At 41.5% G+C, this 72089-nt stretch overlaps 1 protein-coding gene across 2 annotated transcripts; it reads right to left on the bottom strand.

Moving 5' to 3' along the window:
- Positions 1–10706: 10706 nt before the first annotated feature.
- AMZ1 (archaelysin family metallopeptidase 1) lies at positions 10707–51378 on the bottom strand. 2 transcript variants are annotated; one of them, XM_027874904.1, is made up of 9 exons: positions 51336–51378; positions 43459–43538; positions 39183–39606; positions 37962–38129; positions 31070–31198; positions 29016–29176; positions 27356–27532; positions 22814–22888; positions 10707–12541 (listed from the first exon to the last, which is right to left on the bottom strand). In XM_027874904.1, the coding sequence occupies exons 3-9, from the start codon at positions 39484–39486 to the stop codon at positions 11972–11974; spliced, it is 1584 nt and encodes a 527-aa protein (XP_027730705.1). In that variant the 5' UTR covers positions 39487–39606; positions 43459–43538; positions 51336–51378; the 3' UTR covers positions 10707–11971. The 2 variants fall into 2 exon arrangements, with proteins under 2 accessions (XP_027730705.1, XP_027730706.1); XM_027874905.1 differs by lacking the exon at positions 51336–51378 and adding an exon at positions 50042–50289 and having other exon boundaries at positions 39183–39889.
- Positions 51379–72089: the final 20711 nt, after the last annotated feature.

Genomic DNA, 72089 nt, shown 5'->3' on the forward strand with positions numbered 1-72089 from the left:
TCCTTAAATGACAAATTGTTAGTCTTTCCGTGTGCCTAGTAAAACCTTAGAGCCACAGCCTTGGGAAATGCAAAAGCATCTTGTATTCATAGCAAATGGGATTTTGAGGAATGCTACCACATTCCAAAACTTATCCCCAAGGATAAATACCTAGTGATCACAACTTGGTTAATAAATCCCAGAAAATATCAGCAAGAAGCAATGGGGAATCTTTCTGTGCAAAACCTGTTGCACCCCCCTGGGGTTGTCACAGCCCAAAAAAATCAGTAAGCCAGCCACAGGAAGGTGACTATAATCAGAACTTTTAGCATCATTTGTTTTCCATGAATTTTCCTGGCAAAACTACAAAACAGTTTACTATGGAAAATATTTCAATGCTCATCCTTTTGAATAATTGGAAACAAAGTTATATAGTGCATTTTAGACAAGAGTATATAATACTCTTTAGCTTTTATCCATAGCAATAGGCAAGGTGACAGTATATATTTACATGTACCGACAACATATTGGATATGGAAACCACCCCAGCAAAAGACCAAAGAGATTCTTAACATGGTCAGAATAGCAGTTTCATTGGACAGGGTAATAATCATCAATCTATCTTATTCCATAATGACTCTTGACCAGTAGCTTGCCTCAAGCAGGTTTCCAATGGCATAGGAAAGGGTAGTTATTAATTCCAAGTTTTGTTGGTCATTTGAGTAGGTGAATAGAGTGATCATAAGCACAATTTTCTTCCAGATGTTGGAGAAATCTTTTAGCTCCTTTAGTGTGAAGTCAATAAATTACACAGGATATGCTTAGCCACCCCATTCTAAATGATGCTTTGGAATCTAAAAGGTTTGCTTCTAATGGAGATATATAAGATAGAGGTGGACATAGTTTGACCTGTTTTCATTAGCATTAAATATGTGGTTCTCATGTTTGCCATGAGAGTGAGAAGTACTTGTCAACTTTAAAATAAAATCATTAAACCCTTATTTAAAGGGATACACTGAGGTCCAAAGCTTGGAGGGCTGAATACCTGTATAAAGGTAGCTTTGAAGAGGATAATTTGTACAAAATGAATTGAAGACTAGTTTTTAAAAAATAGTGTCTCAGACTGCATGTATGTAATGGTGTGTTATGGGCCTTGAAGATAAAACTGCCAGTTGAAAAGAAACTTGGAAAGCTGATGATGCTAGAGATTCATTGTATTGTTAATGTTTTATATGACCGAGTTTGAAGAAGGTTGAAACTTAAATGTATGTTGTGGGTCAAAAGAAGAATTTCGATTTGAATTTTAAGTGTCACAGCATCTACAGTGGCACCAGCCAGACATGAAAATAACAATAACAGCCTCAACATCTGAAAACAGGGTTTAAGGTAGTGAGGGACCAACTGCTAATATTTATCATTATTTTACTAATTAATCTTCCCCTAGCTAGCGTCTTAGAAATTGAATTACTACTTTGTTTTGTACATTCTTTTAAAATACCTAATTCAATTTATAAAATACAATACATGCCTGCAGGTAGAAATGTTCTGTACCTTAAGGCATAATTGAGAGCATCAATATAGATCTAGCCTTGGAGTCAAGAAGGCTCAAGCCCTGCTTCTGCCACATCCCAGCTGTGTAACCCTGGGCGAGTCACTTAACCTCTTACTGCCCTGGGCAACTCAGACCGTAAATTGCAGAGCAGTTGCCAATCTATGTTGGTAGAGGGAATTTTCTTACCTGGAATTCCCTCCACCAATGAAATCATAGCTCCAATCCCCACCCCACTTCACCTTCCAAAAAAAGCATAATTACTCTTTAAATCTACAGTATTCTCCAGTCCCCTTTCTTTTGATTGAATGTTATAGGATACCTCAAATTCAGAGTGGTTCTCTAGAATAAATAGCATGTATAGACTAGCACTGTTTATTAACACTTGAAACCTGCCGGAGGAAAGAGAAACGTGGTCCAGAATACTTGTTGGTTATGAAATGCCCAGTGTATGAAAAATAACCTCTGTTTTTATATTGCTTCTGAACCAGGCACTTAGAGGAATTGATGTAGCTTCCCTTTTCTAAACATTTAGATATGAAGTTTCCTGGACAAATAACATAACTCCACCAAGCAATAGGGGGAAGAAAAAGCCAAGAAATAGCATGTAGCAAACTCATAGTCTCCAGAACTATTCCTGGTATACCAGAACCTCACTTGGTTTGGTGGTTCAGAGGGCTTCCTTAAATGAATAAGAACAGGACACAGGTCCTCATAGGCCAGACAAATTTCTCTTGCCTTGGCAGGGCTTCTTGTTTCATTTTATTATCACTAAGGATTTTAGAGGGCATGGGGTCAGTAGTAGGCCACACTGTTCCTGGAAAAATACAGAACGTACAGTAGGGCCCCAGACTTTGGAAAGATGAGTGAAAGTTTGACAGTGACCCTAAGATTTTATCTTAACTATTTAAACTATGTTACTTCTCAGAAAGATTCCATAGGTGTTGAACAAAGCTACCTTGAAATGTCTGAGATTTTCATTTTAAAAGAAACCCTGTAGTCCTCATTCATAATGAAATCTGTAGGGATGTAGTATGGAAATTTAACCTTGATTACTCAAATTTAGTCAAATTCCAGGCCTTGTCAAACCAGAAAATCCAGTTACATCCCCTGAGCTAGTTGGAAAGGGTGTTTGGTTCTTTGAAAGATAGTTGCTGTTTTTCTCCCCGATTCATTGCACTTTTTTGGTTAACCCAAGTGAGCTGCCCTAAGTTTTCACTTTGGTCTATCATTTAATTAGGATTTCTAAATGAAATCAAAGCAACTCAGTACTTTGGCAGTCAATTGCTTTAAAAAATAATCCTGAGCCTCATTTGTTAATATTGTCAGCAAAGAGACCAGTGGACCAAAGAACCAAACCAATCCCTGCAGAAAAGAAGTTGTTGAGTTGGTGATTTGAGGGGAGGCTTTCCTTTTTCCTGGCCTGGTCCTGTTCTCTGAAAATAAAGGGCTGCTGTTCCCAATGCTGTTACTGTGGCGCCTTTTTATTAGCACTGAATTCACTTTATTTTAATAATTAAAAAGCTGACGTTTTTTACCCAAGTGGACAGAGTCCCAGCAGTTCAGAGTCAAGGTAGATGTTTTCCTGTGGAAACTCCCAGAGCTGTATTTTCTTGAGGATTCTCAGAAGTCCTGTCTGCTCCAAATGGCCCCAGCTTTTGTCTGCTTGAGTCATTTTGGACAGTGTTTCTCAAGGTAGGTGAGAGAGAGAGAGAAAGTTTTCACTGGGTAATATTGACTGACTTGGAAGTCACAAGAAAAGTTTATATCTGAATATACAAGATGTTCAGTGTGTATTTGATGCCAAGTAGTTAAGAGGTATGGAGCTTTTTGAGTAGAACTGTATAAATAATTACTACAATCTCAGTCTTGGCGGGAGTCCAGGGTTTACTTCTAGTTGACTTTAGAATAACCCCAGTCAGAAAGGAAGAGGCACATATACCTCTGAGAATAGGCTTGCTGGGGAAAGGCCAAAGAATCCAACAGGGAGGATCCATTTTTTGACCTCTCCTAAAGGCTGCTCCCTAAAATTTCAGCAGAATTTTGTCTCAGATTTAGTCTGTACCTTTCACTGAAACAGCCTAGAAGAGTTCAGCAGCTGGATAGTTGCTATGTATCAGAATTGCTGGAAATGTTCCTTTGAACATTTTTGTCATAAAACATCCCCTAATAAACTGGGCTGTTTAAAATTCTCTTACATGGCTTTGTGATGACATACAAGATCTTTGCCACAAAGCAATTTTTATACTTTTTTTAAAAAAGGGAATAATGAGCAAAGAAAACTTGATCATACTAGAGACTGTGAAATTCATTTTTCAAGGTGAACCAGACTTACAAGTCTGAAAATCAAACCATAATTAAAATTTAGCCCCGGTTTTATATGAGTTTGGCTGCACATTTGCCAAACTACCTTGCAAATGGATTGACAGAAGCATGCATCTATTATTTCAGTACATGTTTGATAGATCATCACAGGTTCCATCATACATCATGACTGCAGTGTTCACACCCAGCCTGGAGAATCCTTGAACTTACCAAGATAAATATGCATTGCCCCAGTGTATATGCCCAGTTTTCGTTTTGCCTGGTAGATTGCAATGGTTACTAACAAGTCTTCGTGGGTAAATAAAAACTCTTAACTTGCTCTCTGTCGGATCTGTTGAACATTGGAATTGTTAATAATGACACTTTGAACTATTATGTGAATTCTTTACACACTTGCATAATGTGCTTTTTCTCTTAACACCATTCAAACCAAATAAAATTGACTGGCATGCTTGTTCAGTGTTGACACACAACTCTCGCCAGGAAATTCAGTGTTAATATGCTCCATCTTCTATTCATTGCCACTCTGTCCTTAACTCACCCTATCAATCAGTGCTTTGGTTTTGTAGCATTTCCTATGCAACTGCGCACACTGCTCTGAGCACTGCACAATATTCTTGCAAAAGGGGTGAGTTAAAAGATGACAGTTTAGCCTTAACACTTAAGTATTCACAAGGGGAAAACATTTTTTTTAAATAAGGGTTTTACATACTAAACAAGAATACCAAGAGATGCGTAACGTGAATGCACCATAGCTGACTTCTTATTTTTGAAGTGTCTACGTAGCACCAAAACAGCATCCACAATAGGTGGCCAACTTTGCTGTGATAAAGTCTCAATTTATGAATAAATACTGTGTACTAGATTAAAATATATATTGTGAAGTGTAAAAAGTGTATTTTATAGCTATGGTGGATTAGTTAATGTGTTTTGTATATATGATTTTTATAAATCTATTAAAACTTGCCTTACATTACTTCTGTGTCTGCAGTCTGCCTTTTTTTTTTTAAATACATGACTCTTTTCTCTGTCACAATGAAAAGTTCACTGAGCAGGGAGTAAGGAGGAGGAAGGTTGTATTTAGAAATGACTTATGTGAAACAAAGCCATAAATGCATAAATAAAACTATAAAATGTAAGACACTAGTGACTGCCCTGAGCTGCACTCGGATAGGAAAACCTACTCGGTAACCACCTGCTTTTGTGCTAAAAAGTCAACTTTTTGACAGGTGGCCTTGAATTGTGACTCCTTATCTAAAATCCTCTCTAGGAATAGGTTTTAACTGAGTGCCTTTCCACAAACGACTGTCTTCTAGGCCTTGGGGTATATGTATACTTTCTCTCTTTTAAAGTACTACCTACCATGAATTTATAGGTTAGGTATAATCATATTCAGTGACAGTCTTCAAATAAAGTAACAAGATGGGACTACTAGGAACTGGACATGAGTAACTTTGACTTGGATCTCAATTCTTTTCCATTTGTCTACACTATATTTGTTTTCTTCTTTCATTCTACTCTGGCCTCAGATCTCTTGACCTTCCTTGCCATTTCTGCTGAGCAGAAATATCCTGCTGCTGCTGTTTACAAAGTCCTGTTGTCAGGCATAGAACCTAGGCAACATGGCCATTTTTCCGCTTTTAGTATTGTCTATTATGCCCATAGACACAGATGAGATCACATATGTAAGGAACTTAACAAATTTCAAAGTGTTTCATAAATTTCACTTATACATGGGCTTAGATAAAGTATGAACAAGCATCTAAGACACATACATTACACTCATCCATTGATGTAAGATAATTTATTAAAAACCCAAGACTCAATAGACAGCAATTGTTATGTTAAAGAAATGCAACCCATAGCTAAATCTTCAAGGATAGGCAGGATTTCAGCTGGGAGGGTGATAGGATGTTAAGCAAAAAGATTCTCCTTCCTATCTCCTTTCCTTCCCTACATTTTCCTTTCAACTAGACCCTATCAGGTTAGGCAAATGGGATCTATTTTTCCTCTTGCCTTTCTCAGCTGCTATATGAAATGACACATAAATCAGGTTTTTGTTATGCATCTTGGGTCTTATCTTGCAGTTGGACATATATCATCCCTACACTTCAGTCTCTTATTGTCCATTTGCCTCCAAATTCTCGTCCCTTTCCAGTTCCCGTAGCTTCTTTTCTGGGTTCCTTTCTCTTAACCAGGGGAAGATACTCTGTCATCCTGCCACTCTCCATTCAACAAGAGGACGGACAGAATATGGAGCATGAAAATACCACGTATTTGGCACTAAAACTTGAAATGCTACCTTGGAACTCAGACCTGTGATCTTGATGAAGGTACTCCCTCCAGTAGCATAGGTCACGACCTCATCCCTGCCTTTTCTTTCTGTGTGACTCTTGTCTGTGATTTCCCTTAAGTCCTCCACCTTTCAACACTCGCGAGGGTTTCCTCCAGACCTCTACAGGTTAGATTGGACATCAGAGCCATCCCTCAATTGGCCCCTCTCTTTAGGACCTGCCAAACTCCTTTTCTAGTCATACTTCAATATCATACTTACCTAAAATGCTACAATGTGATGAAAATAAACTGAACTAGACTCGTGTGATACTGTGCTTGAAATTAAACTCTCACTTAAGTCTTAGTTTTTCTCACTATGCTTTTTCTATCTGTTAAGCTAGACTTATAAGCAAGTACAGAGGGAGCTTCCAAACAGGGACAGGGATAGGAGTTAACTCTGGAATACTTCTTTTAGGTCTGACCTCCCTTGCAAATGTCACAAGCATTGTCTCAATACAGAGAGATTGCTGCTGCTTATTAGAATTTAGTTATTGAACTGCCTGTTGCATGCAACTCTAGTGCAGTAAGACCTTATATAACTGAAGTAATTAAGAAATGGCTTGGAGAAGAGTTCTGATTAATCTTCTGGTTAGCTGAGGGTAAAAGCAGAACATCCTTTTTATTTCAACCCTTGTTATTACAGATTCTCCTTGAATAATCTGGTTCCAGCTCTTTAATGGAATCAAGGGAATATAATTTAATCTCTGGTGCTTGAGGATTTTGCCTTGCCTTATGATCATTCTGAACATCAGTTCTAACTGTACTATATATTGTAGCTGTGGAGGGACTGACCTTAGGACATATCCTACAGGTTCCCTTTTTAACAGAAATCCCTGGCATAAGCTTGTTTGCTTTTCATTTGTCTTATTCTCCTAAAACTTGAATGTAAAGATGAATCGGTGATAAAGAAATCCTGTTTAGTCAAGGTTAATACTATATAACACACACCAATACTATTACTACTAGGCCTCCACCCCAAAGGAATCAAAGGATAAGGGAAAGGACCTACGTGAACCAAAGTGTAGCAGCTCTTTTTGTAATGATAGCTAGAAACTAAGGGAGTAACTTTAGGGGAATAGCTGAATAAATTATGGTTTATGAAAGTAATGAAATGATGAGAAGACCATTTCAGAGAAACCTGGGAAGACTTGTATGGACTGATGCAATGTGAAGTGAGGAGAACTAGGAGAACGATTTATATGTTGAAACACTGTAAAGACAAGTTTGAAAGATTTGTGTGCTCAGGTCCACACAATGACCAACTATGAATCCAGAGAACCACTGAAACATGCTACTCTACCTGCCTGCCTGACAGAGGTGATCTCCTCAGCATGCAGATTGAGACAAATTTTTTGGACATGCCCAACGCAAGAATTAGTTTTGTTTGACTATATGTATTTCTTAGAAGGGTTTTCTTCCCCGGGGTGGGGAGGCAAAGAGGAGAGATGAGTGGGGGTGGTGGTGTGCAGGTGGAAGGAGAGGAAAGAAAATTTTAATTAAAAAAATATTTTAGCTGTGCAACATTATAAAAAGAAAGGTGGTCTTGACTAGTTATATCAAGTTCCTAATTTTAATAGTTCTTATCTAAATTACTTTGCATTTGCTTACTTATAAATAACAAATTTATGTTGTTTATAAATTTATGAATTCATGTATTTGTAAATGTATAAGCATTTATAAATAATATTTCATATTATCTTCATTTATATTTGACTGCCCTGTTTTTATAGGTATCATAAATTTGCTGTTTCATTGATTTTTTTTTGAAGCGATAGAAGCTTCCATCTATGTAGGTGCCCCCATTTAGAATGAGACCGTGGTTGAATCTAATCCCATTCTGACTAACTGGTCTTTTTAGCTGTCAGTTTCTGGAGTAGCCAAAGTGATTGAAAGCCATTTTTGGAAAATGGAGTGTGAAGTACATGAGTCTTTGCTGTCCCTTTTTAGTCCTGAAACCAGGCAGCAAAATCCACTTCTTCCCCTCTTGCTGTAGTTTTAACACAGCAAGCTTATAAGGAGGGCTTTTGTTTCATCACAGCCACGTGTAAGCCTTCTCAAGAACAAGTTTGTGAGACAGCCACACTAAGTCCTCGTTCTCTGGCCTTCATGAGGATATAAATATTCTTTTGGGGGGGACCTCTCCCTCTTTAAATAAACAAACCAAATAAGCCTGAGCTCCTCAGGGTTTTATTTTTGTTGGCATCTTTGTCCCCAACCCCTGGCCACCCACCCAGTCTGCTCATTTCTGCCAAAAGGCCTTCTGAGTAATCTCATAAACTAAGTACTACAGGGCTGAGAGAGAGGTATTGCTTTAAAACCAGGTGGCTACAGGTTTCCTTACTGCTTTTGGACTTTTTTATTCATTCAACGGCTTCTTTGCTGTCCTGTTTCCTCTCCTGTCAGGGCTAGACCAATTTAGTCAAAAACTACAGTGTGTCTTTCATAGGACCATAGACTCAGAATTGGAAGAGAAGGGCCTTTAAAGGTAACCTAGTCCAGATGCTTCGTTTTATCGGTGAAGAATGGAGGGTCCAGAGAGCTGAAGGGAATTGTCTAAGGTGAGAAAGTGACAGCTGGGAAGCGGAGGCCAGTTTCTCTGATGCCAAATCTTGAGCTCTTCACGTTGTGTTCCACTGCCGTCCAGTGTTAGTGAAGATTGTCACTTACAAGCATATTTAAATGCTGAAGGCTACCTTCCCCTTCCAATATCATCTTTTTTTTTCTATCTTCCCAACCTGGAAGATACCTCTTCCTTCTCAGTAGCAAATAAGAAGTGCCCCTCTGTACAGAATATATAGACTTGGCATATGATAACATCCTCTCGAGCCTATGTTCTCTCCTTTGTGCCATGTTGCCTGTCCTATACCTACCCTGATGAAGGTACCAATTAGGCAATCGCCAGTCCAACTAAAATTTTGTGTATATGCCTGCCGAAGGTAAGGAAATGCCTATACTTTGAAAGTCTTAAGGGCTTTTGCTAGCCAATAACGTGAGAAAATTAGGTAGAGTGGTCTTCTTTAGTACAGAAATGAAAACAAGCTGCTAAATGATTCAATTTCATGCAGTCCCTCTAGCTTCTTGGAAACCAATGTCTGCAACCAATAACGAGTTTAGCTCCATTTTACGGGCATGAATTGTGGATTTAGAGTTGGAAGGGACCTCAGACGTCACCAAAATTCAAATCCCTCATTTGCTGATGAGGAGACAGGTCCAAAGAGGTTAAGGGTCAAGGCCACAAGGTAATAAGGTCTAGTTTGTGTTCCATCATAGGCCTAAAAAACTTGGGAGAGATTTGTACAGGGTGAATTTAATAGCAAATCCACTGTGATGTTAACTGTTTTTATCTTGGTATTTCAAGATCTTAACTGTCAGCATGAGCAAAAGCAGGAATTGAGGCTTAGGAGGTTAGTGGGGATTGATCTTGAGTCTTTACTCTCAGAATGTTTCGTTTTAAAAGCTCTACTCCCTAAGGGTTTCCACCATCTTTTCTTAGTAAGCAACAAAGACTGCTGCAAAGTGATCTCTTTTAAAATGGATATTGATTATTGCTTCTTACCATCTTCCACATGCTCTTCATTTGTTCTCAAAACCACTGGGGATGAGAGGGTGTGGGCAAAGGTACCTAATTAGATACCAGTTGACTGAGTCAATTGTTTACCATCTGGAAGTCATCCATTTCACTGACAAGGTAAAATAACTAGTAATGATCATACATGACATTTTGCCCTCAGCCCCTAGAGGGCTGTACCATGCCTTTTATTATTGGGATCTCTATTTAATCTAAGTACAGCCATTATAGAAGAGATCAGGAGGAAATCAGAAAATAGGTAAGATTATGGAACATCAGTAGGCTACCCAGGCAGGAAACTGTGTTCTTGGATTCCTCTGTTCCAGCAACACTATTATATATGATATTTCCTTCTTTGCACAATATTGCTCCTTGGTTCACATGTTCTTTATCTTCTCTTAATTCTTATTTAAAGAGCCCTCATTGTAAGACCTCTCAAGATTATAAAGGGGAAGTGTGAATTTGAACATGTTAATGCTATTTTTGAGTTACAACATCACTTCTCTGAATTTACTCAGCATTCATGTCCTGGCATTTTACTGGAGCAGGACTCACCTGCAAGAACAACTTTGTTTTATCCTCTCTGGTCTTTCTGTGAGCTCTTGCCTCTCTGCATTGAGATTTCTCGTCCGCATTCTGATTCTTCCGCATTGAGAGGCTTCAGATCAGAAGACTTAGTCCTTACCCTTTTAGGCTACCCAGACCTTACCGTGGTCTGCAAGTTACTACAGGCATCTGTAGTAGAATAGGAGGGAAAGGGTCAAAGTCTTGCGGCACTTTTCAAATCTTTACGCTTGACATCCCCCACCTCCCCCACCCCCACCCCCACACAAAGTCTGTGGAAGAAAGAGACAGAAAGAGCAAGGTTTACATTGGACAGATTCTTACAAGATCACTAATTTTTTTTTTTTTACAGAAATGATTATTTTTAGTGAAAGTTGGTTACCCTGCGTAAGACCACATGGATTTATGTGGGGTGAACATTATTACATACTTTTATTGATGTAATTGCCATTGAAGTCTTGATCATTAAGACTGGCTTTGCTTTACAGAGGGAGGCAGCATAGATAAGGAAAAAATCTGAAGTTTCCCCTTTCGTGGGAGTGGAGATGTCTATTATCAGCCTTGGAATGCCAAATCAGTTTGCTACTGGAGGGAGCCAGTGTATTCCCTCTGTTACTCCCTTGCCTGAAATTCTATCAGCCTCTTGAGCTGCTAGATATAAATAACTAAAGAGACCAGTGGGCACTAAAATCTCAGCCTGGAATGAGAGATTGACTGAACCACTTCCTTCCTTCAATTGCTGCAGGCGCAGGTCCCTCTGCTGGCAATAGGGGAGAGGGACCCATGTCCCACCCCTCAAAGAGATTCCAGATTCCCAGAAGAAGGAGCCCCAGATATGGAGAGCAGATATGGTTTCTCCTCGAAGTTAATGTGAACGTTGACCCATTGTAGGTCAGCACCTTAGGCGCAGAAAGATAGACGATAAGATTTGTCATCCCTGCTCCTTGCTCAGACACGTTTGTTTAGGAAGCCACAAACATTTCAAGAAGCTTGGAACACAAGAACTCTCTTCATCCCCTATGGCATCCAGTTACAATTACAACAACAACAATAATAACAAAAATAATGGCATTTATATAGCACTTTAAGGTCTACAAGGCGCTTTACATGTTACCTCACTGGACCTCAGCTCAGTATCTGGAGCTCTCAGGATATCTGAGGTCTAGGGTTGGGATTTTGGGAAGTAGGGAGGAAAGGTGGACAGAAATAAATCAGGGAGATTAAAACTTCCTTACTATTAGAACCATCCCAAAGTGATTCCACCACCTTGGAATGGCTGCCATGGGAGGTAATGGGTTTCCCCTCACTTGGAGTTTTTTAAGCAAAGGCTAATCGGGGATGGATGAAGGATTCTTAATATGAGTAGAAGTTGGATTAGATGGTCTCTGAGTTCCTTCTAATATTGATCTGTGATTCTGTAAAGGAAATGGTAGAAACTAAATCCTATTCAGTAATCTAATAAAAATAGGCATTTGTGGGGCGGGAAGGCCTCCCACTGATACATCCATACGGTCCTTGGTTACTTTTCAACTCAATTTTGCTTATAAATATAATGGAGCTGAAGAGGGAAAAGGGAAAGACGAATGGAAAAGACAATTTTTTTCTACCCTGAACAAAAAGGAGTCAAGAAAGGTAGGCTTGGTATTGCTATACTAATTGTCTTCCCAGTTCCATCGACAAGGGGAGGTTTCAGCTTTAGACAGTTTTCTTGTGCTCAGCTTCCGCCTTAAGGAGGAGAATTTGTCCCCCAGGACTTTTCGTAGCCCTGCAGTGTCTCTGCTGAGAGGCAAGTCCTTTCTGGGGGTTGGGAGTTGCCCTGTGAACATCTCCCACCTTGCGAGGGCGTCCACAGCCCCATCTATTTCAGCCAGCTCTTCTTCTGAGACATCCCTCTCCAGGGCAGAGATGCAAGTTGCCAGCCAGAGTTCATGCTCTTTGATGATATCTGAGGAGCCAGAAAGGTCTCCTAGCTGTTGCTGGCTGTCCAGGTCTGCCAGGGAGCACATTCCCTCCTCAGGCTCCAGCTCCTGCCCAATGGAGAAAGCATGACTGCATGTGTCTGGGGTGAGGGGCTCTGACAGGCTCGTGACTGCCTCAGAGTCATTCTCACAGCCCATTCCTGAGTCTGAGCTGAAGGGGAGGACATCCTCAGACATAGACAAGTCTCCTGCCTCCCGACTGGGCCTCGTCACAGCCACAGTTTGAATCCAAGCATAGAGTTGCTGTGAGGAGAGAAACCAAGACTTAATTCTCCGTATTAATTCATTTAGACTTAGGAACTCTGATCAGTGCAACAACCAGTCACCCTACCAGAGGACTGATAACAAAGCAGCCTGCCTACATCCTGACAGAGGAGTGATGGGCTCAGGGTGTGGCATGCAACCTATGTTTTTGGACAGTTATTTTGGGAATTTGTTTTGCTTTATTATACATATTTGTTACCAGAGCTTTGTTTTTCTTTCTTTTTTTTTTAAATAGGAAGAGGGAGAGAAATAGATTTTTATTCATTGAAAAAAATAAATTTTAATTTTAAAAAATTCCCATAGATCTGGACAAAGAACTAAGAAGACTGTTCCCTTCTGTGTATGTCTCCATTATGACTGCAACCTTCTGTTTGGGCTCCCATGAACATCAGAGGGCAGTAAGCCAAGCCCCAGATGGTGTCCATGGTAACTGCCAGAATGCCCAGGAGTAACCCTGATGACAAAGGACAGACTTGATGGAGCAAAGGTGGCTATAGAATACAGAGGAGGGTTGTGAATTTCCCAGACCACTTAGGACAAACACAAATGGGCAGCAAGCCTTGTATATACCTACATCATTTCCTTTCCTGCATGACTCTCTCAGCCACTGTGAACGCCAAGAGCTCTTCCATTGTACTTCCCAAAAGTGGGCTGAGGCTGGAACAGTTGCAACTCTCCTTCTCCCCACTGTTTCCCTCCCACCCACGCAAACACAGTCCCCTGAGGCTAGAGAAGTCATACTTTCCCCCCTCCTCGGAGAATCCCTTTTGCTATTCCTCTGCAGTGATTTATGCATACTGAGAGGAAAGGAAGCGACTGGAATACCTTGAGCTGTCTGGACAGAAAAGAGAAACAATATCTCTCTAGCTTATGGCTTGGGAGCTTTGGTCAACCACATTACAAATGTAGAGCCCAGGAAAACACATCGTCCACCCCCCTCCCCCCTACACACACACACACACACACACACACACACAGGCTAAATCAAGTTATTTAGTTTACAGTTTGTAGATTTGAATATACACTATTTGAAGGCAGGAACTGTTTAGTTTTTTAAAAAATTAAAATTGTATTGATATATTTGATTTTCACATCATTTATATTTTCTGAAGTATTTTATACCCCCCCTCCACAAACTAATAACAAAGAGAAAAAATAAGGGGTTGGGAGGCAGGGAGAAGGGAAAAACACTCAGCAAAAACCAACCAACACATCAAAAAACACCTGATATTAAGTGCAATAAGACTATTTCATATTTCGTATCCCCAGACCCAGCACAGAGCCTTGCATATAATAGATGCTTAATAAATGATTATGGAATTAAATTAAATGGAATTTGTACAATGAAACTCTTAATATTCTGAAGCATGGCGCTATGTATGATACCTGCCTCAACCGGGAGAGTCTCTATCAATCACAGGCCCCTCTTCCTCTTTAAAGCAGGGGCTTCCATTCCATCTGAAGTTGTGGCTTTGGGGTGTGGAGTATCTCTTAGCACCCTTTGATGGCAGCTCTCCTAATCCTAGCCTTGTCGCTCCACACCAGGTCATTATGTGGTCATCCACAGTTATACTTTAAATGGAGTGACTCTTGATTGGTTTTCCCCAAGTCCCTCTGTACGCACTCTTGTTTAAGCGAGAAGTAGTTCATTTTAGCATGCACATCTGTGTATTTACACAGAAAGATGTCCTTCTCTCAAGCTAGTCTCTCAACTATCCTGCCTCCATATATGTGGACATAATAGTGTCTGCATGTTCTTAGCAGTGCATATAGGCCTATGTTTGGGAACCACATGTGGTTTATTTGTAAATGGACCCACAGAGCTTCAGCTTAATAGATGGATGGGTATGATATGGGACTTTTTTAAATATTGAAATTCATTTAAAAAATACTTTGAATTGAAAATAATTTAAACACCAATAAATAAAAGTCTCATTTTTAAAAACTGAATGACATTTTAATTTCTTTTTAAACTGTTTTTGTACTTTAAGCTTTAAATTTTTTTACATATATTTTAAATTCTTAATCAAGTTTTTCTTTATACTTGGGCAAGTCCTCAGTGCCAGTTTGCAGATAGCCAATAACCTCATTTTTTGTATTTAAAATTTTTAAACTTGCACAAATAGCTTACGTGTAGCTAGTGTGATAGTTTTCAGTGTTGTTATTCAGTCATTTCAGTCACATCTGACCCTTTGTGACCCCATTTGGAGTTTTCTTGGCAAAAATACTGGAGAGGTTTGCCATTTCCTTCTCCAGCTCATTTTACAGAGGAGAAAACTGAGGCAAATAGAGTTAAGTGACTTGTCCAAGGTCACACAGCTAGTAACTATTTGAGGCCAGATTTGACCTCTGGAAGAGGAGTCTTCCAGATTCTAAGCCCAGTCGCTCTACATAGTGAACTGTTTTTCATCAGTTGGCATGTCAGTAATCTGCTATGCTAACAGCAGAGGGCAGCATCACTACACTCAAACTGAGGCATCAAACTTTCAGACTACATTGTAGAATACTTTCTCTTCTAAAACAATTGAGTCTACTTTTCCTGCCTTCCTCTAGGTTTCTTGATCTACCTCCGGGGTAATTCTTCTCTCTTTGAAACCACTTACAAATGCCCAAATTTCAGTAGTCTTTGAAGCAAATACCCTGAATCAGTCAGTCATTAAACGTTGGCTACCATGGGCTTAAGGGCTGAGGATACAGCTAGACAAAAGACTGTCTCTGCCATCATGGAGCTCACAACTTAATGGAGCGGACAAGATGCAGACAACAAACATGTCCAAACAAGATATGTAAGATCAATTAGAGAACTGGAGAATCAACGGAGGGAAGGCACTAGAATTAAGGGAGAGTGGGAAAACCTTCTTATAGAAGGAAGGACTTTTAAATGGGACTTGAAGAAGCCAGGAGACAGAGATAAGAAGGAAGAGCATTCCAGGTATGGGGGGGGAGGGACATCCAGGGACAATTCCAAGCTACAGATATAGGATGTGTTGTAGGAGGACCAGCCAGGAGACCAGTGTCACTCCATCACCCAATACATGGAGGTATAAGGTAACTAGAAAGGTAGAAAGGGGCCAGCTAATGAAGGGATTTACAAGCCAAACAGGGGGTTTTAAGTTTGATCCTGGAGGTAATAGGGAACCACCTGAGTTTACTGAATAAAGGAATGATACGGTCAGACTTATACTTTAGGAAGATTACTTTGGCAGCTGAATGGAAGATGGACTACAGAGGGGGAGACCTGGGGGGGGGGGCAACCAAGCAGCAGGCTATTGCTATAATCTAGGCATGAGAGGTTAGACCAGGATGGTAACAGAGTCCAAGAAGAGAAGGCAGTGCATTTGAGAAATGATTTTTTAAAAAAGGTAAAATCAACGGGCCTTATCAATAGATTGGATTGGGGGGCAGAGAATGAACAGAGGATGACATCTAGATTGGGAGCCTGAGTGTCTAGGAGCATGATGGTACCCTCACAGTAAGAGGGGGACTTAAGAAGAGGGGAGGGTTTGGGGGAAAAAAGGTAGTGGGTTCAGTTTTGGACATGTTGAGTTTAAGATGTCTACAAGACATCCAGTTCAAGATAGCTAATGGGCAGTTGGAGATGTGAGACTCGAGGTCAGCAGAAAGCTTGAGGCTGGACAAGATTTGAGAATCATCTGCAAAGAGATGATTGTTGAAGCTGACTGAAGGAACAGCCCTATTAGTCTTGGAGCGGGAAGGGCATGGAGAATCCCTTCTAGGATTGATATGTTCTCCATTTCCCCTAGTATGTTTCTTTCAAGAGTGAAACAGGAGGGGAAACTAGGTGGCATAATGGATAAAGCACTGGCCCTGGAGGCAGGAGAACCTGAATTCAAATCCCACCTCAGGAACTAGCTGTGTGACCTTGGGCAAGTCACTTAACCCTGATTGCAAAATAAAAAAGAGTGAAGCAGGGCTGAAGGGAGAAGAGGAGGGTGGCAAGTCGGGGAAAGGACATCTTTGTACCCAACTTAATTACAGAAGTTCTGGGATTCAGGAGCACAGAGATGAACAAAGATTTCAAGTGTGGGCTCAGGCTCAGATTCTGAGATCATGGGTATCAATGCCTTTTCCCTGACTTTATGATACAAAATCTCAGAGACAAAACTCTGACTTTTAGAGGTCATTTAATGTAAGCCTTCCTCTCCATTTTATGGGTGAGGAAACAGAGAGATGATGATTTGCCCGAGGTCACTTACCTGGTGAAAATGCCACATTTGAGGCTCAAATCTAGGCCTTCTGACTCCAAATACAAGTCTCTTTCTATACTAGTAGGTATTCAGTACATGTTTCTTAAATTGGATTGGACTGAACTGCAGCTAGATGATGAAGTGGATAGAGCCTGGGTCTGGAGTCAGGAAGATCTAAATTCAAATCCAGCCTCAGATCTTTCTAGCTGTGTGACTCAGGGCAAATCACTCAACTTCAGTTTGCTTCTGTTTTCTCATCTGTAAAATGGGGATAATAATAGCACCTACTTCCCAGAGTTGTTGTGAGGATAAAATGAGATAATACTTGTAAAGCACTTGGCAATCCTTAAAGCCTGCATAAATAGCTATTAATTTTATCATTACATGTGCTGAGTCAGAAAGCCAAACCAGGTGTTTTTGTTGTCGTCCAGCTGTTTCAGTCACGTTCAACTCTTCATGACCCCATCTGGGGTTCTCTTGGCAAAGATCCGGGAGTACTTTGCCATTTCCTTCTCCAGCTCATTTGACAGATGAGGAAACTGAGGCAAACAGGGTTAAGTGACTTGCCCAGGGTCACACAGTTAGTAAGTACTAAGTATCTGAGGTCACATTTGAACTCCAGACCTCCCGATTCCAGGGCTGGTGTTCTATCCACTGTGCCACCTAGCTGCCCCAGCCATTGCCCAATTAATGGGCATCCATACAATTAATTTCCAGTTCTTTGCCACCACAAATAGAGCTGCTGTAAATGCTTTAGAACATGTAGGGGTTTTTTTTCCTTTTTTCCCTAATCTCTCAATTGACAAATTCTATGGTCTTTTCTCAGTCCTCATCCCTCTCAACCTCTCTGCAGCCTTTGACACTGTTCATCAGCCTCTTCTCCTTGATATCCCCTCCTCTCCAAGTTTTCCTCACCCTACTCCCTCCTGGTTCATCTCCTACCTGTCTGACCACTCCTCTTGTCTCCTCTGGTGGAGCTTCATTCATCCAAGTCATATCCACTAACAGGGCTCATCTCCCCAAGCTCTGTCCTGGGCCCTCTTCACTTCTCGTATATTATTTTACTTGGAGATCTCAGCAGTGCCTATGGTTTCAGTTCTCATCTCTATGCATATGACTCTAAACCTACTCAGCCAGTTCCCCCACCTCTAGTCTCACTTCTCCAGCTGTTTGTGTCAGACATCTCAAACTGGATGTTCCACAGACATCTTAAACTCGATGGCCAAAAAGGAACTCATTCTCTCTCCCCCAGAATCCTCCCTTCTTCCCAACTTCCATATTACTGTGGAGGGTATCACCATCCTCCCAGCCACCCAGGTCCCCATCTAGGGGTCATCCTCTACTCCCCACTCTCACCCCCTCCCCTTATCCAATCTTTTGCCAAGGCCTGTCGATTTTACCTTTGTTATCATAGGCATCCCCTCCTCTCCTCCGACACTGTCACCACCCTGATGCAGGCCCTCATCACCTCATGCCTGAACTACTGCAATAGACTGCTAGTTGGTCTCCTTGCCAGAAGGCTCTCCCCACTGCAATCCTTTTTTCCACTCAGCTGTTACAAAGGGGTCTTCCTAAAGAACATGTCATGTACATGACCACATCATCTGCTTATCCAATAACCTCTAGTGTCTCCCTATTACCTCCAGGATCAAACATAAAACCCCCCTGTTTGGCTTGTAAATCCCTTTAGAGCCTGACCCCTTTCTACTCTTCCAGTCTTGTTCTACCCCCTACTTGCCCCCACATCTTCTGTGAACCAATGACACTAACCTCCATGTTCTTCCTCACACAAGCAGTTCCACTGGCTGTCTCCCTCCCTCCTCATCTCTGCCTCCTAGGCTCCCCTGGCTTCTTTCAAGGCTCAGCTTGTTACACCTCTGCAAAGAATCTTTGCCCAGTCCTCCTTGACTTAGTGCCTTATATCTGTTGATTACTCCCAATTTATCCTGTCTGTACATCGTTGTCTCTCCTGTTAGACTGTGAGCTCCCTAAGGGACAGGAACAGTCTTTTGCCTTTCTCCCCAGATCTTAGCACACTGCCTGGCATACAGTAGGTGCTTAATAAATGTTTATTGGCACCATGTTGCATCCTACGAAGTGAGGATGACCTTGCCTCCCTGACTTCCCCCCACCCCTTCTCTATTCTCCCCTTAAGAGGGCAAGTTATATAGACCTTGCCAGGTAGGCAGTGATAGACCCAAGTTCTAGAGATTTTCTATCAGACTGGAAGTTCTTTGAGGGCAAAAACTATGTATGTATCGTATTTATATCTCCCTCGTCAACTAACCTGGGATTCTGTACACAGTAGGCACTTAATAAATGTTTACAATATCACATTATTATCTGAGTTTCCCTGAGAGTGTTGGTGAAAACAATCATTGTAGGCAGTGAGCCAATGGGAAAGAAAGGAACCTTAGGGACTGGTCCAGTGTTTTACAGATGAGGAAACTGAGGCCCACAGAGATAAGATCCTCAAATAAAAGTAGAAATAGGATAAAGTGAGCAGAGTTGTCTGTCTGACCTTTCTTTTTGCCAGTGGTTGGGGACAAGAGGGAGCAAGGTGAGAGCATTTCTTGGATGAGAGGTTGACCCTCATGAAATTCTCATAAAACTGCCTTTTAAACTTTCCTGTTTATACACAAGAATCTCTGGGACTTGTCATCTCCCTAGGTTTCTGCAGTGAAGTCAGCTGGGGACTCTGTTGGCAAAATGTTCTGTCTTAGTTATTCACTTTTATCTTTAAAATCTTCCACTGGCTCTATTCCCTCTGCTTCAAGTTCTGATCTCCCTGCCTTAAAAATCTGCCTTCAGCCCCAATACTTCCCCACCCCCCATCCCCTGCCATGGAGCTTTGAATGTTCAGTCAGAGAACCTAGTTTCAAATTCTAACTCTGCTCATTACTACCTGCATGACCCTGGGCAAGCCGCTTAACTTCCAGAGCCTCAGTTTCCTCATCTGTAAATTAAGACATTTGAACTAAATGGCCTCTGAAGGGCCTCTAGCCCTCTATATACGTTTCTCCTTCATCAACAAACTTCTCAAAAAAGTGTACTTCTCACCTCCATTACTTCACCACTCATTCCTCAAATGCTTACAATCTGGCTTCCACCTCTTCCCATACCATACTAGTAGGTACTGCAGTCCCAGAGGTTACAAGGGACTTCCTAAATCCAATGGACTTCTTCCTTGGTCCTTATTATAATAATAATGGCTGGCATTTCTATAGCTTATGGTTTGTGAAGAGCTTCACATATATTATCAAATCTAATCTTCCAAATAGTTCTTTGGGGTAGACACTCCCAGGATTACGTGGCTAATAAGAGTCTGAGACAGAATTAGAACTCATGTAAGCCTAGCTCTCTATGCACACCACACAGCCCAGCTACTTCCTTGACTTCTCGGTAGTATGTTACCATGTTGATAATTCTCTCTAATTTGACTTCCGTGATCCAAAACCATCCTGGCATTCCTCTACCCTCTCTCCTTCACTGACGCCTTTTCTTAATAAGTGTTGGCCATTATCAGAGGTTCTATTCTCCATATTATTGCAACTCACAGAGACTCCTTAACGAGGTTCAGGGGACGCAGACTTGAAAAGCAGACTATCCCAGCAGTCCTTGAGCATGTTTCACAGGCTGTTCTCCTTATATCTCCTGCTATTCTTTGTCCCTAGACTAGCAAATTAATTAATATTGTTGGTCTGAGTCTCTCAGTATTTGACAACTGTGTTCCCCACTCTGTGGAACTAAATTCAGATGAAAGACCCTGGCTTGGACTTGTCAAATGTCCAACTTGGGGGCAGGTAGGTGGCACGGTGGATAGAGCACCGGCCCTGAAGTCAGGAGGACCTGAGTTCAAATCCAGACTCAGACTAAACACTTAACACGTACTAGCTGTGTGACCCTGGTCAAGTCACTTAACCCCAATTGCCTAAAAAAAAAAAAATGTCCAACTTGGCAACTATGTGGTGTAGGAGAGCTAGGTTAGGAGCTGAGACTTGTAGTCTCAGCTTGGGACCCTGAATCATTAAGACTTGAGTTCAAATCCAACCTCAGATACTTATTAGCTGTGTGACCCTGGACAAGTCACTTAACCCTGTTTGCCTCATTTTCTTATCTGTAAAATGAGCTGGAGAAGGAAATGGCAAACCACTTCAGTATCTTTGCCACCCCCCCCAAAAAACAAACAACAAAAACAAACAAACAAACAAAAAATGAGGACACGAAGAGTCTGACACAACTGAACAACAACAATAAAAGTGTTTTTGCAGGCATTAAAGTGCTAGCTGTTGCTATTATTATCTATTATTATTTCCTTAATATATTCATTCAATAAATGTTTATTAAGTACCTGTTACGTTGCAAAGCACTGTGCTATAGCCACAAAACTGAAACAGTCCCTGCCCTTTCCTGAAGTACCTTGTATTCTAATGCCTCCCCACTCTCCGACTGTGTAAGGGAATGATAGGAAAGGCCTTAATGGCACCTAAGCTGGGCTCTGAAGGAAGCTAGGGATTCTATAACATGAGGAGTAGCTCATTCCACACCTGGGGAACCACTTGTGCATTGAAAAAGGAGAAGGATGGGGCAGCTAGGTGGAACAGTGGATAGAGCACCAACCGTGAAGCCAGGAGGAGCTGAGTTCAAATTCAGCCTCAGACCAAACACTTGACACTTACTAGCTGTGTGACCCTGGGCAAGTCACTTAACCCCAATTGCCTAAAAAAAAAAGAAAAAATGTGTAGAGGGCAGCTAGGTATCAGAGAAAATTTAGGTCTAGATATGTAGATTTGGAGTCATAGGCATAGGACTGATGACTGGATCCATGGAAACTGATGAGACCATAAGGAATATTCACTGGCAGTTATAGCACTTTAAAATTTGCAAAGCATTTTATGGGTATTATCTCATTTCTTCCTCACAACAACCCTGTGAAGTGAGTGCTAATATTATCCCCATTTTACGGATAAGGAAACTGAAGCAAAGAGAGGTTAAATGACCTTTGCCAGGGTCACTCAGTTAGTATCTGAGGCAGCATTTGAACTCAGGTCTTCCTGATTCTAACATTCTATCCTACATTCTGTCCACTGAGCCACCTAGCTGAGAGAAAAGGGTTCTGGAAAGAGCCTTGGAGAATGGCCACACTTAATGGATGGGAGGAAGAGAATGATCCAGCAAAAGAAATGAGAAGGAGAAAGAGCAGTCAGATGGATAGGAGGAAAATCAGGAGAGAAAAATGTCACAAAACCCAAGGGAGTAGAGTAGCCAGAAGGAGTGGTGCTGCAAAAGCTGCCACAGAGAAGTAAAGCAAGGAAGAGGAATAAGAAAAGGCCATTGGATTTAGTAGTGAAAAGATTGCTGGCTCCAGAGAAGAAATGAGAAAAGGTACTTCCAGTTCTTTTTTGCAGAGGTCTGGAGGGGAGCCAGGGAGTGGCTGGGCGTTGGGGAAATGTGGCTATGCTACATTGCGTATCCCGTCAGACTCATTCGATGCCTTGGTTAGTGTTGCTAACCTGTTTTTTATCCCTTCTTTCTTATATGTTGTTACAAAGGACTACTCAATGGGTAGGGGAGGGAAGAGGGATGTAGTCAGATATGAAAGTGATATAAAAACAAAAGATATAAATAAAAATGTTTGAGAGATCATTGGTAAACATGGAGAGCATATTTTCAGTCAAGTGGTAAGGATGGAAACCAGATTGCAAGGAATTGAGAAATGTGGTTGTTGTTATTGTCAGGAAGTGTAGAAATAGAAGGGGTATAGAGAATCCTTTTCTAGGAGACTGGATTTGAAAGGAAGAAGAGATACAGGATGAAAGTTAAGGAAATAGTAGAATCAAGGGATGGTTTTATAAGGATGGTGGTCACCTGGGTTTGTGCATAGGCATCCTTCCCTGCTGCCCATTGTGGGCAGGTGAGATGACTTCCTGGTGAGATAAAGGTTCAGACTTGTGATGCCCTGCCCCTCAGTTAGCAGCTGGATTCATAATGGGTCATGATAAGTATTCTTCCCCTAGATGATTTCATCCGCGTCTACTCTCACCTCTCTGTAGATGAAGCCCCAACCTCTTCCAAGCTTCAGTCGCTCATTTTCAACTGCTTCCTGGCATCTCCTCATCTATAAAGCAGGAACAGTAACTCTTATTCTAGTTGCCTCATGGAACACTCGTGAAGGTGGCACTCTAAGTTATAAAGCGCTACATAAACATAAAATGCTGAAATTCTCGTTATTTTTATTTTCTTTGTTGTTGTTGCTGTTCAGTTGCTGTCAGTTGTGTCCGATTCTTCGTGACCCCATTTAGGGTTTTCTTGACAGAGATCCTGAAGTGGTTTGCTATTTCCTTCTTCACTTCATTTTACAGATGAAGAAACTAATGACTTGCCCAGGATCAGATAGCTAGTAAGTGTCTGAGACCACATTTAAACTCAGGAAAAGGAGTCTTCCTGACTTCAGGCCCAGCATTCTATCCGCTGCACCGCCTAACTGCCCTATTTATTTTCTGTCCGTGCTCTAATCCATTTTGCATACTATTGCCAGGTCAGTAATCTTAAGGAAGGGATTCTTAACTTGGGGTCCATGAACTTGGTTTTGAAATATTATAACTAAATTTCAATATAATTATGTTTTCATTTGGAACCCTAGGTATTTTATGCTTTTAATAATATTCTTCTGAAAATGGCTCAAAGCGGGAATAACATATATACTCAATTGAGTATAGAAATCTATCTTACCCTACAGGAAAGTAGGAGAGGAAGGGAATGAGAGAATGAGGGGGCAATGTGGTAAGGAGGACAGATTGGGGAGGAGGCAGTCAGAAGCAAAACACTTTTGAGGAGGAACAGGGTGAGAGGAGAGAGAGAATAGAATACACGGGGGAAGGGGGAATAGAATGGAAGGAAATACAGTTAGCAATAGTAACTGTGAAAAAAATTTGGAGGCAGGTTTCTCTGATAAAGGACTCATTTCTTAAACATATAGAGAACTGAGTCAAATCTATAAAAATTAGAGCCATTCCCCAATTGATAAGTCATCAAAAGATATGATCAGTTTTCAGGTGATATATCTATAGCCATATGAAAAAATACTCAACTCACTATTGATTGGAGAAATGCAAATTAAAACAATTTTTAGGTACTATCTCATACCTATTAGATTGGCTAATAGGACAGAAAAGGTAAATGACAAATGTTGGAGGAGACATTAATGCCTTGTTGGTGGAGTTGTGAACTGATTCAACCATTCTGTAGAGCAATTTGGAAGTATACCCAAAGGGCTATAAAACCATGCATATCCTTTGACTTAGCAAAACCACTACTAGGTCTGTATCCCAAAAGAGATTAAAAAAAGGAAAAGAACCTTTATGTACAAAAATATTTATAGCAGCTCATTTCTGGGGGCAAAGAATTACAAACTGAGTGGATACCCATTAATCGAGGAATGGCTGAACAAGTTGTGGTATGTGATTAAAATGACGAGCAGGATGTTCTCAGAAAAACCTGGAAAGACTTGCATGGGCTGATGCAAGTGAAATGTACTGTGTACAAAGTAACAGCAATATTGTATCAGCTATGAATGATTTAACTATTCTCAGCAATACAATGATCCAAGCTACTCTGAAGGACTTATGATGAAAAATGCTATCCATCCCCAGAGAAAGAACTGATGGTGTCTAAATACAGATCGAAGCGTGCTTTTTTTTTAAACTTTTTTTATTTTTCTTGAGGTTTTTTTTTTTTGTCTGTGTTCTCTTTCACAACATGACTATTCTGGATATGTTTTGCATGACCACACATGTATAATCCATACTGAACTACTTGCCTTCTCAATGGGATGGGAAAGGGGGGGAGGGAGCAAAGGAGAGAATTTGGAACTCAAAGTTTTATAAACGAATATTAAAAATTGTTTTTACGTGTAACTGGGGAAAAATAAATTAATTTTTAAAAAATATTATTCTTCTGAGAAGGGAGCCATAGGCTTCACCAGGCTGCCAGAAAGATCCATGGGGGCAGCTAGGTGGCACAGTGAGTAGAGCACCGGCCCTGGAGTCAGGAGGACCCAAGTTCAAATCCAGACTCAGACACATAACACTCAGTAGCTGTGTGACCCTGGGCAAGTCACTTAACCCCATTGCCTAGACAAAAACAAATAAACAAACAAAAGGATCCATGACACAAAGAAGGGTAAGAACTTTTGGTCCTAAAGCATCCTTCAATTGCGTCTGTGCCCTGCTCAAAAGGCTTCCATGGTATCCTTATTTATACATGTCAGATTAAGTACAAACTCTTAACAAAGAGTGACAATCAAGGATTTCTACCACTCTACATCTTCTCTTTCCCCATCCTCAACATGTGTCATTACCAGACATTCGCCACATTCCAGACAAACTGGATTACTGGTCATTCCCCATATCTATCTTATTCCCCACCTATGGACATTGTTCTCTACTCTTACTTCTTCACCCTACAATCCCCACCTATCAAAATCCTACCTATCCTTCCAGATTTAGCACAGATCATCCCTTCCACAAGGCTTTCCCTGATCACATCTGATGGAAATATCTCTTAAGGAAGGGATTCTTAACTTGGGGTCCATGAACTTGGTTTTGAAATATTATAACTAAATTTCAATATAATTATGTTTTCATTTGGAACCCTAGGTGTTTTATGCTTTTAATAATATTCTTCTGAAAATGGCTCAAAGCGGGAATAACATATATACTCAATTGAGTATAGAAATCTATCTTACCCTACAGGAAAGTAGGAGAGGAAGGGAATGAGAGAATGAGGGGGCAATGTGGTAAGGAGGACATCTCTTTCACAACATGACTATTCTGGATATGTTTTGCATGACCACACATGTATAATCCATACTGAACTACTTGCCTTCTCAATGGGATGGGAAAGGGGGGGAGGGAGCAAAGGAGAGAATTTGGAACTCAAAGTTTTATAAACGAATATTAAAAATTGTTTTTACAATTTTTAATTGTTCTCTCCTTTCATTGTTTTTACAATCCTCAGGACATCTCTGAGCTCCTCAGCCTGGCCTTGAAAGTATCCTCTCTCATAGCATTTATAACAGGTATGGAATGAAGTACATGACATGTGTGGAGTGTTTTGAGCCCCTTCTGAAGAAATAAATTGCTGTTATTCTTGCTGGAGATTGTCTCCATGGGAACATCTTCCCTCTTGACCTAGTGTTTGGGAGTAGGCTGGTCTATCAAGTGAAATCATAAAAATGGCATCAGACCAATTTGTTCTGCTCCTCTGGGAATGCCAAGTGTCACTGACAGGTCTGAGGTGGGGATCAGAGATCTATTTACTCCCACCTTTGGTACAGGAGGGTTCCTTGAGGGTTAATGCTCCCATCACTTTGACTAATCAGTTCTGAAGGTGCCAGGTTACAGAGGAATACTGATGCCACCACAGGGTAGGATGGTCGTGAGTGTCTCAGAAAATTGCCCTGGCCAGAACAAGAATACTTTGACCTTGTGATGTCATCCCTCCAGACAGAGCTGACTAGCAGCTCATCTTTTCAGAGAGCTTTCCAGCCTTCATCCCCTGGGGAAAAGCCTCCTCTAGACATCCTGGCCGGGTTGAGCAGATGAGTCTCCAGCTCAGAACTGCCATCTGACCCTAAGTCAGGAGGTTAAATCTTTTGAATTGTGTATATGTGTATGCACATCTTCCAGTTCCCCAGTTTGTGGATTATCTAATGATTCTCCTCATTTTCCTTTCTGCTAACTTTCTTATATGTGGGCATTTTCCTTCCCTCAGAAAGTGGGCAGGGCCTGGAAGAGAAGCTGAACCTCAAATTCATCCACCTTTATTTTTGTCAGTAACTTGGTATAAAGTAAGGTAGGCAACACTGTTGGCTAAAATGGGAGTTGTGGGATGATCTGGCGATTTCTGGTTTTCCTACTGTTCTCAGACATAATCACCCCTACACTCTTGTCGTGCCCTCCCTCAATACCTCAGTCTCTCAGAATCCCTATTTTCCTTCCAGGCTCAACTCAAATGCCACCTCCTGTGTGATTTATTATTCCTCTACAGCTAATGCCTCCCCCCACTAATCAGTTTTTAGGTAATGATAGCTTACATTTAGGTGCTATATGAGCGGCTAAGTGGCCCAGTGGATAGAGTGCTGGGCCTGGAGCCAGGAAGACTTGAGTTCAAATCTGGCCTCAGATACTTACTGATTGTGTGACTCTGGGCAAGTTACTTAATCTCTGTTTGCCTTAATCCTACTGGAGAAGGAAAGGGCAAGCCACTCCAGTACCTTTGCCCAGAAAAACCTGGTGTGCCATGGTCCATGGGTCCACAAAGAGTTGGATCCAACTGAACAACAACAAAAATATAATAATAACAATTGTGTATCTATGTCATGTAAGATATACCCTAAGTTACAGGATAGTAAATCCATGTTCACCTGTGAGCTATGTGGGGGTGGGAACAGATGCTCAGTGTCACCGAGTGTCTTCATGGAGTGTATAGTGCACACATGGAGCCGATGGACCTGTTCCTCTTTCTTCTTGATATTTCTTTTAATTTTCATCTCCTCGTGGGTAGCAAGAGTGGCATCACTCACCTTGTATCTCTCAATCAGCTTGAATCCAGTGAAATACTGCAGCTTCCGAAGGCAGATCGGGCAAAGCTCCAGGGGCCGGAGGAGGGCCTCATCCAAACTCAGGGCTCCCTGCATAATGCAGCTCAGCCAGCGGCAATTTCCCAAGCCAATCAGGTGGCAGATCTCATGACATGTGACCTATGAGGAAAGTAAAATTGTCCTTGGCCAAGTTTGGGGGGAAATACTCATCCATAATCAACCATGTTCACATATTTCCCACTTTCTCTCCACCCCAATCATTTAGCTTGGGATTTCTTCACTCCAGAAGGGAAGCAATCCACCCCTCTTGAGGAGAGAGGCCCAGCTATTCTGTCTTCCCTTCCACTAAAATAAACATTATTTGTAGACCTTCCTTCCCTGATATGACTGTCAGTATTTCATGTGGATTAGAAGCATTGGTGTGCTGGTAAATGTTTAACAAACAGCTTTCTAAAAACACAGGTCACACTTTTAAGTTTAATCTACAATATTAGCATTTTTTTCATAACTTCCTTAATTCTAATTAATCAACCAAACAATAAATGAAGCTCTGATTTTTATTCAGAAATTTTCCAATTTCTGAAGTATAAATATTCCCACTGAAAATTTAACAATCAGCCCTTGGTTTGAGATGGCTCCAGCACACCCCTGATTAAAGAGATGTCAAAATATATAGAGTATGCCAGGTGACACTAACAATCTCTTATTCACTGCAGCATCTGAAGTTAGTTCCTGCAGCAGACAATGAGCCTCATTCATTCATCTGTTTCATTCAGCAAAAATGTATTAAGTTCTGCTATATACAATGCTTGGTTATCAAAACCCATGACTGTGGGCCAAAATGCCCTGCACCAGCCCTTAGAGGTTGTCCCCAAGTCTGGACTGGCTGCTGGATTAAGTCCAAGAGAAATCCCTGAATAGACTCCAAGGAGAGAAGGAATTCTTTGGAGACTTCTAGTTGTGTCTTATTTTGTTTGATTTGGGCTGGTTTGGGGTTTTTTTGGGTGAGGGGGGTTGGGGGGGTTAGGGAGAGATTCCAGTTTGATTGACTCAGAGTTAAGGAAGCTATTCAATCCCATATGGTTGAAGACATTCTCAGCCAGTTGGAATCCTCCAACACTCTCCCAGTCTCATTTATACTCTATGTACAGACTACATCCTCCCCAAAATAGCTCCTCAAACCTCTATAATCATAGTTTAAAATTCATCCACATCCTATTACATATGTGAGATGTCCCTTTAGCTAATATAACACTCACTACTGATGAGGAAGCTATTTTTTTTTTTGCTCTTTATTTTGGAGGAGACTAGACCTGTGATTTCATCAGTGTAAGGAACTCCCAGGTGATAAGCTTCCTCTGCCCATTCAAATTGGCACCTTCTCTGCCAATGAAGATATTTCCTGTGTCACAGAGCCAGTATGGGTCAGAGGCGGGCCTTGAACGCAGGCCTTCCATCCTCCAGGGCCACCTTTCTATTCATCATGGCACACTGCTTCTCAGGACCCATTTCTCAAGAAAATACATGAAATCAGACATCTGAAATAGCTTTGAAGCTTCACTTTGGCCCCAAGTGATAGAAGTCATAAAAATAACAAAGCCTGGTTTCTAAGACTGGGAAACACCTGTCCTGGTATACATACCTTGCAACACTGGAGCATCTCCAGAATGCTGAAGAAGAATGTCCGATTTCTGTCCCTCAGGGTTATCTCAGGTACCTTCAGGGTGATGTCTGGCATCTCCTCAGCTCCTGGAGCCTGGCAGAAATCTGCTGAAAACCTGGCAAAGCTGCACACTCCTACTTCTGAGTAAAGGAGAGAAGACCATATAATGAATGTCCTGCTTTAGGGGTTAAGACTGGGACTGCGGAAGTCGAAAGAGCCTAGGGAATCAGGATTTATCTTACCCCTCTACAGCCCAAAGGGCCACCTCAGCTCTGTCTGAAAGTGATAAAGGTGTTCTCAGAAATCTCTCATCAAGAAAAACCCACATACTGTCCACTTTATCACTGTGGTATTCACTGGATAGAGTCAGAATCCCTCACCTTGTGCCTTCTTCCCCAGCTGTTTAATGTAGGCTTGAAAAGAGTTCTTCCCCAAGAAAGTGACTTTTCCCAGAATTTTGAGTTGCCAGTAACAGAAGCTATTTTTCATTCATTTCATTGTCGATATAATTTCGTTAGAAAAGCTAAGCAATTGATTTTTTTTTTTTAGTGGAAAACGGTTTATAGGATCATACATTTAAAGCTAGGCCATCAAACACAACCCCTGCATTTTACAAATGAAGAAACTGAGGTTAATCAAGGGTCAGTGGTTTCCCAGGATCACACAGCTAGGGAACGTCTGAGACAGATTTGAACTCAGGTCTTCTTGACCTTAAGCTCAGTACTGTAACCTACCTGGTATTTACAAGTCCATGTCTAAGACCTCCTTTTCCTCATTTCGACTATGGGAAGAGGGGGGAACAGAGGAGAGGGGAGGAGAGGAAGACCTGAGTTGCCCAACTGGAAGTGGCCAGCTGGGTCCCCACTCAGGCAGCTTGGACTACTGACAGCTTGTGGTTTGTCCTTCATTCAGACTTGCAGTTGACTTTGATCTGAGCGAGGGTGAACTATGCAAAGTCATGAGTCTCACTTTCTCCTCCAGAGCAATCTTGGTCCAGTGGCCAGATATCCATCAGGATGATTGTAAATTGCCTAGTTAACTTGGGGTTTACTAGGTAGATTTCTTTCTCAAAAATCAAGCCTTAAACCCAATTTGCTCTGGATCTCATGGAATGGACCACAATAGGTCCCTGCCCAACCGCCACTTAATGGTTATTTTTTGGGCCCTCCAGGCTCAGAGTGAATGTAAATAGTAACTGTTTCTCTTTTGACCAACAACCCTGAGGGTCTTCCCCTCCCAGTTTGATTTTTTTTTAATTTTTTGTTAAAGGGAACATCCCTAGATTCACTTCTCAAAGAGGCCTATTCATTGAATGGACGTTGCCTCACTCAAAGTAAGAACTTTAAAAGATCTTAGCTTAAAAGGGTCTCCCATTGCATCCTGGGTTATCCCCAGTCATCCTAATCCATCTCTGGCCACTGGAATCAGGTGGCTCTAGAGGAGAAAGTGAGGCTGGTGACTTAGCAAAGCCCTCCCTCATTCAAATCAAAGTCAGTTGCAAGTCATGTCATCATCTCCCTGATGGCATGGTCCTCTTCAAGAATGACGGACAGGGGGACAGCTTAAGCGGTGCAGTGGATAGAGCACCGGTCCTGAAGTCAGAAGGACCTGAATTCAAATCTGGCCTCAGACCAAACACTTGACACTTACTAGCTGTGTGACCCTGGGCAAGTCACTTAACCCCAATTGCCTAAAAAAAGAAAAAAAAAAGATGAAGGACAAACCACACAACCACACACAACCTTTTCCTTCTTTCTCCCTAACCATGATTAATTAACGGAAAGTGTTTTTTTCTTATATTCTTCCCATTTCTACCCCCTATAAAAAAAAAAAAGCTGTCAGACCTGAACTCTTATAAGACCAAAGGATGTCTCCTATTTCGCGTTCTCTCAGACACACGCTCACCTTGAAGAGCACAAGAAGACTTTCCTCACTAACACCCAGGAAATGTCTTTCTGTACATTGGTCTTCCAACGGAAAGGCTCCACCCAGATTTCCCTCCTGCATAGAAGCCATTAGGAACCAGATCTCACCTTGTCCTGGAAGGGTTTTGCCAAAAGTGAAGCTCCAGTTTTCACAGGGGTACAGGTCCATGAGTGTGAGGCCCAGCACACACAGGGCATCCTTAGGTTTACTGTTTTTCAGGAAGGTCAAAATGCTATCTGGTGATGGAATGCAAAAGGCAACGGGTTCTTACAGTGGAAACAGGTATACCTAAATGTTGTACCATGGTATAATCTTAGATTAAGTCACTTAACTCTTCTCGGTTTCCCTGAGCATCAACAATAATATTCGGGCTGCCATACTTTCAGTCCTTGGTCTCTGCGTCCCTTCCCTTCACAACTTAGGCGACTTCTCCTCCTCTAGGTATGGCAGATTGCTGCCCCTACAATCCCTGGTCAGCTAGGGCACCTTCTTTTCTTCTCTCTGTCAGACCTAAATTGGACCTTTTCTTTCACCACATGCAAGAGGTAGGAATGTTTTAAAGAATTTGCAATCAGCATTTGAGTACAAACAGAAAACAACAAAATAAAAAGGAAAAGTTTCTGAACTCAGATATTCTCAATCATCTGGGTTCTAATCCACATTAATCTGAAAGGTAGCCAAACAGGCACAGTTTCTATGTTTGAGTGAATTATCCAACCTTCACAATGGATTCAGAGATGTACGTACATGAAGTCATGTAGATTGAAATGAGTTGAACCAGGAAAACAATCTCTGTGATGCCCATAATGCAAGAGGAAAGAACTCTGAAATACCTCAGAACTACTTTCACCAAAGCAGAGACCAACTGTGATTTAAAAGACTGATAATAAAACATGCCTGCCACTCTTGGCAAAAAGGTAATAAACTAAAGGTGAAGAATGAGATATTCATTTGATCTGTTCTGCTTGACTATGCTTATTTGTTACAAGGGAGGACATCTACTTGAGAAACAGGGAGCAGTGAGTTAGGAGTTAGTCACAGATATGAAGACGGGAGCATAAATCAAGCTTTCCAATGAGAAGTTACTGTGAGTGACTCCTACCCCACAACTGCCCAAAATATCACCCACAGCCCTCAGGCAATAGGAGAGGCGAGCAACAGCAAAGCCAGAGCCAGTACAGGCAAATGTGCCTCCTAGCAAGACCAGAGAAGGGACTGAGATAAGGAGAGTACCTTCAGTGAACCAAAGTCTAGCGCAAGAACTCAGGTGAACTAGGCGAGATCAAGGAAGGCTGACCGCCCCACCCAAAAGCTCAGCAGGGCCTGGCTGATCCCCAACCCCGGCACAAACCCCAGTTCAAAAACCAAGGCTAGACAGGTGAGTAAATCAAAGAAAACAGTGACAAGTATCAAAAAAATTATCGTGAATATAAAAATCCCCCAAAAGAAGGAAAGAGTAACTGTAACAACTTCAAGCAAAGGCTCAAATCAAGCAAGAAATTTTTTAAAAATGAAATAAAGTTTTGGAGGAAAGAATTAGAAGGAAATAGAGCAGTTAGGTGGTGCAGTGGTTAAAGCACCGGGCCTAGAGTCAGGAAGACCTGAATTCAACTCTAACCTCAGACACGTAGTAGCTGTGTAACCCTGGACAAGTCTCTTAACTTCTGTTTGTCTCAGTTTCCTTGTTTATAAAATGGAGATAATAATAGCATTTACCTCCCAGGGTGGCCGTGAGGATCAAATGAGATAGTATTTGTAAAGCACTTGGTGCAGTACCTGGCATACAGTAAGTGCTATATAAATATTAGCTATTATTAAATAGCTTGGAGGAGAAAGTGGTAAATCTTGCTCCCAAATTAGAATCCCTGGAAACCAAAATAGGTGAAACAAAAATCACTGACTCTGTGAGACAATAAGAAATATTAGAACAAATCAAAAGACTGAAAACTAGAAGAAAATGTAAGCTATCTGATTTAAAAACAATTGGCTTGGAAAACAGTCAAGAAGGCATAATTTAAGAATCACTGGACTCCCGGAAAACCAGGATTAAAAAAAAAGGCCTGAATACTAAATTTCAGAAAATCATAAATGTAAGATGCCTATTAGAGCTCTATTGGAGACAGAAGGCAAAGTAAAGACAGAAATAATTCACTGATCACCTTCTGAAAGAAAAGACAAAAAGAAAAGTTGCCATAATGTCATAGCCAAGATTCAGAGCCCTCATGTCAAAGAAAAATTACTGCAAGCATCTAGGACAAAATAGTGGAATTACCAAGAATCTACAGTCACAATCACACAAGACTTGGAAACTTCTATTATAAACAAGAAAAGATCTTAGAATATGACATTCCACTGTGCCCAAAGGGCTATAAAAATGTGCATACCCTTTGACCCAGCAATACCACTTCTAGGGCTATATCCCAAAGAGATCATACAAATGGGAAAAGGACCCACATGTACAAAAATATTCATAGCAGCTCTTTTTGTGGTGGCAAAGAATTGGAAATGGAGAGGATGCCCCTCAATTGGGGAGTGGCTGAGCAAGTTGTGGTATATGAATGTAATGGAATACTATTATACTATAAGAAATGATGAACAGGCTGACTTCAGAAAAACCTGGAAAGAGTTGTATGGTCCGATGTTGAATGAATTGAGCAGAACCAAGAGAACGTTGTACACAATAACAGCCACATTGTGTGATGACTAATATTGATAAACTTAACCCTTCCCAGCAACACAAGGATCTTAGACATCTCCAAAGGCCTCGTGATGAAAAATGCTATCCACATCTAAAGAAAGAACCATGGAAGTTGAATTGCTATTTTTTTCTCTTCTGTTGAGTTTTGTTTCCTCTTTCTGATGGTTCCTCCTATTGGTTCTAATTTTTACTTACAACATCATTAATGTGAAAATATGTATATGTATAGCCAATATCAGATTGTGCGCTGTCTTGGGGAGGGTGGTGGGGAGGAAGGGGGAGAAAAATTTTAAACTCAAAAGCATATGGAAGTGATTGTTGATCAATCAAAATAAATTAATAAAAAAATTAAAGAAAGAAAAAAAGAATATGACATTCCAAAAGTCAAAAGAGAAAAGTGTACAACTAAGAATAACTTACCCTCCATGGCTAAGTATAATCCTATAGGGGGAAAAATGGGTTTTTAATTCAATAGAGAACTTTCAAACACTTCTAATGAAAGACTAAAGCTGAGTAGGAAATCTAAAATACACACACAAGAGTCCATAGAAATCTAGAAAGGTAAAAGTTTGACTGAACGGTTGGAAGGTGCTGTATGATGATACAGTGCTAACATTCTAATAGGGGAAGAAAAAACAAGTGTTGCTTCAGAACCTCAACGTCTTCAAAGGATGTTAAGGAAGTTAAATAAGAAAAATATGTTCTGGGGGTAGAATAGTTCTATTCTGAGTGTTTTAAGAGAGGAAAGAAAAATGAGGGTAAAAAAGGAATATACTAGTATAGAAAGGAAGAAGAGGTAGAACTCATAATTAAGATATGTGAGGAGAAGAAGAAACAAACATGGAGGAAGGGTTGGGAGGAGTTAGCATCAGATGAACCTCACTTATCTGAAACAAAAAAAAAAGAGTTGAACACACAGTTCAATATAGAAATCCATCAAATTCAATAGGAAAACAAGCAGCGAAGGGGTGGGGAGAAGCAGGGTTAAGAAGAAGGATAATACCATAATACCAAGGAGGGAATAATCACATGCAAAACAAACTTGCTAGCTAATTGGGGAATTTGTTTTTCTTAATTATACATGTCTGTAACAGAGGTTTTGTTTTTCTTGCTTTCTCTCAAGGGGTAGGGGGAATGCATGTGTGAAAATAAAATTTAATTAAAAGAAAAATGTACTGATCCTGAAGGAGGGATCAAAAGAGGGGGGAAAAAAGTAAAGAAGTAGAATCTAAGGGGGGGTACCCATCAGTTAAGTAATGATTGGTAGACGAGCACAATGCAATATTATCATACCATAAGAAATGATGCAAGAGATGATCACAGAGAATCCTGAGCAGTAGGAATTGGCACAGAGTGAAGTGAAACCAGAGTGAACCAGGAAAAAGAATCTGTACAAGTATAACAACATTGTAAAAAAAAAATCTTTGAAAGACTTAAGCACTCTGATCAATGAAATAACCAATCATTTCTCCATAAGACATATGATGAAGCCTCTTCCTCCTGATAGAGAGGTGATAGTATCAAGGTACAAAAGGAATCATACATTTTTGGACACGACCGTCCTGTGGGTTTCTTTTGTTATAAGTGTGTTTTTCTTTTCTGCTTTTTGTTGTTGTTGTCGTTGTTAGAGGAGGGGGACAAGGAAACAGGGAAATGAAGATGTGAGTCTTAATGCAGAAAAAAAAACAAACATTGAAACATTTTTTAAATGAACAGAACAGAAGCAAATTCAGAAGAAAGCACAAACCAAAAGAACAGTTTAGAAAGTAATGGATGAAATTTATTATACACATTAAAAAAACAAGCTGTATGAAATGAAGATTCACAGTTACATTTACAATCCTCTTTTTCTGTTCTGCTGTGTATATGGAAGTGCTCTTTTTGTTGTTTAAGTTAAGAACTAAAAATAATTTTATTAGGAATATCAATAAATCATTTTTAAATGGACAAGAAAATAAGTACAGAACAAAGCAATTTTTTTACTACTTTGTTGTGTGTGTGTGTGTGTGTAATATACATATTCTATATATGTATGTATATAGTTTCTTTTTCTAAAAATCTATATAAGAGTTTTCAATGTTCTAATCAACTCTTCTTTGAATACTGAAATGTTTGTTGATGATTATAAAGTTCACATTAAAAAAGGGAAAAAATTAAAATTATTTTTTAATCCCATTCCTTTCCAAATATCAGACAGATTTGAGTGTCTCAATTTTTTTTTATAATCTCCAACCCCTCCTCCTCAAGCAAGAGAGGTTGACAGGAGCTCTTCTAAGGAAACAATTTCTCTTCCCCGTTTTGGTGAAAAGAAATCCTTAAACTTGGGTAGTAGTATATTAGCATCTTAGTGATTATTGGAAGACAGTAACACATCTTCTCACTAGCCTCCCAGTTCAGGAAAGAGGAATCATTTCTCCATAGGACCCCATTTTCCTCATCAATGAAAACCCCTTCCTCTCCTATACTATCATCCTATACAAGGATGATGATGGTACTAACTAGGTGATAATGATGATGATGATAATGATGATGATAACTGTCCTCCAGATAGCCCTTTAAGGTTTGCAAAGTGCTTTGGATACATTAACTCATTTAAACCTCACAGCATCACTGTGGACAAGGTCCTGCAGATATATATTATCTCCATTGTACAGATGAGGTAACTGAGGTTTAGAGAAAAGAAAGGACTTGCTCATGCCTAATAAGTGTCTGAGGGGCAGCTGGGTGGCACAGTGGAGAGAGCACCAGCCCCGAAGTCAGGAGGACCTGAGTTCAAATGCGGCCTCAGACCAAACACTTGACACTTACTAACTGTGTGACCCTGGGCAAGTCACTTAACCCCAATTGCCTTAAAAAAGAAAAAAAAATGTTTCAAAAAAAAAGTGTCTGAGACAGCACTCAAAGTCAGATCTTCCTCAGATTCCAAATCTAATGCTCACTCCTGTGAGTGGTGGGAGTAAAATGAAGTAACTGATATGAAAGCTCATTGAAAGGTATAAAATACTTAAAAATATAAGCAGATTATAAAAGGTATGAAGATTCCCTCCTCTCCTGCCCCTGGACTCTCAGAATAAGAGGAAGGCTCTGTACTCTGGGAATGGGAGGAAGGTCCCATCTTGCTCTCAGGCTAATCAACATGGACTGAACTTTCAAAGGAAGACAGCCTTCCTTCTGATTCTTTATGATCTGCTTTTTTTCCTGTCTAACCAGGCAGCCTGACCCCTGAGTCCACTGTCAATACTTTAGTACAGGGAGGAAGGCGACTTTCAATGCACCGTATTATAGTAAACAGAGCCAAATCCTGCCTCACACATTTACCAGCTGTGTGACCCTGGGCAAGTCACTTCTCTCTTTCTCAGTTTCCTCATCTGTAAACTGAAGAGGCTGACTTGATGGTCTCCCAAGTTCCTTCCTGCTCTAAATCTCTGGACCTATGATCTTAGGGCTGGCCCAATCAGATGACTGTTAAGAGAGAAAGAAGTAAAATCATCTGTGTAGAGTCATGCCAAATGGCAGAACACCCTCCCTGAAGACAACAGCCAAGACAGGGCACATACTTCTCTTTAGGACTTTCCCCAGGCCTCACTGGAGTCAGAGGACCTGGGTTCAAATCCCACCTCCAAGGCTTCCTGCTTGGGAGGGGGGGGAGGGGGGGGTCCTCCAGACTTCAGTTTAAGCATCTGATATCACTCATACAGTGGAAAGAACATTAGCATTGGAGTTGGGGGACCTGATTTCAAATTCTGCTTCTGCCTCTACTTAAGTGTGACCTTGGACAAGGTCGTTTGGAAAACAAAGACTTTGGACTAAGAGGCCTTCTAGTTTTACAGCTATGACCATATACAACTGAATGAATCATCCTAGTGAACCAATTCCAACCTGTCCCACCCCGCCTCCTGATCTCTCCTCCATCTATAAAGTACTTTTCCTGTCTATTCAGTTAGATGTGTTTAAAAAGTCCCTTGGAGACCAAAGTGCTATAGAGATAATCAATTACCAGCCATTCTAAGGGGACACTTTCCCTCATCTCCACTGCATTCCTTGGGATATCTTATCATAAGTAAAGCTTCTTTTTTTTTTTTAAGCAATATCCTAGGAGAGGGGAAATAGGCACTAACAATCTAGTTGTGGAAATTTCCTTTTCCTGTGCACTTAATTGTTTTCCCCCACAAAAACAGGATTTCATCCTCCCCACCTCCCTTCTTCCACAGGACATACAGGTCAAGAACGGCATTTTTCCTAATTGTTCAAAACCAGTGTGATAATGCCACTCGCTATCTTTACTCTCAGTCCAAACTGACCCGCATGGAGCTGGATCCTGTCAGAGTCCCGATTATGACGGAAGCAGCAGTGGATGGAAGAGATTGGTACGGAGGGAAGGCACTTTACCCGAAGCCCCAGGAAGAAAGATTCCATGAATCCCCGGAGACAGTCCAGGAGGGAACTCCCCACAGGTCCTTCGCTTAGCTCTAGCAACAGAAACAACATGGTCAGTTTCTGCCTTGGACATACCGTGCTTGCTTGCACAGTCCAAAGAGATCACCTGTACTCAGAAATGCAGAAGACACAATCAACTGCACTCATTTCACACCCATGGTCACCTCTATGATGCAAGGGTTGACTTACCCATCCACAAGGCACAGGTATGATTCCAATGACTGGTTTTCCAGGAACTGGCTCTTGGTGATGCTTGCCTCAGAAAGGAGTTCATTTCAGTCTAGAGTTAGGGGCCTCTGCTCACTGATCATGGTATTGCAGCTGAATCCCGTGAGCACCTTGAGCTGTCTTCCTACTTCCTCTCAGGGTGTCCCCATTATTTCTAGGTTGACCCCTACATGCAACTTAATCCAGCAGCATACCTGGAGGACCAGTGTTCTCCCTCACATCTAGGATATTGCTGATGCTCAGTGCTTAGTGCGTCTCTATAGGTTTAAGGAAAGTTCCATCATCCCTTTCTCTAGAGCTCAAGGAAGCAACAGCATGAGAGTAGGATGGGAAAGGGGTAGAAAGCCATCCCACTTCTTTTCAAAAGAACCTGAAACCATGCCATTTTTTTTTCTCTCTTCCTCTCAACACTGGGATAAATAAGCCGTCTCAGTCTCTTGTCTCTATTGTTGCTGTTGCCAGTTGAAATTATTAGCCAGATCTTGCTATTCCCCCCAACCTGTTTCTCTCTCTCTCTCTCTCTCTCTCTCTCTCTCTCTCTCTCTCTCTCTCTCTCTCTCTCATATACACACACTCCCTCTCTCCCTCTCCTTTCCTCCCTCCCTGTCACTCTCTCCTCCCTTTAAGTATTGCCTGAGGCAAAATATTATGTAGTTTATTGAGACCTCAGAATACTCTGGGTTATAATTCCTAAGAGTTATGGATTAGAGAAATCTTCTTAAATGGGGGCCAGAGAGGCTCTAATATAGACCGAGACCCTCTCTCGTCCTGGCTTCTGCATAGATCAAGATGTGAAGCCTGGAGCCCAAAGCCAAGTTGAGTGACACCCCTCCCCCTCTCCCCCCAGCCCAAGGTACCTATTGGCTGTAGGTAAATATGCTTCCGACATGTGCTTTGTTTCCTCCTTCCAAGAGAGTGGTAGAAAGTCTCAAAGTCCTCTGGGGCATCAGGGTGGCTTAGGAGCCAGTCAAAGGCCGTTCTGATGACCAATGTACAGAAGAGGGTCCTCTGTGGGTTGTATGCTTCAGAGAGGAAAAACCTCTCAGTGGTGGAAAAAGCCTTAGCATAGAGTTCCTGCAGGACAGGGTTGGTGGAGATGAGGGCATCCTTTAGGGCCCGGGGACCGAAACTGAACTCCTCAGCATGCTTACACTGCAACATCGCTGCCAGGCAAACCCTCAAGCTAGGAGACAGCCTTAGGAGGGGGAGGCTGATGATCTGGCATCAGCAGTCACCAGCCCTCAGGAACTCACTTCACCTGGTGTTTCTTCTGAGGAAAATCTGTGAGGACAGCAGGAGTCGGGAATGAGGTACAGCCAGACTCTTGAGTCTCAAGGTTCACCAAAAGACCTTTTCCCTCTGTGAAGAGGATTGTGACCCAGAACTTCTTGAGCTGATCTAAGTGGCTTTAGAGAATGCCAGCAGGTGGGGATACATTGCCCGTTAAGAGATCCTGAAGCCCTCCTTCCAATGGGTGCCAAGGATCCTGGTACTGGATTGGTACTGAGAATCAATAAAAGCAATGTTGGGGTGACAACAGTGCCTGCCAGCCCATAGGGTTATTCTACAGCAGGAAAAGAAAAATATTATGGAAGTATTGTCATCATTATTCCTATATAATTACAGAATCACAGGATTTTAAAATTGGAAAGTATCTCAATGCTCATTTCCTCCAACCCATACCCTGAAAGTAATTCCTACCATAATAGACTCAGCAAGTACTTATCCAGTCTCTGCCTGAAGACCTCGGAGGAGGGGAAGCCACTATCTCCCAACGTAGCCCATTCTACTTTTTTAAAAAATGTATTTTATTTTTAATTTATGGAATAAAACAAGCATTTCCATAACATAGTGCAATAAAAAAGACCATTGCCCATTCCACTTTTTAGACAGCTCTACTTGTTATGAATTTTTTTCCTGACACCAAGCCTAAACTGTCAGTCAGTCATTAACATTTATTAAGCACCTACTATGTGCCAGGCACTGCTCTAAGTGCTAGGAATACAAAGAAAGGTAAAAGACAACCCCTATCTCAAGGAGCTCACAATCTTATGGGGGAGACAACAAGTAAACAATTACAAGCAAACAAACTATATCTAGCATAAACAGGAGATGGTCAATGGAGGGAAGGCTGCTAGAATTAAGGGAAAACAATGAAAGTTTCCTGTAGAAAGTGAGATTCTCGCTGAGACTTGAAGAAAGCCAGGGAAGGCAGGAGACAGAGGAGGAGAGAGAGATTCCAGGTAGCAGTCAGTGAAAATGCCAGCAGAGGGAGTTGTGTTTTTTGGGGGTTTTTTTTGTTTTGTTTTTTGCAGCCTCTCTGTAACTTCCATCCATTCATTCTTTCTGGCTATGCCTTCTGGAGCGTAATGGAATAAATCTAATCCTTCTTCCAATGACAAGGCCTTTGGATACTTGAAGGTAGCTATCACATCTATCCTTCCTGAATCTTCTCTTCTCCACGCTAAATATCCCCAGTTCCTTAAATTGATTGGAGGTCCTTCACCATCCTGTCACTCTCCTCTGGACATTCTCAGAATTATCCATGTCCTTAAACTATGGTACCCAAAACTGACAAAATACTCCAGACCAGGGTGAATTACAGAGACGCTATATCTCTTTAGTCCTTTTTTTTTTAAATTAAATTTGGTATTCCTACATCACCCAGGCTAGAAGTGCAGTGCCCTTTCATGAGCCTGATCCTAATAGACTGACATAAAAGTTGTAATCAAATCCATTATTTTTCAACCTGGACCAGTTTTTCCTTCCTTAGCCTCATCCATTGCCCAGGGCTCACCATTTTGGTGCAGGATTTGCTACATATGCTACATTGAATCTCCAAACAGCTCATCTAAATCCTCCAGCCTCAGCTCCCCAGCAGCAGTGATTGCCGGCATCTACTGAGCCCACCTCATTTCCTTATTCCTAGAAGCTTGTTGTCAGTCGTGTCTGATTCTTCATGACCCCATGCTGTGCTTCTCTTAATTCAGCCCAATGTAACATTAGCTTTTTTTGGCTGTCATACTATGTTACCGGGACAGCTAGGTGATACAGTGGATGGGTCACTGGCCTGGAGTCGAGAAGACCTGAGTTCAAATCCAGCCTCAGATACTAACTAGCTGTGTGACCCTGGGCAAGTCATTTAACCTTGTTTACCTCAGTTTCCTCATCTGAAAAATGAGCTGGAGAAGGAGAGGACAAATCATTCTAGTATTTCTGCCAAGAAAACTCTAAATGGGGTCATGTATTACTCCTATTAAGCTTGCAGTTGATCCATGTCTTTTTTTCAGATTGTGAAGTTAATTTTTTTAAATACTAGTTCTTATTAAGCATAATTAGAGAACTAGATGAGATAAGAAAAACATGGCACATTCCCTTCTGAATTGGTTTCTCATCAAAAACCTTCACTGAATGGGATTCCATGCCAGACATTGTACAAAGGAAACTCTATAGTCCCCACCAGAACACATTGACACTGTTTTCCACAGGAGTTTTGGAGAACCCATGATCCACCTTTAAGTGTGATCATTTCTATTCTCCTTTTTTTTTAAATTTCTCAACCCTAATTTCTACCAGGCTAGTACTGGATCTGTACAGTTTTTCACAATTAAGATGTAAATGTAGATGGTATTTCTGCCTTCTCTCCAACACTGCCCTTCTCCCTTCACCCCCCCAGCAGCTTGGGTAGTTGCAACAGGAAATGTGTTTCCATGGAACCTTCTATGCCAGGGGCTCTGCTGTAGCTGTAATCTATACAGAAAGGGTTTGTAGACCTGCACAGACCCTGAAATACAGTTTATCACCCTCTTCCTTTCTCCCCATAATGCATTCAATATTTATGGGCACCTTTACTAGCTTCCTTATCTTTTTATTTAACTACTACAGATCCAGTGGGGCCCCTTCACACGAGAAACATGACTTTCCAATCTAATTTGTAATTACTGAGTGCATCCTTTGTGATTCTCCTCATGTCCATGCCACCTTTTCATTATCTGAATTGCCAGTTTTCCTGGCCAGGGTCCCACGTGTTTATGTAGAAGCTGTTGGAAACAGCAATCCCTGAATCAAAATGGCCTTGGATTTTGATTTGTGGCACCGAGATGATGGAGATGATGGGTAGGTAATGGGAGGAAAAGAAGACAGGGAATGGATGAAGAAGAGAAATACATCCACCAAAGAAATGTACAGATTCCAAACTTTCCTGAGGCATGCAAGAGAGGCCAGAGATATAAATTAAGTAGTCAGAGCCATGAATACATGCCAACAACTGTAAGCTATAAATAGGGAGATCTGAGAAAAAAAAACAGAGCTTTTTTAACTGCTGAAACATATTTGACTGGGAGAGGACTCTTAGGAAGGAATATAATGGCAGAAGTATGAGTGTTTCACTTTTGAACCTAGAGAGGGGTGTGTGTGTGTGTGCGTGCGTGTGTGTGTGTGTGTGTGTGTGTTTGTGTTTAAAAAAGAAACAATGCTTTCCTCTTCCATCCCCTCCTTCCCCCCACCCTACTGGCATCTTCTGACAACAGAACAAAGTACTTAGACGAATGAGGAAGACTAGTGAAAAAAGGAAGCTAAAAGGAAGCCTGACTTTGAGGACTCATTCCAATTCCTTCCCCAACCCCTTACCCCAAGGAGATCAATGACAAAAGGAAAGGCTGCACTACCAAGTATTCACATAAGCACCACTTTGCAGTAGCAAAAATCTGAAGATAAATTGCGTGCTGCCAAAATGGAGATGACTAAACAAATGGTGATATAAGGATGTAATGCGTCTGTAACTGAATGATAATGAGTATTGACCATGAAGAATAAAAGAAATGCAGGAAGGCTTGTATAAGCTAATAATACAGAGTAAAGAAAGCAGGTCTAAAGAACAATAAACATAATGTCAATGAAAACATTAAAAGGCAAGAAAACTCAGGTCAAATACAATGGACAATGTTGATTATAAATTATTAACAATAAACCACAAAATGAAGAGGATTTTTTTTTGTCTTTTAAAGAGACTGGGGAGAGGTGCTCTAGGAGGACCCTGGATCAAGTTTGAGCTCATGGCCAATGGTCCGCCATTTTCTGGGTAGACCACAGAAAACCCAAGTTTTTAAAGGATTGTGATTTTCTCACACTCACCTTGGTCTGGCAGCTTGAAGGTCTGTCTAATCCTCAGGAATCAATTTTTGTCTGTCAGGTATGCAAAATCCTTGTTACTTCTAGTTTGAGGAGGGTTGAGGAAGGAGGGAGAAGGGAAGACAGAATAAGTTTAAAACATATTTTTAAAGAGCCACTTTTAAAATGGGCTTTGAGATCTAGGACATTTAAATATTTTTCATCTTTCATAAAGCCATTATTTTATAAATGGAGGGGGAAAAATGGTGGCATTGACAGGATCATGGGATTAAAGGCTAGAAGGAAAGAGGCCTAGAGGGGGCAAGTGACTTGTCCAGTCACACAGGTAATAAATAGCAGAACTAGGATAAATAATTTTGCCAAAGTCCATTTAAGGATCTCATGAGAGAATCTACTTAGATTCCTATCCTAAGCCTCATAGATTGGAAAACGCTCTCTCTCTGTTCACGTATAAAATTTTTATTAGCCTTGAGCTTAAAGCAACCTTACTCTTCAAGTAAGAGATCTATAAAATTCTAAAAATGTTCTTCTTTTCCCTACTTCCAACACTTGGATCATCCTAAGGAAGATTTTTGACCCTGTTTTGTACCCCATTCCAATATGGATGCCTGCAGAAGCCATCAAACCATGCCTTTGAGGACCCATTCCAATTTTTTCCATGCCCCTTAACCTTTCCATTTCTCCCTCTCTTCTAAGCATTTTACTCCCTCCAAACACCCAGGGGTTTATGAAGTGTCACGTGGAAATTATCAATGATATTCATTTCACTTAAGACCCACTGGATTCTCACTCAAGAAAGATGGGTGTCTTTTTTCTTGGGTTCCCTGGTGGGGATGGGAAGGCTGGTCAGGGAGAGGGAGCAAACATTTATTAAGTACCTACTGTAAGCCAGGCACTAGGCTAATCACTTTACAAATATTATTAATATTTTCTCATGGTTAAGATCTCTTGTAAGATTCACTGATAAGTGTGTAGAAGTAAGCAATATGCCCTAGCACCTTTCCAGTTTCTCTTATTACTTATATCATCTGGTTTTGACTTACTTCTTTTACCAATTTATCTTCCCCTCCCCCGCCACCCCATCTCACCAAGGCTGGAAATTCAGCAACCACTCATGGGCCAGTTCTGCTACTGATCAGCATAGGAGCTTTAACCTACTGTTTCTGACTTTCGTTGGGTCACCCTTTCTTAGACAGCCTGGTGGCCCACCCTACCTCCTGGAGCCTCCCCATATTGGTGCTAGACTTAGTAGGAACATTTAACTCACTAGACCTACTGAAACTCTGAACTCCAGAGCTCAAGAGGTCCAAAAGCTTCAGACTTCCCAACAGCAGGAATTAAAGCCCTGCATCACCACAGCACACTGGTCCCAGCATATCTGTTCATCTTGTCCAGCTTGGTTTCTAGCCCAGTTTCTAATATCTTATGTTCTCTCTCGGACTTGGCGTCCCTGGTACCCTCTCTTCCTGGATCTCTGTTTTGTTTTGTTTTGTTTTGTTTTTGGCAATTGGGGTTAAGTGACTTGCCCAGGGTCACACAGATAGTAAGTGTCAAGTGTTTGGTCTGAGGCCGGCTTTGAACGCAGGTCCTCCTGACTTCAGGGCCGGTGCTCTATTCACTGTGCCACCTAGCTGCCCCCCCCCGCTCCGCCCCAATCTCTTATTGCTGAGGAACTGCCCACCGGAACACCAGATTCCATCCTAACCATAGTGAGGCCTTGACAGAAAGGAGGTGGCAGTCCCTGTGGAGTAGGCTAGCAGATGTCACCCACAACTGGGTAGCTGGAGCCTTATCCCTACCTACCTGCACCATACGTTCCTATCCCAGACCCTAAGGCATAGTCTGGGAATATAAGACTGTATTTTAAATTGACATTTGGCTGGGCATAATGGCTCACACCTGTAATCCCTGCTGCTGGGGAGGCTGGGACTGATGGATTGCCCAAAGTTGGGAGCTCTGTGCCACATTAGGGCTAAAGCCAATCAGGTGTTTGCACGAAATATGGCACCAATATGGTAAGCCCCCATAGGAGCTGGGGATGGGGGGAGTAAATTGGTCTAGGTCAGAAATGGAACAGGTCAATGTTTCCATGATGATCAAGATTGTGATCAGCACCATGAAGGCCACTATAATTCCTCTCAGGGTGAAATAGGGAAACCTACTCTCAAAAAAAAAAAAAAAAGGATATTTGGAGTCAATATGGTCATCATAATGTTATGCAATGTGATGAATAATCTCACTTGAATGTAAATTATATAGGCTCCCTTTTACCATAGACGGAGCCATCTCCTGAATGGTTGATGTAAATGTGGCAACTTGGGAGTGCTAATTTATGATTCGCAGAGAGATTGTTTGACAGAAGGTAGAATGGGAAGGGGGCAGACAAGTTGGTGCCCATATGGCTGGGACCAGAAAATATCAAAGAAACAGACTAGAGGTGGTGCTAACAAGAAAAAAAATTTTAAGAAAAGACTAGAAGGAATTAAACATGTTTTCCCAAACCAGGTTGGGTTGGCTCAAGGAGCAAAACATAGGTACATATCATATTTGCCCCATAGATTGCCCCTGCCCCTTATATATGTATGTGATAAGGAGGAATTCAGGGAATGCAGGGTGACTCTTTTTATGGTCTTGGCAGCACAATGGATTAGGAATTTCCCTGGCTTCTGGACCAGGCTCTGTCACTTTCTAACTTGGTTGTGTAAGCCTATTTTACCTCTTTATAAATGCCTGCCTTTACTACCTTATATGTTTGCTGGGAGGACAGCTTTATCCTAATACATTGTAATCTTTTCTCTGAAAGAGAAGATCCCATTCAGCTATATATATAACATATAGTATATAATAATTATATATATATATATATATATTGTTTGGTTGTTTTAGTCACATCTGACTCTTCATGACCTCATTTGGGTTTTCTTGGCAGAGATACTGGAGTGGTTTGCCATTTCCTTCTCATTTTACAGATGAGGAAACTGAGGCAAATAGGGTTAAGTGACTTGCCCAGGGTCACATAGGTAGTAAGAGACTGAGGCCATACTTAAACTCAAGTCTTCCTGATTCCAGGCCCTGGGGCTCTATCTACTGTGCCACCTAGCTGGCCAGGTGATATCTATAGGTAATTCAAGATCATAGGAAGCCAAATGTCAAGTCCCCAACCAGTGGACTGTATGAGAAGATTTTGAGGTGTTACCTCAAAGACCTTTACATTGCTAATTGCCTTTCTGAAGTTTTCCAGAATGTCCAGGGAAAGGGGAATGATGTGAGCAGTCATTTCCTTTCCCCAGTTATGTTCAGAGACTTAACTGTCAATGAAATTCCAACTAAAGTAGGCTACCTTGGGCTTTGCCTCAGAGTGCTGATGTGGGAGGGAGACACAGTTCTTCCGAACAGACAACTGTTTCAACACTCTCCATGGTCTTCTGATGCCTGCACAGTACAACTCTGATCCCTTGTTGCCCCTTCGGACCCTTTCCTAGTGTGACTATACCTGTGATCAGACAGCTGTGCCACCGCCATACCACTCAACCGACTGTCTGTTCTAACAGTCTAACTGTGCACTTCCCTCCCCCCAACTCTTTTTGCTCTAGAGGAAAGAATTCCTAGTTATATCCTCTGTTAATACACACTTTCCTACCCTCAGACTTTCATCATTGGCAAAAAACTCCTGCAGAGTAGTTTTTCTCTCCAAAAAGTCATGTTCCAAACTGTTATATGCATGCATACTATGAACTCTAGACTAGTATTTTCAAAGCTGTCTGCATTTCCTTTCTGGTCTTTCGTTCTCTGGGAAGTCGGTAATAACATCCACAATACAAGATGATGAGCACTGATGTGTGAATGGGACCGTCACGAAGTAAAATAAGCAACATTAACTGAACCAGTCAAAAGGAGGGAAAAGTCAGTTCCACATGCCCTTCAGCTCTAAATATCCAGCCATGGGACTCAGAATGCTCAGTCAATTAACCACCTGGGCTGAGAAGCCCAGAGCCCTCTGAAAGAAGCACAATTTACAATGGACAAGTTAGCTAAGTTAGTTGACAGAGAGGCAGCATGGTACAATGGAAAAATTCTGTTGTCAATCAAAGGACAAATCCCACCTTTGGCACCTACTACCTATGTGGCCTTGGACAAATCCCATATCGACCCTGAGCTTTGGCTTCCTCATCTGTAAAATGAGGGATTTGGATTAAACGGTCTCTGAAGTCCCGCCAGTCTGGAATCTATGATTCTCTGTGTGCCTGTGATAGGACTGAGTACTTAGAAGGCTAAAGCTGAAAGCAACAGCTTTGATCCACTGGACTCTTCCTAAAGAAATGTTGACAGAGAAAGAGTACCTGTTGGAAAGAGAAATGCCCACAAGCGTGTAGAAGTACAAGCCCAGTGTTTTAAGAAAACAAGTTGTCCAACTATAGTCGCCTGTGTGGAACACCCTCCTGGGTTGCCACAGCCGGCCTCGGTCCTTTCATGTGTATGACCAATATGTTCAAGGCAGGCTTTGCTCTGTTCCCAGGCTCCAGGGGTCTAGAGGCTTGTCTAGATCTTTCCAAAGGGACTATGATCACAATCGATCCTGGTCATTAAGGAAAATCCCCTTCCTATCAGAGACTGCCTGAGCCTCTTATCTTGCCAGGTCATTTCTCCAGTAAACCATTTGTCAGATTGAAACAGATGCTGGATCTGTTGTGAATATAAAGACTTTCTCTTTGCCAGACACTGTTCTGGGCTTGCGTAGGTCCTCTGGGAGATATATTTGTGTTTGTCTGTGCTCACAGTCAGGGGTGGGACAATTTACCTGCTGTCTCTGCTCCACACCAGCCAATTTATCTTGGAAATGGCTGTGGAAGGATGGTGTTTGCATTAGAGAACTAAAGAGAAAATGGGAATTTCCAATATGTAGCTTGTGTTCTACAGAATTCAAGCCACTCTTGGCTATTCCTGGCCACTCTTTGCATATTGCTCCTTTGCAAACTGCTAGAAATATCTTGTATATAATGTTGGTTTGTCTTTGACTGAACCACTCCATTGGTACCATATATGGTGGAAAATGTCTCTAGTTTGAGTGTATCTTTGCCCAAATGATCATTCAAGCCATTGGCAAACTTTTTTCTTCAGGCCAACTCTTCCATCCTTCTTTTACAATGCAGAGGGGAAACTGTTCTCTGATTCTCTCCTTTGCCGGAAAGACTTGAAACACCCATCCCTGAATGTTCTATGTGCCCAGCAGGGAATGCACCAGGGACAGGGACTATCACTTCACTGCCATAAAGGAAGTGCATCATTGGGTAGGAAATCAAGGTCAAGTTGTTCTGAATCACCATAGCTTGGGTCACTTTGCTCTTCCCCATATGACTAGACAGATGCCCCAGCCTCCAGACAAAGAAATCACACTGTTTCTTTTTTAACAATTTATTCTGATTAAGCTTTGAAAATATCATTGCAGCTGCATAAAGCTATTCACAAAGGGAATTCCAAGCACTTATAGACAGTCACAAGGCTTTGTGAAGATGCCACATACAGAAAGAGGTTTAAGTGTTCTGGGATGAAATATTCAGAAGGATAAGAAAGGAAACAGAAGGATTAAATGGACTTCTCCAAGGTCACACAGATAGACTGCCTGTGCTCTCAGTAAATGTCTGCGGAAAATTTCCACTATTATTTTTCTTAACTCTAACCACTGAACTTCACTCCTTTCAACATTATCATCCTAAAAGGAGAAGCAAGGGAGGACATTTGTTCATCTTTTGTAACATTTTAAAAGTTTGTCTTCCTTTGGAAACCAAAATTTCCCTTGTTTTTCTGATTTTGAAATTTTCACTTGTGTGTAGGGGAAAGGAGAGGGACAGAGAAAATATAAAAATCAGTCTAATTTACAATAAACAAACAATGTTGACTTGCAGGAGTTTCTGCCTTTTCCAATCAGACACAGAATCTCCTGATTGGAAGGGACCTTGAAAAGATATTTATATATTCCACCTCCCCTGCCCTCAGACAAGATCACACTTAGCTACATCCCAGGCAAATGAAAATTATGCCATTTTCACATGTCCTCAGAGAGATTCCCTAAGCACCCTTGGCCACTGGCTCCAATATTAACCCAGGAAGGTCTTTTTTATTCGAACCCTAACCTAAGTCTCTCTTGCTGTCTGTTCCTTCTTATCTTGAAAATTTCTCTCACACATACAAGCATGCGCGCGCGAGCACGCACGCAAACACACACACACACACACACACACACACACACACACACACACACACACCCGCTGATCCCCATTCCCTCTATATAATAATCCGTGACACAGAGGTAATGCCCCTTTTCTTCCTTCTGAACTTGGCTATCTCAAAGCTGGGGAGGGTTTCAAAGTATCCTCACCCAGCCCTAAGTCCTCCTCTCCCGCCCCTGGCTGAGCCCCCTTGAATTTCAAAAACATCCACAACTTCAGAGTTTTCCTAAGCTTGACAATTCTGGTCTTCTGGAATGGGGGGGGGGGGGGGAGAGGAACCAAACCACAGCACTGCACCAAAGAGCCCTTCATTCTAATCTAGCTTAGGTCCAAAAAACAAAAACCCAAAAACTCCTTACCTCCTGTCCAAAGTATTTCATTTCTGCCTGGGGACCTTTCAAAAAGTAATTGGTATTTCCGTGGATCTCTCCATTCCGGGGTGTGGCTCGCAAGTAGGCGTCTTTGGGGGTTTCTTTGGCCCCAATTCTGGAATCTGCCGCCCCACCCCTTCTTATAATTCACTGTGTATTAGCATCCAGGCTTTTTCAAAGGCACCAACTGCAGCATCTCTATGAGAAGGTCTTAGTTGTGCCAGGGGCATCCCCCTCCTCCCTTGGGAAAGCCTCCACTCTCCCCCCGCAGCGTGGGATTGCTATGATCTTCCGGGCAGCTGCCGTGTTTTCCAGGCTACTCTACGAGCCAGCCAGCAGCCCCTGCCCCTTCTCCCTCCGAATCTCTTCCGTCTGCTGCTCTCCGACACACACACTCACACACACACACACACACACACACACACACACACACACACACACATACACAGGGAATTTGGGAGCCCTTTTCCGACAGTTGTTCAAAAGGCATGAATGCACTGCAGCAGAGCCTCGAGAACCCAAACAAGCACGAGACCAGGGAGGGGGGTGGAGGGGGGTGGAGAATGAGGCAGCTCGTTGGAAAGTAAGCTGCCCTTAGACATTTCCTTGGGGAAAAAAATAGGCTGTCCTGCTGAGCTTGGGCCAAGGCGAGGTGCATCCGTGCCCCTCCCAGGCAAGAGAGCAAGCAGCCTGCGTCCCTAGTTTGAACGGCGGCACCTGCTTTTAACCTGCAATGCCCCACTGAACTCAAGTTGCCTCTTTCAGGTTTCTGGAGGGCCTCACCTTAACCAACTAGTTGCCTTCTACTTCAGATTGGGAAAAGAGAAAAAAAAAAAAAAAACCCATGCACACCACACAATCTGCACTTCAAATCTCTTCTATTCCCGCAGCCCCCGATTCCATTTGCAGATCACTTTTGTCTAATCTCCTCTTTGCTCTTAGGATGGAGTTGATAGAACTTCGGCTAGTTCTCAAGCATTTCCAGTGAGGGATCCCACGTCTGGAGTTAATCCGTCCCTAGGGAATTCTGTTTTAATTTCTCCACTAAGCTCTTCTTTGGCAGACTCTCTCCTTTCTGTTGGGGTCTCTAGCATTTTGACTCTTCTCCCTCCCTTCCCACATCGATTGATCAGAAATCAAATCTGGCCCCTTCATTCCTTCCCTCAGCCTCCCTCCCCATTTGATGCTACAAGCACACGCTGGCGAGAAGTTGTCAGACTGTTCCCCACCTCCTCCTGCCTCCTCCAGCCCCGCTCCTGCCCAACTCCTTGTCTGAGCTTACCTTGGAAGCAGCCGCGTCCTCTAGCAGAGGCTGAGCCTGTTTGTTGGAAAGGGTTTGAAGAGAAACGTGTGTAGTTGGTATGTGAAAGGAAAATCAGGGAGGTTTCACCGTGACGTCAGCACAGCAAGAGAGAAGATTAGAAGAGACAAGGGCAGCGATAAAGGCAGGAGAAAAATAAACAGTGTGATCAGAGGGGAGAAAGGGGGTGAGCTTGGAGGCGAGAGGGAAAAAAAATAACACGTGTCAGGGAGTTGTGCGGTAATCGAAAAACATGTTTGCCAAAAAAGAGGGGATTGGGGTGGGAAAAGGAGAGGAGACACTTCTTTTGTCTCTATCACAACTGTTCTTAAGATTTGAAGAGGATTCTTTATCCTCATCTCCACTCTCAGTCTTCGTGACCTTTGGAATGGATGATCGAGGAGAGGATAGTTGGGACTCTACCAAATTGTTGCTAGGGTGCCGTAATCTGCCCAAATTGTCGGGGACCCTTTTCTTTCTCTTCCCCTCTTTCCCCCAGCCCAAGGGGGAAAGCACCCCTTCCCTCCTGCTTTAGCAATCCATCACCTGGGAAGTTAAATATTAAGTATGAGTCGCTGTCAAATTGGAGGGCAGTTCCCCTCAAAGGAACAGAACTAATAGATTTTCTTCCCTGTCATTGGAAGTTAGAAGCTTGCTTCAGAGAGAGTATTTCATCAGTTTTGATGGTTCTCCAGGAAAGATCTCTGGGATTTGATAGCCTCACTTTATTCCCAGAGGAGTAGTCTAGTGTTTTCCCCCCTCATAGTGATGAGTGTGGAAAAGGTTCCACCTAAACTGTTCCCTTGGTTGTATTTTTTCCATAAGCTAATGCTTCTAAAACAACTAAAAGCCAAAGGAAATTGAACATGATCTACAGGGCCTTTCAATTCCACCTACCTAATGAAATAAGAATCTCACTGCTTTGGAATGGTCATCTAGAGAAACCTCTTCCCCCAAACTTTACTCCATTTCAAATCCCAAGGACTTTGAAGAGGTAGGAATGAGTGAATGAGCCTTTTGCAGGACCTCTCCCATTCAGGGTGTGAGAGAATGTTTAGGGTGGGGCTGACTCTCCCAGACTATGCTGAAGCTTTGAAGTTCTTGAGATAGACTTTATAGAAAATACAATCCCCTTTCGGGGATGTGCTCAGAGAGGTTTGGTAGATTCAGATTGAGCTGCAAGATTAGGGACTGAAACAAACAAGTATTGGATCCTGATTTGGGTCCCTGCTTCTACCCTGGGGCTAATGGACAAATGCTGGAAAAGATGATGGCCCTTTATTTTTATACCAAAACTCATGAAAGACTCAGTATCTGGCTTGCAGGAAGGATAGGTGATTAGCTGCCAGCTGAGTGGCAGATAACAAAAAGGAAAGATTGCTGTAGCCTGGAGTAGTCTAGGAAAAGGGGTCTTGAGAATGTGTCTGGTTTGTAATAGTGGGGAAGAGTGGGTAGGGAGACAAAGTTAAGGGGGGTGGGAAGATGGGGGGGTGGGAACTGAGTAAAGACATGGAAGAGAGCACAAGGTATATTTCAAGGATGGTGAGGACACCTGTTGTACTGGCTAGAGCAGTCACAAAGGAGATCAATGGGAGATATGACTGGAACATAATTCCTAGGAAGGACAGAACATCAAAGCTTCTATCCCATTTCTTGAACCATTTTTTTATTTAAAGAAATAGTTTAAAAAAAAATAAAGAAATAGTTTAATGCCCAGCAGCAAATGAAAGGGTCCCATATGTAATTGTATTACCAAAAAAGAAGAAATCCAGAACACATATAAGCTTAAAACATTTGAAAATTTTAAGTTATAAATCACAAGTTATCCAAGACAGTAATGAAAACAAAGTCTTGGGAGGTGTTACGATTAGAAACTAAGTTATCTGGGGTTGTCTGACCTGGAAACAATCAGTTTAAGTTGCTGAAAGTCTGTAGCTTCAGTTGAACATCATCAGTGAGATTTACTGAAACCTTCTACTCTTCACTTTCAATAGGAAAGTGAAATCTAGGGATCATAGCTCTAGGTCATTCACATAGTGAGGCTCGAAAAGGTAGGATCCGGGGAGTTTCGCTCTTTTGGGTGGGAGCAAAAAAACACTAAAGGCCTCGAATGCTAAGGTAAGAAGATTTAACTTTATTGGGGGAGGGAGTTGGCAATGAGACAGACATTGAAAAGTTTTAACTACAACTAACATATCAAAGGGGATGAATCCGGAAGATTACTTTATGTCGTGTATGATTTAGGGAGAAGGATGGAGACTGCAGGCAGGGGCAACAGTTAGACATCTATTTCAGTAATGCCTGAGTTTGAACTTGGCAATGGCATCAGGATTGGGGGAAAAAAAGAGAGAAGGGAGATATTTTGGGGTTTTTTTGTTTTGTTTTGCTTTTGTTTTTTTTAAATATATTTTTATTTATTCTGTCAAATGTTTCCCAATTACATATAAAGAAATCTTTAGCATTTTTAGGAATTTTGAGTTCCAAATTCTCTCCCTCCCAGCTACCCCTCCCCCCTCTTTGAGAAGGCAAGCAATTTGATATTGATTATACATGTGAAGTGATGCAAAACACATTTCCAAATTATTCATGTTGCAAAGGAAAACACAAAAGTAAAGCCAAAAAAAGTATGCTTCAGTCTGCATTCAGAGTTCATCAGTTCTCTCTCTGGAGGTGGATAGCATTTTTCATGCCAGGCCCTTTGGAATTGTTTTGGATCACTGTCTTAATCAGAGTAGCTAAGTCTTTCACGGTTGTTCCTCCTTACAATACTGCTGTTACTCTGCACAATGTTCTCCTAGCTCTGGTCACTTCACTTTGCATGAGTTCATATAAGTCTTCAATGGGAGACATTTTGAAGGAAGAATCAACAAAGCTAGGTGACTAATTGGATAAGCATAACAAAGGAGGAGGAAGAATAAGAAATAACTCAAAGACTTCAGAGAACCACAGAATTTTAAAGGGAATCTCAATGGCAGCTCAGTCCAACTTACAACCAAAAGGGACTCCTAATATGTTTTCACAAGTTGTCATTTAGCCTCTGTTTTCCCATGAAGAGGATCCTGCCACCTTCTTAGACAGTCCATTATACTTTTATACAACTAATTTTTAGGAAGTTTTTCCTGATGCCAAAACTAAATATTTTTTGAAACTAAATTCCTACCATTGCTCCAAGTCCTTCCTTCTGGAGCTAGATAGGACAGATATCTTGTTTGTTTCCCCCTTCTGCCCCTTGCCACTACCCACAAAGTTTCCTTTTCTCCAGGTTAAACATTTCCAGTTCTTTCAACTTTAGTTTTTATTGTATAACATGAATTGAAGCTCCTTTCCCATCCTGGTTGCTCTTTTCTGGACACTCTGCAGCTTATCAATATCCTTCTAAAGCTGAGGCACCAAAAATTGAACATGGTACTTCAGATGTGGAATGATCAGGGCAGAGCACTGAGATACTTTCACTTCCTCATTCCTCAAAGCTATTCCTCCCTTCATGTGAGATTACATCAACTGCTGGCTCATCGTGGGCTTTGACAAAACTATCATCTAACTATGCTTCTACCACCTTGTACTAGTAAAGCTGATTCTTTGAACCCAAGGATAAGACTTTACATTTATCCCTATTGAATGGCAATCTTTTTAGTTTGAGCCCAGTCCTTTAGCTTGTCAAAGTCTTTTTGGATTCTGATTCTGTCATTAGCTATTTCTCCCAGCTTTATGTCATCTGCATATTCAGTGAGCATGCTATCTACTCTTTTATTCAAGTCATTGATAAAAATGTGAAACCGTACAGATTCTTGGAGTACTCCCCTGGAGAGTTCTAAATTGACAGTGAACCATTAACAACTACTTTTTGAGTACAGCCATTCAACTAGCTCCAAATCCACCTTTCTACATTTCTCTATCACTTCTACAAGAGTAATGAGATACTTTATCAAATGCTTTGCTAAAATTTAAGTAAATGTATCTATAGTCAGTCAACTAATAGTAACAATAGCTATTAAACTAGCATTTATTAAGTCTCTACTATATGCCAGGCACTGCACTAAGCCACTGGGGATACAAAGAAAGGTACAAAACAATCCCTGCTCTCAAGGAGTTTTTAGCCTAATGGGGGAAACAATATGTAAACAATTGTGCAAACAAAATATATAACACAAATTAATAAAATCTATACAAGATAAAATAAATATACAGGGAAGGACATGAAAATCATAGGTTGACTAGCTTAATAGCTCTGCCAAATAATGAAACAAGGTTAATCTGGCATTACTTGTTCTTTATGAGGCCATACTGGCTCTTTGTAATTATTGCTTTTTCCAGATGTTCATTAACCTTCTTTTCATGGGCAAGCATAAAGCATGTGCTGGCATACCTGGCCCACAATCTGTGCCTGCTTAGGCAGCTCTTAAATGATTCATTCTAGAATTTTCTGAGGAATTGAAGTCCAGCTTATTGGCCTATAGCTGCAGTCTCTTTTGTCTTCCTCCCTCCCTCCTCCCCAAATTGAGACATCTGCTTCTTCTCCAGGCCTGTGGTACTTTTTCCAATCTCCACAGTCTTTCAAGTATCACCAATGATGGCTCCAGCATCCTATCTGCCAGTTATTTCAGTACCTCAAGATGTAGTTCATCTGGGCCAGGTGACTTGAATTCATCAAGAATGGTTGGGTACCCTCTCATTATTTCCTCACTTACTTTAGTTATCAACCACTGGTCCTGATCTATATCTTACCACTTTTGCATAGCCGTTCCTCACTTAAATCCAATTCACTTGCATGTCATGACATCACCTCCCTGATGTCATGGTCCACTTCAAAAATGAAGGACAAACAACAACCTCTGTGAGTACAAAAGGAGCTGCCCACTGGGGACCAAACTGGACCTAGCCAGTTGGGCAACACAGCTTCCTTCCTCCTTTCTTTCTTCCTTGCTTTCTTTCTTTTCCCTCTGTCTACACAGAGTTTCACACTCTTACTTGAGGGTGCTCTGACCAAAGGCAATGTAAATTTTAATCTCTGAAACTTTTTTTTTCTTTCTTAAAGACCAGCCTTGAGCCCTAATCTCTCTGGTTTTCATTGATTGGCAAGCAATAGGTCCCAGGCCAAACCCTACTTGGTCATTGTTTGGGTCCATATTGACTCAGAATGAATGTAAATCAATTGTTTCTGTTTTGGCCAGAAACCCTGAGGGTCTTCCCCTCCCAGATCAATTTTTTTTTTTTGACTAGGTAAAGAGACCATTCTCTGTTTCTTTTCTTATTAAGCCTTACTCACTGAATAGGTGTTGCCTCAAACTGAGACCTGTTAAAGAACTCAGGTTGAAGAGGTCAAGGTCCCCCACTGCATCCTGGACCATCTCTAGTTGTTCTGATCTATATTTGGCCACTGGACCCACATGGCTCTGGAGGAGAAAGTGAGGCTGGTGACTTTGCAGAGCCCTCCCTCACTTAAATCCAATTCGCTTACATGTCATGGCATCACCTCCCTCATGTCAAGGTCCTTTTCTAGAACAAAGGACAAACAATAACAACAACATCAACTCCTTGTAACCTCTTTTTGTTCTGTACTTTCCAAGCTAAAGGTCAACAGCAGCAGAAGCAGAATTGAGTAGCTCTGCCTCATGTCTCTTGTCAATTATCATCATCTCCTCTACCCCAAGCACCAGCATGAATATGATATAATTTAGATATGGATACCTATATATGATATATATGTATGTATACTTATATGTGTGTATGCATGTGTGTATGCATAAATTGTGTATATATGTGTATGCATATGTATGCATGTGTATGTCTATCTATATTTATATCTACCATTATTTTTTTAACATTTAGGTTGGTTGGTGAGAATACTACGCAGTCACATCAATCTGTTGATTCACTTCTGCTTTTGTTTTTGTTTTATATATATATATGTGTATATATGTGTGTGTGTGTGTGTGTATATATTATATATGTATATATATGTATGTATGTATTTTAGGCAATTGGGGTTAAGTGACTTGTCCAGGGTCACACATCTAGTAAATTTCAAGTGTTTGGTCCGAGACTGGCTTTGAACTCAGGTCTTCCTGACTTCAGGGCCAGTGCTCTATCCACTATGACACCTAGCTGCCCCTTCACTTCTCTTTTTGAAACAACAGTGAAACAATTCCTGTTTTTCCTCCTCTTTGAAATGGTTACCCTGGAATTGGTCTTCAAAATTTCATTCTTGAGAGTCTCCCATCCCTCATGATATGGCTTCTTTCCAGGTAGAATTTCAGTTTCCAGCCTGAATGACTGAGGAAATGGTGGTGCCATTAAGAAAAAAAAAAAAGGATAATTATTCAATAAACAGTTGGTAATGAGGGACAATAGTTCAACTATGGCAGATCAGTATTTGAAATGTAGATCTGAACTTTAACCATGCAAAAGTGAAAACTGGAGCTAAAGTAGATCAAATCTGCATAAGGGGGAGTTGAAGAAAAAAAATAGAAGTCAGAGCATGGAACCTTGAGAAGTACCTATATTTAGGAGCAAGGATAAAAGGAGGCAACGAGACAAAAAAGGAGTCAAAAAGATTGGAGAATCACCAGAACTTATGTAACAACAAGGGGAGGGGGGTGGAGACTGAAACACTCACCCTCTCTCCTCAAAGGAATCCCTACCTCTGGACTAGTCCTGGGAGAAAAGAAAACTCAGGGGGAACATGATGACTGTCTTCAAACATCTGAAGGGCTGTCATGTGAAAGAGGTCCAAAAAGACCAGGGTCAGGTCTTTTTCCTTAACTCTCTGGCTCTAAGACCCTCAACTCCAGACCTCTGGGAAGATTCACTTAAAGAATATGTTTGGTTCATGTGTAGGGTCATTCATAAAGAAGAAAAAGAAAGATACTCAAGATACAATGTAAATCAGGTATGGGACAGCTATTTATTTCCTCCACACAAAAGAAATGCTTAAACCACAAAATTCACAAGTACATATCAACAAAGATTTAAACGTGGAGCAGAAACCTATAATTACTATTATACTCTCTTAGGAGGCTGATATTTAAAACATTACAACATAAGACAATTAGTGTGATTGCTGAGTGCGCTTCATTTTCACTTTGGCTCTGCACAATATTCCTCAAGGTCTATAACTTCTAGCAAACCAGGCCAGACAAATGGGCTAATTCTCTTTTCAATGGTCATCTTCTTCAAGAAGCACTGCAGTAACTTTAGGGAGTATCTCAGTCCTGTAGTTAAGCTGGCCCTAAGTTAAAGCCCCAGGAGCTCCTGACTCTCGAACTCACAAAATAGCTGGAAACCTCCATCTCGAGACTGCTGTTTGGTCACCCGGACTCAGCCAAAGAAATACAAAGCAGAAAAGGCAGCCAGGAGCTCAGACCCCGAGACCCAAAATCTTGAAGAACCTGGAAGAATACCTGTTCTATCAGCTATGTATGAACAGTCACCACCTTTAAAGGAGTAGGGGAGGGCCACCTAACCCTAACTGAAAGTCCCAGAGATGGAGTTTCATGCGTTATCTCCTCCTAGAGACTGGTGGAAGGATAGAAGCCATCTCCTTTTAAACTGACAGTTTTGTTGCAGTGCAACCCTCCACCCCACCATTGTCATGGAATCAGGGAACAAGGGTCTACCCAGGGTTTGCTGCATCATTCCACAGAGCCAAATCCTTTATTGCTGAGCACACATTCCTGGAAGTATCCAGGGCATAGGCTCAGCATTCTATGGGAAGAGTTCCAGCCAGAAGAGGAAAGTACCAGGGCCCAAGGCTATCCCCACAAACACCTTATGGTATGGCCACAGTTACATGTAGTTTTGCTGAAACCAAGCAGCCAGTTGGGCCAAAGACCTCAGGGCGGTCAAGGATCCTATTAGTCAACAAACATTTATTAAGCGCCAACTTTATACCAAGTGCTTTGTTAGGTGCTGGGGATGCATAAAAATGAAACAGTCCCTACATCCAAAGAACTTACATTCTACCATTTTATCACCGAAGACAACACATACATGTTGTATTTATAAGATAAACACAAGGTAATTTATGGAGGATGGGGGAGGAGGAAGATACTAGCTGCTAAAAGAATCAGAAAAAGGGCCATTTAAGTTGGGTTTTTTTCCCCTGAGGCAATCAGGGTTAAGTGACTTGCCCAGGGTCACACAGCTCGTAAGTGTCAAGTATCTGAAGCAAGATTTGAACTCAGGTCCTCCTGACTCCATGGCCAGTGTTCTATTTGAGTTGAGCTTTGAAGGAAATTAAGGATTCTAAGAGGTGGAGGTGAGGAGAATTCTAAGCGTGAGAAACCAACTGAGCAAAGGCATGGAGATGGGAAATAGAGCAGAGTATTTGAAAACCTCAAGAAGGCTGGTTGGATTGAACCATGGAGTGTGTGGAGGGAAGTCATTTCTATTACATCTGAAAAAGTAGACTGGAATCAGGCTGTAATAAATTTTAAACACCAAAAGAGGAGTTTTTATTTAATCCTAGAACTAATGAGGCACCATTGCTGTTTATGGAGCAGGGGAACAACTTGGAATATCACTTTGGCAACTGTATGGAAGATGGGACAGACCCTCCCTGAGGTAGAGAGACCAATTAGGAGATTATATCAATAGTCCAGGCAAGAGGTGATGACAGCCTGAAATAGAGTGGGAGCTCTGCGAGTGGACAGAAGGGGACCACTGTGAGGAATGTCATAGCAGAATTGAGAAGACAGCAACTGGATATGGGGCTGAGGGAGAGTCAGGAGTCAAGGATGGCTCAGAGGTTGTGACCTTGAATAACTGGAAGTATGAGGGCACCCTTGCCAGAATTAGGGAAATTGGTTATGTTTTGAGGGCAAGATAATGAATTCTTTTTTGGAGATAGCTATGAAGTTAGAGATACCTGTGAAAAACTCCGTATGAAATAGCTAAAAGGCAATTAGTTGGTGATTTGAGACTGAAGCTCAGAGAAGAGGCTAGGTGGCCTGGAGATACCCAACTGGGAGTCAGTTTCATAGAAAAGAAAAATGGGCACTGAGAAAGTCACTGGATTTGGCAGTTTAGAGATTCTATCATCTGGTCGTATTGAGACTACAGCCGTAAAGGCAGTATGGTATAGCAAAAATCAGGAAACGTGGCATGGGAGGAACAATATTTACTGGAATCCCAGCCGTGTCCAGTAGGCTAGTCTTTCCCCAAAGCAGGGAAGCTAACCCTGAGATGTGACTGGCCCAGAGAACTAGGGTCTGAAGTGTTGACTATCTTCCCAGTCATCTTCTAGGCCATAAAAAAGATAGTCCATGAGAAGTCAGTGTCTCCCCACACACACACTTGAGGTATGTTCCACTGTCTGAGTCACTGACCCAACACACTCTGCAGACCAGACACATTTACAGATAGAGATCAAGGCAGTTGAATCTACTGAACCAGTGTGATTTTCTCCTTGAGTATACTTTCTGTGCTATTGTTAACCAAACTTCTTGTTAAGTGATCAAGTGTTAAATGATCAATAAGCCATTTTGGCTGACCCCAATGGCTGAAATCTATTCCCATCTTCCCTCTACCTCTCAAAATCCACTATTTCCTTCAAGGCCATCTCAAGTTCTACCTTCTACATGAAACCTTTCCTGATTCCCTACCCTCTCTCCCTATCCCCAAATGCTGGTACCCTCCCTCCCAAAACTACCTGGTGTTTTGGGTCCATTCCATATATACTTGTATATGTGGTCTTAAGTGGTGCAGTGGATAGAGCACTGGACCTGGAGGTAAGAAGTCCTGAGTTCAAATCCAGCCTCAGACACTTGCTAGCTGTACGACCCTGGGTAAGTCACTTAATTTCTCTTTGCTTCAGTTTCCTCATGGGGGTTATGATAGCCCCTAGGGTTGTTATAAGGTTCAAGTACCATAATATTTATAAAGTACTGCGCCTGACACCTAATAGGCACTTACTAAATGCTTATTTCCAACCTTCTTGGTAGAATGTAAGTCCTTCGGGAGTGGGAACTATTCCATTCTTGCCTTTGTATCTTTAGCACCTCCCACAGGTCTTGGCCCCTAGAAGGTGATAAATAAATGCTTGTTGATTGATTGAATTGAAGGGCTGGTGTAGCATCCAGGTAGAGCGTTCTAGGAGGCAGCTGGACATTGCAAATCTTGAGCTCAGAAGAAAGGTGTTACTTGAAGGACTGGGAGGAGATGAGGTTGCCATGGGAGAGATTTTAGGGAAGGATGAGAAGAGGGTTGAAGAATGCCCCATTAAAGTGTCAGGAAGAAGAGCAGGAAGCAGTGAATGAGACCAGGAGCAACAGTTAGAAAAACAAACAAACAAAAAAACAAAAACAAAAAACCCAGGAGCACAAGATATTTCTAAAGCCAAGGAAGCAAAAACATGGAATTGTTTAAAATTTCCAAAGCTCCTCTATGAACTCAAGAGGAAAGATACTAATTTTTTTAATCCCAAGCACCAAGAACTTTTAGTGAAGCATCCATTCTACTACCTGTGCAGCTACTTGGCAAGAGAATAGACGTCGTCATTTCTTTATTCACAAATGCTGCCGTTTCATGAGCTGTCTCATGTTGGCCAATGCAGTGGCTGAACTCCGTCCCTTTTTTTGTGCCCTATGCAGTTACTCTTGCTTGGGTGAACAAATCTGGTCTTTCCTCTCATAATTCTTTCTCTGGATTTCTACCCAACATTTCTGGTCAACATTCACATACATGTTGTAGGCCTCTCCTGAGGGGCCATGCACAAACCAGAAGTGAAAGGAGGACCTCAGTTGAGAGCCTCTTTCTTGTTTGTACTGTACAGTAGGGCTGGTTATATTCTAAAACCCACTAGTTTATTCCTTTTTTTTTTTTTTAGGCAATTGGGGTTAAGTGACTTAGTGACTTGCCCATGGTCACACAGCTAGTAAGTGTCAAGTGTTTGGTCTGAGGTCAGATTTGAACTCTGGTCCTCCTGACTTCAGGGCTGGTGCTTTATCCACTGTGCCACCTAGCTGCCCCAAGTTTATTCTTAACATCTAAAATTTTAGCTTATAGAATGTGTAAGGCTGGGGAAAACCTTATGTTATATTGTTTTCAGTCATGTCTGACTCTTGTGACCCCATTTGGCATTTTCCTGGCAAAGATACTGAAGTGGTTTGTCATTTCCTTTTCCAGCTCATTTTACAGGAAACCGAGGCAAACAGAGTTAAGTGACTTGCCCAGGGTCACCCAGATAGTAAGTGTCTGAGGCCAGATTTGAACTCAGATCTTCCTGATTCCAGGCCTGGCACTCTATCCACTGCATCACCTAGCTGCCCCAAAGTGAGGCATTGTCCTGGGAACAACACTGCTGATTGCCAGGCTAATCCTCTTTCTACTACATCATGGCTAAATTTTGTCTCTTTTGCTGATTAACTCCTTAGCATATGAAACATGTAGTTATGCCACCACTGAGATCTCTACTCACGATACCCATTTGTAATGGAAGCTACTCTATTTTTCCTACCTCTTGGTATTAAAACCTCCCATTGCAGTAGGTTTGGCTCTGGGCATTTCAGTTTCATTCCCCAGCTCCTGCTATAAAGGTTTTTTTGGCATTGAAGAAAAAGCATATAGGATGGTATAGCAGAAAGACTACTGTACGTTAGAGCCAGAGGACATGGGTCTGAGTCCCAGTTCTGCCGATTACTAGCTATGTGGTCTTGGGCAAGTCACTGACACCAGTTTCCTCTTCTGTGAAATGAGTATAGTGAAGATTGAATCTCATGAATTCTGTAGGAGCCATTACACCCGACTACCCCAGGCAACTCTGGGGTTCACGTGTGGCTCCATGCTGAAGGCTTTCACACCAGCATAATGCCTGGATGATTCCTTAGTCCTCTTCGTGGTGACATAGTAACAGCAGTTCAGGTGAGATACTGTATTGGTGAAAAAGAAGAAAGCTTCAGGCTCTCTCTCTTCTTTTAAATCTCCAGGTAGCATCAGGTAACTGTTGGACTTGCTGTGAGGGGAGGGGTAGGGGGACCACTTTCTCCACCTGGGCAACATGGCACCTTCTCCTACTTGGCAGCTGAAGAAGTGGCTCAGCTGGGTGAACAGAACCTGGAGCCATGGGCCCCAGCTGATTCTTTTTTTAATTTCCTTCTCTGACAACGAATGGCCAAAGAGCAATCCAAAGAGAGATGTATTCAGCCTTAGAGGCACCCTTGTGAGATCAAGAGGTCAGAGTTCCTGGGTTCCAACTATACTAAGGGGGCTATCTCCTATATCCACCACAGGGATTCTTAGAGGAGAAAATTACCACTGATAGGATAGAGGATGAGCCTAAACCTTGATCTGATTTGTCAGAAAATATGGACTTCAAGGGAATTATTTGGACAGTGTAGAACTTAGGTAAAATGCAGAACACCTGTTCTATAACATTATGGTTTGACGTTTTAATTCTCATTCTCTAAGGAGAGCATAACAGTAGTTATATTACTGCTACTGCTTGTTTAAGGTTGTTGTTGTTATTGTTAATGCACCCATGTGGGTCTTATGTGTGCTAAGTATTTTTGTGTGTGTGTGTGTAGAGGAAATAAATAGCTGTCCTATACCTGATCTGCTTTCTATACCAAGTACCTTTCTATTCTTCCCTTTTGCAGAAGACCTTAGACTTGAGCCAAAACCTAAGCTTTAAGTAACTTTTCCTGAAGCTCTAGGGTAGAGGTATAGAGAGACTGAGATTATGAGAAAAAGAACCTGAATCTTTTTTATTGTGGTCACGCTCCCCCAGAACTGAATCCAGGTCATGGATCCCTAGGTCCAGAGTTTGAAGGGGCAAACCCCTTAGTGAGCAGGGAGAAGTTGGGTACTCCAGCCCTCTGGGCTCTTCATAGGTTGTTAATGCTACATGGGGATAGTAATACTTCATATTGACTAGTTACTTCACAGGCCTTTTGAGTGGAAAGAGCTTTGGAAAAAATAAAATGTATTCTGAAAGAAATGATTAAAAAAATAAAATAGATGATTTGATTACATGAAATTAAAAAGGTTTTGCATGAACAGAATTAATACAAATAGGATAAGAAGGAAAGACCAAAAAAAATAACTTTTATCAGATATAAATTCCTAGGTGTAACATATGTTCAATATATCTAAGATATACTGACAATAAACAGAAATATATAAGGCCAAACTCATTTCTCAATAGATAAGTAATCAAACCATATGAACAAATAGTCCTCAAAAGAATGAAAACTATTAACAACCATATGAAAAAATACTTCAATTACCTAATAATTAGATAAATGCAAATCAAAATAAACTTGAAGTTTTAGCTTACCCCCAGAAAGCTGATAAAGATGAGAGAAGATGGGAATATTTAATGCTACAGGGGCTGTGAAAATAAGGACACACTAATGCATGGTTGATGGAGCTGTGAAATTATAGGAAGAAGTGATTAAAATGTCCATATCTTTTAACCCAGAGATTATACTTCCAGGCATATAAACCAAGAAGATCCATGACAAAAAGAAAGGCCCAATATATACCAAATATTTGTACCACTTTTTGCGGGAACAGAGAACTAGAAACAAAGCAGATGCCCATAAATTGGGGAATAGCCAAACAAATTCTGGTACCTGAATGTAGAGGAATATTGATGTTCTGTAAGAAACAATGAATAAGATGGCTATGCGATACCCTAACTTCCCCACTTTGGACCTCACCTAGTCCTTTTTTGCATTTCTCTAATATGTTTGTCAAGTGTTATTGTATAATTGTTATTTTCCTGTCATATTCCCCATGGAAGGTATGTGGTATAGTAGATAGGGAACCAACCTCAAAGCCAGAAAGACCTGGATTCAAGTCCCGCCTTTGATACATACTGCTTCTGTGACACTAAACACTTCACTTGAATTTTCAGTCCTCTGGGTAACTTTCTGAGACTACAAGTTGCAGGGGAGGTGCCTACTTGCAATGATAGAAAGGATTTTCTCACCTGGGAATTCACTATATTCATGAAATCATAGGTCCTTTCCTTAGCCTCCTCTTAGACAATAAACTCAGAGAGATCAGGCTTTGCCCAAACTTTTGGTCTCACTCAGGGCCTCCTAGTACAGGGTTTTACACACAGGAGGTGCTTAATAAATATTAGTTGAATCAAATTTCTGGGCAAAAGGGAACCAGTCAAAACTGACTAATCAGGCACTGCAATGGTGTATACAGAGTCTGTTTCCATTTTGCTTGGAATTGGGAGGAGGGCTAAGCCAACAAATAAAATACACCAAGCATGTAAATTCATTAAGTGTGCCTACCATGTAGGGTGTTTGTCCATAGACATCTATTAAGCATCTATCGTGTAGGTAGTTTAGTGAGCACTGGACCTAGAGGCAGGAACACCTGACTTCAAATACAACCTCAGATGTGACCCTGGACTAGTCACTTAACCACTATCTGCCTCAGTTTCCTCATCTGAAAAATGGGGATAACAGTAACACTTACTTCTCAGGGTTGTTGTCAGGGCAAAATCAGCTATAAGTACCCTTAAGGATCCCCAGATACCTGGAGCCCTTAAAGGACAGTGGCCCCCATGGTGGTGTGGAGAAGGGGCTTAATGGGAGGCCAGCAAAGCACACCTCCTTGTCCACCCTCACCCCTGCACCCCCATGCAATAAATGCTTGTGGAATTATTATTAATAATAACTAGCATGTACATAGTGCTTTAAGGTTTGCAAAGCACTTTACAAATATGATCTTATTTGATGCTCACAACAACCCTGGGAGATGCAGGCTAATATTACCCCCATTTTACAGATGAGGCAACTGAAAATGAGGGAGGCCAAGGAACTTACAGATGATGTGTTCTCGGTCCCTAATGAGTGGATCCCAGTATTATGTATGAAGGCCATCTGCTTAGGTGACTTAGCTCCTTACTGGATTGTAAGCTCCATGAGGGCAGGGAGCCTGTCTTAGCTAAACTCTGTACCACCTCACATGGTGCTCCACCCGGGACTCTGAACAGACATAGTAGGGGTAAGGTGCAAACTGTACTAAGAGTTTTGGGATTCTGGTATAATTACATTTATATTTGTTATGGTAGTATTGATGATAAGGTTTGCAAAGCACTTTATAAGTATTTTCTCATTTGATCCTCACAACAACCATTGGGAGTGAGGTGGTATTATTATCCCCTTTTACAGATGAGGAAACTGAGGCAAATAGAGGTTAAGTGACTTGCCCAGAGTCACATAGCTAATAAGAGTCTGAGGCTGATGTGGATACAGCATATGGTGCCCTCGGGGTTAAGGAGAATATTAAGGGTTGCTTTTCCAGGACTTTTGAGAGGCCTCTCCTGAGAGGAACTCTAGAGACCACCCTATAAACTTGAGAGCATCCTAAAATTCCTCCTTATCTTGAAACACCATAAAATTCCTCCTTATCTTTAACCACCATAAAACTCTAAAACTACATCATCATCCTGAACAGGCTGTATAGCTTTCTGTCAGAATTTTGCTGTGTAAGCTAGCTCCCCCAAATACCAGTTGCCTTTACTCAGCCCCATTGATACAGTACAGGCCCCTTGGTTTTTACCTTAACAAAGCTCCCAATGGGTAAAGAAAATGTCTAAGTGAATTCTTTCATGCCCAAACAGCTCTCCCGAATCTGACCTCAACAAGGCTAGATTTGAATTCAGGTCTCTCTGACCCCAAGTCTAATGCTCTACAATATTTATTGTATTGCTGATATGATACTGTTAACAATAATAACAGACGTCATTTCTATTGTGCCAGTGTTTTCTGTGGTTGTGAGGAAAGCACTCTACCTGTAGCGATGAGTGTCGTGAGTTACAAAAGGATTTGTTAACTTTTTAATACTGTAGTCTAACTATTAATAAGTTAATAAGCATTTATTAAGCACCTATGTCTGTACCAGGGACTGTGCTAATCAATGGGGATATGAAGAAACGCAAAAACATAGTCTCTGCCCCTTAAGGAGCACATATTCTAATGAGACAGGCAACATACAAAAACAAGATATATGCAGTATATATTGGAGGTGTTGTTTGTCCTTTGTTCTCAAAAAGGACCACGATGTCAGGGAGGTGATGCCATGACTGGATGCCAGTGAACTGGATTTAAGTGAGGGAGGGCTGTGCAAAGTCACCAGCCTCACTCTCTCCTCCAGGGCCATCTGGGCCCAGGGGCCAGATATAGATCAGCACAACTGGAGATGGCCCTGGATGCAGTGGGGGACCTTGGCCTTTTCAAGCTAGGGTCTTTTTTCTTTCTTAAAGACCAGCCTTAACCCTAAATCACTCTAGATCTCATTGATTGGCCAACAATAAATTCCAGGCGAAGCCATATGCGGTCATTGTTCGGCCCCTGATTGGCTCAGAATGAATGTAAGTGGCAAGTGTTTCTGTTCTGGCCAGAAACCCTGAGGGTCTTTCCAAACTCCCAGATTGATTTTTTTTAAAAATTCATTCATTCATTCATTCGTCTATCTATCTATCTATCTATTTAGACTAGGTAAAATGCCCTTCTCTGCCTCATTTCTTACTAAGCCTTAATGACTGAATGGGCTCTGCCTCAAACTGAGATCTGATAAATTGGAGATAAGCATGGAGGGAAGGTGCTGGAATTAAGAGGGATTGGGAAAGACTTTCTGTAGAAGGTGGGATTTTACTTGGGACTTTGTCTAGAGGAAGCCGTGGAAGCCAGGAGGCAGAGATGAGGAGAGCATTCCAGGAATGGGGGACAGTCAGTGAACATGTCCCGAGTCAGAAGAAGGATTCTCTTGTGTGAGGAACAGCGAAGGAAGCTAGTGTCATTGGATGATAGAGTATGTGCTGGGAGGTAAGATGTAAGAAGCCGGAAAGGTAGGAGGGGGCCAAATGATGAAAAGGCTTTAAAAACCAAACAGGATTTTATGTCATCCGCAGGATAACAAGGAGCTGTCACATTAAATTTGACCTTTAGTTTCCTCTTAAAATGAGGGTATTTATACCTGTAGTACCTATCTTGTTGGATAGTGGTGAGGCTCAGATAAGATAATTCAATTCAATAATTCAATATCCATTGACTAAGTGCCTACTATGTGTCAGGCACCGTGCTAAGTGCTGGGGGTACAAATAAGAAAGACAGCCCTTGCCCTTGAGGAGTTTACAATCTAATGGGGAAACACAATATACCAAAGGAAGCTGGAAAGGGGACAGGGGTCCCAGTGGTATTCATTAAGGGAGAGTCTTGTTCTCTAGAGTTGAAACCAGGCAGAGCAGCAAATACAGAATAGAATGAGCTCAGAGTCCAGCTTCTTCTGTCCTCTCTAAAGGAAGGCATTGGGAGGAATTTGGCCCTCTACCCTCCAGCCGTCCAATCAGAGGGGAGAAGAGGCTGAGGGAGGTGGTATCCAAGGTTTCAGTTAGCAGCATGGTGATAAGATTAGAAAATGTATGTAAAGTGCTTTCCAGAACTTAACTGACTATATAAATATGGACTATTATTATTATTAAACTAGGATCCCAAATGCCACTACATCTCTCCACAATCACCTTGTATTTATTTTCACATATTTCTGTATACATAAATATGTATATACATATATACATTGTCTTTTCCAATAGACCTTAGCTTAAAAAGGTCAAGGTTTCCAGCTGCATCCAGGGACACCTTCAGTTGTCCTGACGTATATCTTGCCGTGGGACCCAGATGGCTCCAGAAGAGAGAGTGAGGTTGGTGACTTTGCACAGTCTTGCCTCACTTAAATCCAATTCACTAGGTGAAGACATCAGCTTCCTGATGTCATTAGTCCTCTTTGAGAATGAAGGACAAATAACAGTCTTTCCCAATAGAATGATAAGTTCCAATCCTGAATTTCACCTTAAATGCTCAATAGATCCTGGGCAACTCATTGAGCCACTCTCAGCCTCAGGTTCCTCATCTATAAAATGGGTATAATAATATCAAGAGAACTAAACTCATGGATTTGCTGTCAGGATGAAATGCTTCCTAAACCTTGAAGCACTGTAAAAATGTCAGTTATCATTTTTTAATTTAATATTTTACTTTCCCCCAATTACATGTAAAAACAATTTTTACATTTGGGTTTTCTCTTAATTTTGAATTTCAGATTCTCTCCCTCTCCTCCCCCCTCACTGAGAAGGCAAGCAATTTGATACAGGTTATATGTGTGCAGTCATGCAAAATATATTTCCATCTTAGTCATGTTGTAAAAAAAAACATAGATAAAAAAAAACCCCAAGAAAAATAAAGTAAAGAAGAGTATGTTTTGATCTGCATTTGGACTCCATCAGTTCTTTCTCAGGAGATGGAGAGCATTTTTCATCATAAGTCCTTCAGAATTGTCTTGGATCATTGAGAATAGCCAAATCAGTCACAGCTGATCATCATACAATATTACAATGTTCCCCTGGTTCTTCTCATTTCACTTTGCATCAGTTCATGTAAGTCTTTCCAGGTTTTTCTGAGTGCGTTCTGCTCATCATTTCTTATAGTGTAATAGTATTCCATCACAATCATATACAACTTGTTCATCCAGTCCCCAACTGATGGGCATCCCCTCAATTTCCAATTCTTTGTCACCACAAAAAGAGCTGCTACAAATATTTTGGTACATAGTTTTGTTTTTTATCTCTTTGGGATATAGACCTAGTAGTGGTATTGCTTGGTCAAAGAGTATGCAGGGTTTTATAGCCCTGCTTTGAGCATAGTTCCAAATTGCTCTACAGAATGATTAAATCAGTATACAACTTCACCAGCAGTGCAAGTATCTCAATTTTCTCACATCCCCTCCAATATTTGTTATTTTCCTTTTCTGTCATGTTGGCCAATCTGATAGGTGTGGGCTGGTAGCTTGAAGTTGTTTTAATTTGTATTTCTTTAGTGAATAGTGATTTAGAGCATTTTTTCATATAACTATAGATAGCTTTGATTACTTCATCTGAAAACTGCCTGTTCATATCCTTTGACCATTTATCAATTAAGAAATGGCTCTTATTTCTATAAAATTGACTCAGTTCCCTATTTTTTGAGAAATGAGGTCTTTATCGGAGAAACTTGTCAAGATTTTTCAGTTATGATTACTATGTATTTCCCTCCATCCTATTTTTCCCTTATTTACCCTACTCTCTCTCTCCTTTCACCCTGTTCATTCTCAAAAACGTTTTGCTTCTGACTTTACCTCCTCCAATCTGCCTTCTCTTCTATCAGCCCCCCCGCCTTATCCCCTTCACCTTCAACTTTCCTGTATGGTAAGATAGATTTCTACACCCAACTGAGCGTGTATGTTACTCCCTTTTTGAGCCAATTCTGATGACAGTAAGTGCTCTGCCCCTCTAAGTCCTCTATATTCCCCTCCAGTCTTTGGTTCCTCTTTAAGATCAGATAATTTATCCTACTCTACTTCTCCCTTTCCCCGTTTCCCAGTGCATTCTTTTTTTGCCCCTTAATTTAATTAAATCGTTATTATTATGCCTGTGCATTCTTCTTGCTCCCCTTGGGCCATAAACTCCTCTTTTCTTGTCCAGATCTGGGGGACTTACTGGTGGCTTGGCAATGAGATCAGTTCATTCAGCTTGCTTTGGGGAGGTTTGCTGGACCCTCACTCTCCAGCCCACTTCCCATGTAGGTTGTTGACTGGTTTATGACCCTCAAAAGAGACTCTGGGGTCATTCCACTGGACTAAGAGTCAGAAGACCTGGGGTTTGGGTCTTACCTTTGTCAGTGTCTTGCTGTGTGACCTTGGACACCTCATTAACTCATCCTGTTTCTGCTCTAGAAATGGAAGCTCTTGGATTAAATGGTCTTGAAGGTGCCTGCCACCCTTATGGTTTGTGCTGTTCAGTGACCTTTCCAATGAACCTCAAAGAGATGGCATGATATAATGTAAAGAATATTCCTGGGTTCAAACCTTGACTCTGTGACTATGTGGCCTTGGGTAGCCCATTTAATTTCTCTGTGCCTCCATTTCCTCCTCTGTAAATATGTAAAATGAAAGTATAAGTTCACTGAAATCTTGTCCAACTCTAACTCATGATCTTCAGTTTATTCCATTGGAAATGGCTCTGTGACCCCAATGGCCTCACAGGGACAGTGGAGTCCCAGGCAAGAGCATTTGAAAGGTGCCATTGCAGTTTCACAAATCTGTTAATAGGCTGGTTTCTCAGCTCCCTTCCTCCCTGGTATTCACTGTGATGTGATTCACAGTTCCTGTTCCCAGTCCTCACAAACTGGGCTTGGAGAAAGTCATGGGACTGTGTTAATCTAACCTAATAAAATGTCATGTTGTCTAAACTTTGTTTGGCTCTTCCCTGCCAGACAATGATTCCTAGTTTGCACTCACAAAGAATGAGTCTTAACAGCTCTCTTTTGTCCTCAATCCTACACGCCCACCCCATGTTCTATGTTCTTTTAGTGGGTGACCTCACCTCCCACTTTAGGGATGAGGCAAAAGACAAATTTCAGAGGGGTTACACCATCTGGCATGAACCCCTTCATGCTTCAGATAGCCCCTACACCCATCTTCCTTTCTCCTTTTCAAGTGTAACCAATCCCTCTACTTGTGCCCTGGGGGAGACCTTGTTTCTCCAATGATCTATTCTTTCTTCAGCATCTTCAGTCTCCTCTATCTCCACTGACTCTCCATCTTGACACTTGTTATGGTCTTCCCTATCTTGTAAAGGTTTTAAAGATGCTTTGTACTCTAATTACTGTCCTATTTCTTACCTTCTATTCACCAAGGCTGCATAGGTATAGTGGACAGTCAGGAAGAACTAGGTTCAAATTC

The sequence above is a fragment of the Vombatus ursinus genome, unplaced genomic scaffold, assembly GCF_900497805.2.
Source record: "Vombatus ursinus unplaced genomic scaffold, bare-nosed wombat genome assembly UNPS02014807.1, whole genome shotgun sequence".
NCBI lineage: Eukaryota > Metazoa > Chordata > Mammalia > Diprotodontia > Vombatidae > Vombatus > Vombatus ursinus.

Bases quoted from the DNA above. Each gene is read 5' to 3' on its own strand.
- AMZ1 (XM_027874904.1), bottom strand. From the start codon at position 39,486: ATGTTGCAGTGTAAGCATGCTGAGGAGTTCAGTTTCGGTCCCCGGGCC. The intron at 31,199-37,961 runs GTCAGTTTGGAC...TTCCATCACCAG, and splicing joins CAGGATCCAGCTCCATGCGG to ATAGCATTTTGACCTTCCTG. The intron at 22,889-27,355 runs GTGAGTGATGCC...CCTGCTTTATAG, and splicing joins AGCTGATTGAGAGATACAAG to ATGAGGAGATGCCAGGAAGC.